This window comes from Micromys minutus, assembly GCF_963924665.1.
Source record: "Micromys minutus genome assembly, chromosome: 2".
Classification (NCBI taxonomy): domain Eukaryota; kingdom Metazoa; phylum Chordata; class Mammalia; order Rodentia; family Muridae; genus Micromys; species Micromys minutus.
This window is the reverse complement of record NC_137971.1, coordinates 48386548-48458476: the sequence shown is the minus strand read 5'-3', so window position 1 is coordinate 48458476 and position 71929 is coordinate 48386548. Positions and strand designations below refer to the sequence as shown.

Here is a 71929-nt window from a genome sequence, read left to right as displayed (position 1 = left end):
AGCTTGCCGGAAGCTGCGCAGTGGGAGCAAAGCCTTGTGAGGCTGTCTTTTCTGGGAATGATTGGAGGAGGGGGTAGGGCTGGTTTTTTGTTTTCTGTTTTTCCCTTTTCTCATTTTCCATGACTCTTGACATATTTATGACCTGGGGCTTTTTTGGGTGGGATCCTGACGGAATGTTAGTGCTAGTCAGTAGTTCTGGTGGGAGTTGGGGGTTGGCGATGGGGTGAATCTGAAACTTGCCCCAAATTTGCATTCTAGTCATCAGTACAGATTCTATACATCCTCAACATTTGTTTAAGAGGTGCGTGGTATGGGGCTGGTATGATGGCTCAGCCAGTAAAAGTGCTTACAACCAAGCCTGAAGAGTTCAACCCCCCAAGACTCACACGGTGAGAAGTGAGAGATAATTCCCTCAAGTTGTTCCCTATTTCCATACACTAGATAGGTAGGTAGGTAGATACACAGCTAGGTAGACAGGTAGATAGATAGATGACAGATAGATAGACAGATTGGTAGATAAGTAGGTAGATACACAGATAGGTAGGTAGGTAGATAGACGGACAGACGGACAGACGGGTGGGTGGGCAGGCAGGCAGGCTGGCAGGCTGGTATGGCTGGTATGAGTTGGAGTTAACCTGGCCTTCCTCACACAACTAGGTTGGATAAAATCCTTGACCTAATTCTTCACTTTAGCAGGTGTGTTCTGGGATGGTGGGGAAAGACTGACAGGACAATGCAATAGGTCAGAAGGACGGTGGGGCTAGAGGTCAGTCCTAGGGTGACTCACCTGCACAGCCCTTGCCTTATCTGAGCTGTGTACCTGTCTACGTAGTTAGATATTAGTTAGTGATTTTGGCTACCTGGGTTGCTTTAGTAGGTCCTTACAATATCTTTACTTTGAATATGAGGAAGCTGGTTTCCAGAGAGCCAACCTGAACAGTGTGCTGTTAGGAGAGTCGTCACCCACCACTGCTTACCTAACCCAGTCTTCAGTCCTACTGACTGGCCCACTGTCATTACTAATTCTCTCCGTTGTGTCCTGGCTTAGGGCTCCATCACAGACTATTACTACAGGGTGAACCAAGAGATGTAGATGGGTAAGCAACCTCAGGCCCTTTGTGGGAAGATTCCTTGTTCTAAACCTCTCCGAGTACTTTGCAGCAGCCCCACTCCTGGCTACACTTGATGCTAAGGGGTGGCCTGAGCAATTCTAAGTGTTAGTGGCTGAATGCTGCCAGCATGTTAGCAGGAGAGCACACGCTTGGGCCTAGGGCGGGTGGGGTCCTGGCTAGTTGGGGCTCTTTGGGGTGGGGGTGGGGAACTTTGTGACTTCACTTGTTTCACTGAGGAGGTGTATTTGGAGTTGAGTCTTTAGAGGGGGAGGCTGGTGAGAAGCTGTGGGAAAGCCTGGAATCAGGCCTAGGTGTTTTCCCAGGGGACTGTGGAGGTGTTGCCAAGGCAATGGGGAGAGGAAGAAGACAAACCTTTCTCCTAAGATAGCTCATGACAGGGTACTTCCCCAATGAGCCAAGATTGAACAAGAACCCAAATGTGGCCAAGCTGCAATTCCATGTGACAGTGATCAGATCCAGTCTTTGATCCTTGGAGTTCTGGACCTTTTCTAGAGGATCCTGGGGGAAAGTGTCTACAGTTAAATAACACAGTCTTTGCAGGCTTATTTCAGACCCATAATTTAAGACTCTGTGATGAGCAGAGTCAAAGGATTTTTTATTTTGCCCTGCCTGGGCTTCAGAGGTGTTGGCTGTGTAGAAAAAAACCCAAACACCTTTAGGTTCTTTAGGATGCCCAGCCAGTTATCCTGTTTATAACTGCAGACCCACAGCTGGCTGTAGGTATCTCAGTTTCTTGCTCTGTGCATAACCCTATGAAAAGGCTGCACATCAATGCCTCCAGGCTCACCTGCACACACCTGGAACCACCTCAGGTTCACCTGCACACACCTGGAGCCACCTCAGGCTCACCTGCACATACCTGGAGTCACCTCAGGCTCACCTGCACACACATGGAGCCACCTCAGTCTTACCTGCACACACCTGGAACCACCTCAGGCTCACCTGCACACACCTGGAGTCACCTCAGGCTCACCTGCACACGCCTGGAACCACCTCAGGCTTACCTGCACACACCTGGAACCACCTCAGGCTCACCTGCACACACCTGGGGCCACAGGAAATTCAGTCATCATGTCTTTTATGACCCATTGTTCAGGCAAAGAAGTGATTGGTTCTGAGGTCAGTTCCCTGCCTGCCTCCTTTCCTTCATTTTCCTATCCTTTTATTGGATACTGGGGGTCAAATCTAGACAAGCACTCTACCACTAATCTAGGTCCCAAGTCCTCCACTTATGTTTCTGTATTTCTTCATTATTTGGGGTGGTGTTTACAAACTTCTTTAAATTGATTCGGGCACTTTTTATTTTATTCTTTAATTTGTTTTTGTTTTTATTTATTTATTTTATTTATTATTTTTATTTATTCTTTAATTTGGTGCAGTTCTCTGTATTTCCAAGCCAAAGAATCTTTTCAGTTTTCCTGGTAATGGGGCCAAGGTCCTTCATTTTCATTAATGCCCTTGGTCTAGCATTAACTGGGTATTTTTCACAGCCAGTGCATGTGTGTGTGTGTGTGTGTGTGTGTGTGTGTGTGTAGGAGCAGAACTGTTTGCTCTCTCCTTTGAATCCAGCTTCTCCTTTGACCCCAGCTTCTCCTTTGGAGCCTGGTACTCGGCCTTTGCAGAAATAAGTAGAGTTTGATTCCTGCTTGAGTATTTAGAGCTGTGTGACCAAGGCAAAGTTGCTGTATCTCTGAGTGTTAGTTTCCTTGGCCTGAGGCACAATACACATAGTCTTCTGTTTCTTCATGCCAGACAGGTTGGGCTCTAGATTGCTACACCCATGGCTTCTTCCTGACCTCAGATCCTTCCTTACCTACCTTTGTATCAGCTGGGACCCCTCTGGGGCTTGAAGGCAAACCTCACATGGGTGATGCTTAAGATAGAAGCAGTCATGTTGGACAGAGCCAGCTTGGGCCTGGGTGGTGAATGTGAGGAGGTTTAGGACAAATGTCCAAGTCTGGCTTGAGGCTCAAGGGCTTGCAGAGCACAAAGTACAGAACAGGACAGGCTCTTGGACAGCCAGCCTGTTCTGAGCTGCAGGGATGGAACTAACAGCGGCGGTTATAGGGCTGCAGTGTGTAGAGCTCATAGGCAAGGTCAGCACTAACGTTGCCGTTCATTTCATCTTCATCTCAGCCACGGTGCCCTGACGCGAAGTGTCTTTGCTCCTTTTCGAGCCCACTCCGTAGGCTTCTAAAGGCCCCAGCCCCTTCCCAGCCACAATCCGCTCAGATGCTTTCTCATTTGTCTTTGGGAGTCTGCTCTCACCCCTCAACTTGTCTGCCAGGGGACTGACGCCAGCCAGCCAGCCAACTGTGGAAATCAATTTAAATCGAATAGTGGCTCACTCTCTCCCAAGAGGCGAGGCAATTTTCTGCCGTGGGAAGGAGGATAATGAGGGGCGGTTTGGACTTGACCTGGTTCCTCCAGGAAGGAGCTGGGAGTTCCAGAACTCCACTGTCTTGAGTGTTAATTAAAACAGCTCCTGGGGTGAAGAGCAACAGAAGCAAGCTGCAATAGGACCCGGAGCCGAACTTTCTGTTCTCTGCTTCCCCTTCTATGGTGTCAGCAAGCCTGTTCGGAGTGCTCAGTGTTAGTACTGTGGCTCCTGGGACATCCATTTTCCATATCTGCCGCCGCTATGTCCTCAGGGCTCAGGTCAGGACTGGGGTCTCATGAGGGTGCACCATCTAGCTCCCTGTACTTATGTGGATGGGAGTCGATGGCAAAGACAAAATTCTCCCATTTTCTCACGTTCAGAAATCTTGTGATGGGAAGATGAAGTGGGGATCGAGGACAGGGACCTGCCTATGCAACCCACTGGATGGTATCTAGCCACAGGAGAAGATGCGACTGGAACTGTTAATGTGATGTGACTGGGCCTGCTTGCTTATTCAGAGCGACTGTCTAGGATTTGGGATGCCCATCTCTCCTTGGGGTTGGGGAGGGCATTAGAAGGAATTGGCCGCATCTGCTGGCATCTCGGCTCTGCCACTTATCTATGGGACCTTGGTCCTTCCCTCTGCCGAACCCTGGTGTCTGTACTCTCCCGTGAGTGTGTTCTAGGCCTTGTCAGCTACAGAAGTGCCCTGGAATATGGGTTTCCTGTGACCTGTGAGACATAAAAAAATCCATTTCTCTGATTCCTTTTCAGGCCTCTGGAAGTGGTCACTACCAGTGCCCACAGGGCCCAGAAGAGCATAATGTTGTTTACGCTGTTGGAGAAGAGACGCTCGCTGTTCGATTCCCTCTGGAAGCAAAGCGTTCATTTTAGCTGGTGTTCATAAATCAAATGCCCAAATACTCAGGAAGACACTTTACAGTCTCGCTAATGAAGCTGAGTGGAGCCGGGTTGGAAATAGCTTTTGGGGGCCTGGAAAAGGGTATCTAATGAGTCTCCTCTCTGGCTGTGCTTTTATGACATTGAGAAGAGCTGGCTCTGCTAAAAATAAATGGCTCAGTAACGGGAATACCTCCAAAGCAGGGTGATGGCACTCCACTAGCCAGCTGCACATGGAGAATGAGATAGTGACCACAACTGTGGCCTTTTATTCATTTAAAACACCAGTCTCATTACGTGTTTTCCTTTGACCGTTTTACACATGTATAGGTGTATTCTGATTCCACTCACCCCATCATCTCTGAGCTCTCCCAGATCCCTGTTAAGACCCCTCCTCCCTAAAATTCCCCTTCCTGGATTTGTGTCTTTTTGTTTGGTTTTTGTGACCTGCTCAGTTTAGCTAGGGCTGCCTGTGTGACTGTGGTTTTGGAATTGTCCACTGGAGTCTGGTTACATCATGCATTTTAGCTTGTAACTTACAGTTCTGTATTCTTAGATACAGTCCTTAACATCTTAAATGTGTAATATACAAACAGAATTTTAATTTACAAAATTGTGGCTACCAAGATTTCCCTATAAAAATTAAAGTTTCTGTTCTGACTGGACCTGTTTAATTGGACACCAACTATGGCTTGGCGTGTCCTCAGCCCTTCTTGTGCCTTTCGTTTATTTGTGTGAAGCAGGGTCTCATGTAGCCCAGGCTGGCCCCAAATTCTATATGTAGCTGAGGGCAACCTCAGACTTCTGATTTTCCCTGCTGTCGTGTGGCACCACGTTTGCTTTTTGTGATGCTGATAGAACTAAGGGCCTCCAGCCTGCTAGACAGACGCTCTGCCAACTGGGCCACATCCCCAGATCAGTCAGTATCTGACTTTATAGAGACTGTGCACAGTCTTGTGGAGCAAACTCTCCCGGCCACCTCTATCTCAAAGGTGAGGAAACAAGGGTGAGGAAGGTTGTCACACCAAGGTCATGCACCCAAGGTCATGTGACCATCTGGTGTCTATGACTCTGTTTCCCCTACTCATCACACTGTTCTGTAAACATAACTTTGCTTTCCAATATGCAGACTGAGTGATCAGAACAAAGGATGCAGAACTAGGGGGTTTCTGGTCTCAAAAGTAGAGAGGTCGCTTAAAGGTAATATGCATTGTCTTTCAAATGTTTATTCATTTTCTAAGATGGCAAAATAGGACTATGCAGGGGAGGCAGGGCTTTTGTTCTGTTTAAAAAACAAAAATCTTTCCCCCTTTGCTCTCTACCTTTTTAGACTCAGCAGTCAGGGACCAGAAGTCAGGCAGAGAAAAAGATTAATATCAGAAAAATGATTTTTTTTCTCTCACATACGTGAGGGCTTCATGGAAATGAGTAGAAACCACAAGAGTGAGACTTGGGGGCTTATAGAACACACAGGACAATAACCACAGTGAAGGAAGAGGACAGAGGGGCTCTGGAAGCAGCTGATTGTGGTTAGGTGGCATTGTCAGTCCCCAGGGATGCAGAGTCTGCTTCTCTCGCTATGGGAGCAGGGACACCTTTGCAAACAGAATTCTGTCTCACTTGTATGAAGGTAAGTTTGCACCCTGCTGTAAGGCAGAAGAGGGAAGAGCTAAAAGCTGTCCTCATATGATAGGTGCACTTTTAGGGGGGCATATCTGAGGTGTTTCCACTGTATATTGTATTTACACCAGAAAAAAAATTATGATTACATTTCTTGCTTTAAACGTACTAACTGAAAGGACTCAATTTAGAAGAAAATCAGTATGGGTTTAAAATGCTCATGACAGGCTTATTATCTATTGGGTAAAGACTAATGTGTCCCTTGGGAAGTAACTAAAAGAAAAGGACCAAACAAAAAGCCACTCAGACAAAAGTGCCATTCAGAATAAAGAGGCTGAGAGGCTGGGATAGAGTCTGTAAGGGGAGTACTTGCCTTGAGTATACACAAAGACCTGGATTCTGTTCCTAACATCACTTAAGCCAAATACCTACCCGAAATACCTGACTTCAGAGATGGAGGCAGGATGATCATAGGGTTCCATGCCAGCCTGGGCCACATGAAACCCAGTCTCAAAAACAAAAGCAAAACAAAACAAAGCTCCCCATCCAAGCGACAGGCCAGAAGACTTACAGAAAAATTCAGGAAAGTGCCCCAACCAGTCACAAGGCAGCATCCATGGAGGCCACGTGGGGAAAGAGAATCATGTAGCAGAAGGAGAGACTGAGGTCAAGGCAGAATGGTTTGTGCAGGACAAAGAAGGGCTGTGGGTGGTTTCTTTTTCTCAGACTCTGATGTTTCTTTTATTTTCTTTTTCTTTCCCTTTTTCTTATCTTTTATCCTCACCACTTATAGAGAGCTCAGTGAGACGGGTAAAAATACTAACTTCCAAGCCTGATGACCTGAATTTAATCCCCAGGATCCACAGGGTTAGAGCTGACCCTAAGTTGTCCTCTGACCTCCACATGCACTTCATGATACTCCTATCCTCTCCACTCACAGGCAGGCACACACACACACACACACACACACACACACACACACACACAAGAAGTAAGAGGAAAATAACCCTTAGGGGCATGGGTGGTATAGCTGTAATCAGCCAATTCATTCTTTGAAAGAAAAGAAAGAAAGGAAGGAAGAAAGAATGAATGAGTGAAGGAAGGAAGGACAAAGAAAGAAGAATTAAACTAAGGCAACATTCTATCACCATAAAGCAACGTTTCTCTACAAAATAAAACAGAAAGGAAGCAAAGCCTCTTCTCTTTACATAGTGAAACTGGCTTCTGTACAAAGAAGATAGTTCAGCACTGACAGCCTGCGAACAACAGACGTGATGGGCTCTGGAAACTTAGACACGCTGATATGGCCAGGCAGCACCGTCTGCCGGCACTGGCTGAGTCCCATTCCTTCTGGGTACTATCACAGTAACTTGATAGTCATACCATCTTCCATACCTGGTATTTGTATGTGACTGACACCCCTTGGTACCACAGAATCACAGCCCCACAAGGAGATGAGGAAACAAAGAGAAGGGAAGTAAATACTTCTAGGCACGGGTGGGCATGGTGGTCCTTGACACTTCATCAGATAACAGAGAGAGAGTCCAAATCCTTTCTCCAGGTAATAGAGGCATGTACAGTAAACATTACCATGTGATACCTGCATTTATTTCTTTATAGTCATTGCTTGGTGGTGTTGGGGCTGATCTCGTCAGAGACTCAGCAGAGATAACACAGTGTGGGGGAAGTTAGTGTCGATCTTGGTCCCAACCGGCTTTCCAGTTTTATCTGAACATTTGTTGAGAGGGAAAGGCTGCATGCAGCCAAGCAGGAAATTGACTGTGATCTCTCTTGAAACCAGACTCGCATTTCAAGAGCCAGCATCCTCGAGGGACCCAGAGGTAGGGAGTGGGATGGTGCTGGAAGGATGATGGAGGGATGGAGTGAAGGAAGGATGTCCTTCCATAGTTGTAGATGCTCAGGAGGGTTTGGTAGTAGAGGTGGGGTTCAGTGCTGGGATGGGCACAGAGGCCAGGCACAGATGTTTAAGACCAGAAGGAAGGTGCTGTCTATGTCCCATAGTGGAGTGTGTACCTTATATGAGCATCCTTCCTGTGTCCTTAGATTCCTGTAGGCCATGAATGCAAAGTTTTGGGTTCATAGACACAAGCTTATTATAAATCCTTTTATACACTGATTTTGTTGCCATAACCTGCTAGAAAGAGAACAGGGTTGTTTTAATGGGTAGGAGTGTGCAACAGGAGAGATGTTGGAGTGGAGAGATGGCCCAGTTAGCAAAGCATTTGCTTTACAAACAGGAAGAACTGAGTTTGATGCCCAGAACCCAGGTCGAAATGTCAGGCATGATGGTTTGTGCTTATAATCCTAGGGCTGGGGAAGTGGAGACAGGAGGAGTCCTTGGGGCTCACTGGCTGGCTAGCCTGCTTAAATGGTGAGCTCTGGGCCAGTTGGAGAGACCCTGCTTCCAAAGAAGTGGTCAGTCGTCTGAGGATGACACCAAGTTGTCTTCTGACCTCTACCTATGCACCTACAAATGCCCCCCCCACACCACCCCAAAAGAGCGTGTAACGATTGAAGAAATCAGTTACCCATTCCCCTCTCCTTCCATCATGGGTATGACTTAGTAGTGCAGAAACTGAAAATGGTTGAAAGATAACCAGAAAGTAACTGGATGTTAAGAATTCAGGGAATGAAATAAGATGGATTTGATGGGAAGGCTATCTGTAGTTTCTCAAAGAAAAAGGTCCACTCACTTGATAAGAGATGGGTCTGCTTCTGAGCTTCCTGGTAGACAAAGTAAAGAGGTGACCCCTTTCTGCTGTCCTGAAAGATGACGGTCTCAATATCTCCATGAGCAACAAACAGCAAGTTTCATGGAACTGTTCCGTAGAAAATGTCTTTCCCTGGAGGTCTGCCCCAAAGCACAGTCACATGAACATGAGGTTTTAAATAATTTTTGCTTTCTTTTCTTATGATTGATTTTAACTTTTTTTCTTTTGATTGAGCCTGCATGATTTACAAGTTACATTCATTTAAATTTTGTTTTTAATTTTTGTTTTACGTGTCTGGGTATTTTGTCTGCATGTATGTATTTTTCTATGTGTCTGGGGCCCAAGGAAGCCAGAAGCAAGAATTGGGTGTCCTGAAATTTGGGGAGTAGATATTTGTGAGCTGCCGTGTGACTACTGGGACCCAAGTTCTCTGCAAGGCAGCTGGTGCTCTTAGTCACTGAGCATCTCTCCAGCCCTCAAATTCATTTTTAAAATGTTAATTGGCTCATGGAAAATAGGTTATAAAAATAGTCTAGGAAGGTTGGGTGTGATAACTTAAACCCCAAACCCCAGGGTTCCTGAGGTGGAGGCAAAATGGCTGCAAGTTTGAGGTCAGACTAGACTACATAGTGAGAAATGTCTCCCAGATAAACAAGCAAGCAGTCAGACGAACAAAATAGGTATCAAGGAAACATGTTCGTGGTCTAAAACTTGGAAAATTATTCTTAAAAACTGGGAAATCATACCTACATTTTGTACAATTAATAGACCCTAAAAAATTTAATAAGGATCCTGCCTAGTTCTAGACTGATAGCCTCACAAGCAATGCTGTCCACCCTGCCGAGTTTTAAAAGAAAATAATTTCTAAGCTGTGCAAAATCTCTCTGCTTTCCATTCTAGGGTGTGCTGAATGGTTGTAGATGCTAGACACCTGGTGTCTTAGCAGTTTCTAAATGTCATTCTCCGATGACAGGGTAAAGCTGGCTTTTAGCTCCCGAAGAAAAATAGAAATGGGGCTTACAATTCGAAATCACAAAACGGTATGAGCTCGAATTTCAAACCCTCAGTATACATGTTCCAGCCACTTCAAAGAATAATCTTTCCCTTACCTTCCAACTGCTTGTGTGAGAGGTGCCTATGTTACCCAAGTTCATTGTCTAGGTGACTGAGTTTTTTGTTTTTTTTTTTTTTAACATCTTCACTAATTGGGCTGGTGTACATAAATTGATACACTGTTTGCCTAGCATGCATGAAATCTGAGTTCTATTCCCAGGACCTCAAAAACAAGTGTGGTAGTACATGCATATATAATCTCAGCACTCTGGAGGTGGAGCCAGGAAGATTAGGAGATCAAGGTTTTTAATCAGCAACATATTGAAATTAAGGTTAGCCTAAGTTATACAAGAGCCTAGCTCAAAAACAAAACAACAGCTGAAGAAGTTGCTCAGCAGTTAAGAGCTTACTGCTCTTGCAGAGGTTGCAGAGGACCCAGGTTCGGTTCCTAGCAGGTACATGGCTGCTCACTACTTCTATAACTCTTGTTTTAGGGGATCACACACAAATGGGGGGGAGGGGGAGACACAGAGACAGACGGACAGACAGACAGACTATAGATATGATAAGAGTTGGGGAATGTGAGCTTCAAATCCTCCAGTCACTCCAGTAAAGACTCAGGGACAGAGGGGAGGTATGGGGTGAATGAAGATACCCTGGATGCTAGATCTCAAAAGCAGCCTTCCTTAACCCAGATAGCTGTTGTAGACAGTGATGGTGGCAATGATGGTGCATGTAAATATTCCCAAAGTTAACCAAATGATACATTGGCAAACTTTACTAACAACGTTCTTTTCTTGAGTTGGTATTCTTATGTAGCCGAAGACAGCCTTAAACACAGGATCCTCCTGCCTCAGCACCTTGAGTCTTGGGATTACAGACATGCATCATTCTGCATGGCTCTAAGATACTCTTAAAAACCAGAAGTGCTGAAAAGGAACCTCCACTCCAGGTTTCGTGGCTGGGGTGCGGCCAGTGGCCAGGAGCTTGCCTGGCATGCATGAGCTTCTGGGCTCCATCGTGAGGACTGTGGTGGTCTAGAGATGTTTATCTGACTTAAGGATAAATCGTGAGGCAAGCTCCAGATGAAAAAATAGAATAGATCTGTAAAGCTGTAAACCACAAGGCAATGTAAGGCGTCTGATAAGCAAGAACAATAGGAAAAGGATGCTACCTCCCTGGCTTTCATTCTTTTAACCTTTGCTGAGTCGATGGGCTGTGGCAATTGATACTTGTTGGGGACTCAAAAACACATGAATATTTAAAAGATAAGAGCCTCAGGGGCAGATGAAAACAAGCAGTTTTAAAAAAAGATTTAAAATGTCCAATAAGCATATATATATATTTAATACACACACATATACATACACTTACACAAACAAAATAACTAAAAATTTACTCACTGGTAAAAAAATATATTTTTTACTCTAAAATGACTTCTTTTTTTTTTTTTTTAGAACAACAAGCAGAGTAGCACATTAAAAAAAAAATTCCTTTAGTTAATACCTCTAATTTAATTCCTTTAGTTAATACCTCTAATTTAATTTAATGCCCTTGGGAAGCAGAGGCTGGACTCACAGGGGGGAGAGGGGGATAAGGAGAGAAACGAGTTCCACAAGTTGTCATCTCTTATGTGCACCAGGGCACGTGCATGCCTACTGAATCCACAGAATAAATAATTACTTGTTAATGAATATATAAAAAACTTTAACACTGTTTCAAGATTGCATGTGTCTAGAGCTTTCTGTGCCCGTGTTGTAGAGCATATAAATTTGAAGGACTCAACACATTTCAGGGATTTTTGGAGCAGATGAACTGTGGGTTAACTTTGGGAAGGAACCTCTTATTTCTGCCTTTACGAATCCTCCCCCTCGATCTCTCTTTCTTTATTAAGCAGGTCTCAAGAAGCCTTGGCTGTTCTCAAAGTTGCTACACAAGTAAGGATGACTTTGAATGCGTTGATCTTCCTGCCTCCAGCAGCCGGGTGCTGGATTTACAGGCACAGGCCCAGCACGCATGGTCTACATAGTGCTGGAGATGGAGCCAGGGCCTCAGGCATGCTAGGCAGCAGTCTACCTACTGAGCTTTTATCCCAGCCCACTTACACTTCGTACTTGATTTTAAAATTTAACCATGACAGGCCCGAAAATAAGGAGAATGTTTTAGGAACCCATTATATCACATTAAAAATCAAATTACATCTCATTAAACGCACAAACACCTGGCAAACGACTCAGGGGAAGGTCGAATCAGGATGATTAAGTCTTCTCAGTCTTAAGTTTTTGGAGAACAGATAATAGTAGCTTTTATGTATGAGAGGTACAAATCAGTATCACAGCCAGGTGTAGTGGCATACACTTTTAAACCAAGCACTCGGGAGGCAGAGACAAGCAGATCTCTGTGAGTTTGAAGCAAGCCTGGTTTACACAGCACGTTTCAGGCCAGCCAGGACTACACAGTGCGACTCTGTTTTTAAATATAAACATAAAACCTTTAAAGGTCATTACATCCCCAAGGATCAATGTGTCTTCCTTGAGCCTCTACGCACGTTCTTAGGTGAAGTGGCTCTAAATTACAGGCAATGAGACAAGTGCTCATTTGGGGGAGGGGATTGCAGTGAACAGCCACCGTGTAAGTTCTTGTTTCTAGACTTTGGATATTCAGCTGCAAACAAAAACAAAACAAATAAACAAAAAACCATGTGGAACAAGTCGCTGGCCTTGTAATATGCTCCCACTCTGGAAAAACTTTGCTAGTTTATTTTCTCTCCTCTGCTTGAATCACACAAACAATGCATTCTTAAATGTACATTGTAACCAAACAGAAAATCTATTTACCTTCAATACAGAAAAATGTAGACACAAAACTGAGTTTGCCATGTAATTAGTTTTTTTTAGTCTTTTGACTTTTAAAATTGTTTTTAAAAATAGAATATATTTTCTTTTTTGAAGATGTCATCTTGATCTCATCCGTCCTCAGATCACCCACCTCCGAGGCCCCCTCAGCATGTCACCCACACCTTCCCCTGTTCATATCGTGTTGGACTGCTGCCTCATTTTCTTGGCTCAATTTTCAGCAGGTACCTGTAGCTGCAGGGAATTCATACGTGCAAAGGAATACATACATCATGTCATGGCACGTTGAACTCCCTGTCCTTCAGCTGTTACGTCCTTTCCTTCCCTCTTTGGCAGTGGTCCCTGAATCTCCAGGGAGGGATTTGGTATCTGTGTCCTGTTTAGGGCTGAACTCTCAGGACTCACTTAGTCTCTGAGATTTCACTCTTAGGAGTCTCTGCCTTGGCTGCTGCTCACTCCAGAGAGAAGCTTCTCGGACCAGGGTCGAGGGCAGCACTAATCTATGCATGTAAACATTTTAGTGTTTCAAAGGCAGGTTGACAGGATGTCCATTTAGCAAGACAACGGTCGAAGGCTCTCCCAGGACTGGCGGTTTCTTATGCAGTGAAGGCTCGCCTATGCAGGATGTTTGCCGGAGAGAAATGGAGTCTCACATCCTACAGGCTGGAAGAGGGGGTTGAGTCCTTTGAAGCTACAGTTACATGTGGCCCTGGGTCTCCCAGAGTGCTTGTGGAGAGTGCCACACAGATCCTCTGGAAGAACAGAAGGTGCTCATGACCACTGAACACTCTCCTCAGCCCCCCTAACTGTCACTTTAAGTGGGTGCATTTTATTGCATGTACATTATATGTCAGCCAAGTTGATTTTTTTTAAGGTTTTCCCATGTGGGGCTAACTACATAATTAAGATGGTTATAGAGCATGAAATGCAGCTGAGGAGCAGGGGGTGGAGTAAAGCAGTGACTCAGGTTCTGTGCTCATGTTGTCCTGGGTGCTGTGTGTGTGTGTGTGTGTGTGTGTGTGTGTGTGTGTGTGTGTGTGTGTGCATGAGAGAGAGAGAGAAAGAGAGAGAGGTGGACACAATGCAACTTTCCTATTTATGCTTAGCTTACCTCATTTTTTAGCTCAATGCTGGGTCTTCTCCAATACATCGAGTCTGGTCCTGTCTTTCACTCCCCACAGAGGGTTTTGTGGAGATTGTACCACCCTGATCAACCCATCTCCTCAACGAACTTTAGGATGTTTTCTGTTTCGCACCATTATCTCTACCTCCCCTCCCCACCACCTGCCTCTCACAAACCTAAAAAGAAAGATAAAAAGGCATTGTGAAGAGTGGATTGACAGTTTAAGGAGACAGGGACTGAGGTGATGTGCTGATGGACAGGGGCAGGTTTCAGAGTTCTGTCCCATTAAGTTTATTTTAAAAAGATGATGTAAGTTTTCTGTGTATCAGAATTCTATCCCACTGAGTTTATTTTGAGAGAATGATGTAAGTTTTATTTTAACATTTCAGTCTTGAAAATATGACATTGGACACACGGTATGAATCACATCCTGTTTCAGCAAACCTTTGACGAGATGTTACAGAAAACAGCTTTTCAGCATGAGGGCCTGCGTACAACTTGCTGTCCATCATTGGTGGAGACCAGGGGCATGAGGCCTCCAGCACCTCCTACCTTCCACACAGCAAGGAAAAGAAGAAAGACTGATGATCAGGTCTCAGTGATTCAAAATTCATTGTTTTAGATAAATTGGATGGGAACCAGTAATGTTGCCTGGAGCTCGGGCGTGGCTTTTTATGGTACACGGCAGAACTGACTTCCACCAGTGTCTGTGTAGACATCAAATCCTAAGGTATTCGATGGTCCCATGGCCCAGCTGCTGACAATAGCTAAGCCTAAAAAAGTACATTGTTTCGACAACGTAGTCTCTGGGCTGTGTTTCAGCTCTAAGAATTTAAGAACTCTAAGAAAGCAGTTTTGCTGAGGTATATACATGACCAGTATCTCTCAGAAGCCATCTTTTAAAATGACTCTAGAGAAGGTCCACCTCTTACTGAAGGACCAGGGACTGATAGCCCCTCAGTGGGCAGTGTAGTTGGCTGTGGATGTTTTGGGACCGAGCTCTTCCCAGAACCTTTGGTTTCAGTGTTTGTGGCAGACAGATAAAGTTTGTATAAGTCTGTCTGTTCACTTACAAACACCCTGCAGTGTCCCTGGAGGCTTTTCATGGCGCCTTCCCAGGTTACAAATTTCCTGGACTACAGTAGCCTCAAGGAAGTCAAGCACAGCAAACTGAAAGGGTGCTACCCCCATGCCAGTCCTGCCCTGGTACAAGGCTTGAGGACTGACACATATTTCTGTCACCCACTCCATGGTCAACCTGGGCAACTTAGTGAGACTCTGTCTCCAAAAACAAACATTTTAAAAATTAGGGAAAGTCTGAGCCTATAGCTCAGTGGCAGGGCACATCCCTGGCATGCGTGGGGCCATGGGCTCACTCTCAGCATTGCAAGACAAATGCTCATCTATAGATCTCTGGGATGCCAGTTTGAGGCCTTAGAGAGGGAAGAGTCTGTACTGTGGACTCATTGTCTCAGTTAGGGCCTGTGAGACTCAGCACCAATGACCTCGTCTCCAAAGCTGGGCAAAGTCCTGGAATTTGCCAGCAATCCTTGGGCCTCAGCTGCTCCTCTAGAGAGAGGAGGGTGTTATATGTTGGAAGGACAGTTCTTAGGACACTGCATCTCTCCTGGTTGGGCATCTTGGTAATGATTTCTCTTGATGCTGAGGTGAAGTTGGGTCTCCATCATCCTCAGTCCCTCCTGGAAGTAAGGGCTGGACCACTGGGGTTGTGTGCCAGTGAGCACTCTCCCCATGGGTGCTTAAGATGTTGCCAAAGGTCCCTTTGTAACTCCCCATCCCCCAAGGAAGCTTCTCAGACTGGAGGTGCACTGTACCTACAGATCCAGATCCTGGGGAGGGGGTGGTTGCTAAGATGGTGATGATAAAATTGGTGCAGACACATAAAGCTTTGCTTTCTGGTTTTTGTGTGGGTGCTGTCCTGGTGGAGGAGCACCAGATGTCCTTGAATGGGGTGTATTAGAGGGGTCCATTGTCTTGCCCCACCCTTGGTGCCTGAGTGGGAAGAGAGGCTAGCAGTAGTCAGAGAGGAAGTCTTAGACTCAGTCTGGGCTGGGTTACAGTCTTCCTGGGGCCATAACAATGAGTGCCACTGAGGGTTGTTGCAAGAGCAAGTAAGGGAATAGGAAGAACGAGGAGCCCTTGAACATGAGCAGGTGACATGTTTGCAAACTCAGTGAAAACTGTGAAGAATGTAAGAGCAGAGGGGTGGCTTCCGTTCTGTATGAGCATGGTACAAAGACCGTTTCTCAGCTGGCCCTGGTAGCCCAGGCCTGCCATCCCAGCACTTTGGAGGCTGAGACAGGAAGGTCAGGAGGTAGTCAGCCTGGCCCACATAGTGCGATCCTACCCTCCTCCCGTTTCTCCCTGCCTCTGTGATAGCGTACGAGTCTCACTCTGCTCCTTTGAAGCCTCACTTCTAATTACTTTTAGTTAGCTCATCTTGCTTAATTAAAAAGCGATAAACTTGGGGACCTTCCTGTTCAGATGTATTACTCACAGTTCTGGTGGGCCCTGAGTGCCTATGGCCAGGAGAAGGACACCCAAGGGCGATGTCAGGGGACTTCAAATTAAGAAGTGGGCAGGAAGGTGGCAGGGGTGGGAGCTGGGGGGGGGTTGAGATGGGGATGGTGACACTGGGTTCTTGTTTAAAATTGGGGCAGGAATGAAGGAAGGCAGTGACACTCATCTGTGACATTTGAAAAACCTTTGTGGGACACAGATGTTCAGGTTGAAGGGTATAGCCTATTTATAGAAACACATGTCAAAGGGAGAAGAAACAAACCTGCTTCTTAAACGAAGAGAGACAATTAACCTAAGACCTCCCCTGGCTGCACAGACAGTGGGGTAGATGCCTTGGAGGTCACGTGGGCAGGATGATCCCGGGCAGATCCACATGCAGGAGGTTAGTCTAGTTCTCCATTCCAGCCCTTCCGTGTGGGTGGCAAGGATGCCTCAGGGCTGTGTGTGGGCGTTTTCTCTGAGCATTCCATGGAGTAAGCTGGCCACTTGCTCCTGCTCAACTTTCACTGAATTTGGTCATCAGCGTACCCCTCTGCTCTGACCACCAGGATTAGCAGCCATGTGTCTCCATTGGTCCTTGAAGAGCAGTGTTCTTACAGGACAGTTAGGAAGGTGGGTGGCAGTCTGAAGGCTAGTCAGGTAACCAGGTGCGGCCCAGTGGAGCTGGCCATCAACCTGTCTCACCTTCACAGGGGACTCTGCTGTATTGAGGGAAATCTCCTAAGTCCAGACTGTGCATTTGTATTTCATAAAGATCTCTTTTCTTTCATTGATTAATTTATTTACTTTACCTTCCGCCCAAAGCTTACCTTCCCTTCTCCCAGCCCAACCCTTCCACTCCCGCCCACCCCCCCCAAAAAAAAGAAAAAAAAAGAAAAAAAAAACTCTTTTACAAAGCTCTTCAGGGTGTTTAGACTGATCAGAGACTGTTCCCTCTCCTTCTGCAAAGAGGTTTTTGTTTGTTTGTTTGTTTTTGTTTTAAAGATCTCTTAGCCTTGGGAGCAGCTGAGGTCTTAGCACCCCATCTCACCTATCCAAAATAAGCAGGCAAAAAAAAAAAAAAAAAAGAGACGTAGTAGACATTCATAAAGCCATGGGTTGTTTTGTAAAAGATGTTCTGATATATGTTGGGGACAGGAACAGAAAGAATAAACAAGCCACCAGGCAAGCTCAGGCATTGCTTCTCGAAAGTCTGCTGATCGTCTCTTCTTCTGAGACAGGGTCTCACAACATAGCTCAGGCAGGCCTCCAACTCACTGTCTTCCTGCCTCAGCCTCCTGAGGGCTGGGGTTACAGGTATGCACCACAACCGTGCCCAGCAACAATTGAGAACCGGAATGAAGAAAATATCAAAATATAAGACAGTTATACATAGGATGGAAGGACTGGGTCTTGGCATGAGGGAGGGTTCCAAACAGAAGAGGTCATGGAAGGACTGGGTCTTGGCATGAGGGAGGGTTCCAAACAGAAGAGGTCAGAATGATACATCTGCACGCTGTGCTGGGTTATCGTGGGGCATCAGTGTGAGTGTAGGATTGCCTTTGTGGAGATACAGTGTGGAAGTGTTTATGGATTTGTGCATACACCTACGTTGGTGGATGCACAGATGCACACAGATGCACATCAGTTGTCGTGGCTTAGTCAACTCCGCCCCCGTCACCGTGGTGCCCCCAGCACCAGACCTTGTTTTCTGTTATTTGCTAGCAAAAGGAGTCACGCCTCCCTGGAGAAATAATCAGTTCTAAATCTGGCACTTCTTTCAGTTGTCCTGCAGTAGTAAAATACGTGTATCACAAAACCTGCCACCCATTAGACAGTCTCATACTGCAGCCCAGGCTTGTGGGGAGCACAGTATGAAGGGTCTTGCACCCACAGATCTCCAGAGAAACCAGGAATGGTAAGTGCACAGAATTGTCTTTCCAATGGGAAAGATGAAAAAACTGTTCTTCCACTCAGAAAGCTGGGAATTGGAAGTTATCAATAGCCTGGTGATCTGTGTTATCTGTTGGGCCAGGCCATGCCAAGCGTCCACAACCAGGACCAGAGGTGGCTAATATCTCAAAGGCCCTCTACCTTATCTACATGACTGAGACCAGCCAGACCTCGGCTCCTGAGCCAGTACAGATAACATCTCTCTAGAACTCATCCTCTTGGAAGAAATGGCATTACCCTGAGTCAAGTTTCAATGAAATTAAGCTTTCTGTATCACACCAGGAAACATTTTTCCAAATTACACCGGGCTTAAATATACGGGGAATAAATCGCCTCATATAAGGCTATTTAGAAGTCTTGATGGAGGATGATGAGGTCAATTGACCCGAGTTTCATTCTCACCTCTTCAAGGTTTGCTTCCCTGCCTGACCCCTGCAGAGACCACTCCACAGGCTGGCCTCAGACTTCTGTTTATCCTCCTACCTCAGTCCCCCAAGTGCTAGTAGTACAACCACCAGGCCTGGCCAAACTTTAGCTTCTTAAAGTATCCACTCTTTTAAATACTCATTTATTTTGTGTTGGGGGAAGACTTGTGTCTTGGTGCATATGTGGAGGTCAGAGAATCGCTAGTGAAAGTTAGAGTTACCATGTAGGCTCTGATGATCCAGCTCAGGTGGTCAGGCTTGGCAGCAAGCCCCTTTACTCTCCGAGCCATCTCACCAGCCCAATTGTAAACCTGGCTAAGTGTGTCGCTCAGTGATATTACATTTGCGTGCAGTCACCTACCACCTTCACTTCCTTTGCATAACTGGAGAACTAAAATCACATTTGTTAATCAGCATCCCCCCTCAACCCAGAGCTGCCCCTTAGGCCCTCTCTCTGTGGGGTAGCTTAAGGTTCCCTAAGGCACTTACCTCTTCCTGTCTCATCCATTTCTCCTACAAGGATGTCTTCCAGGTTCACATAATTGGAGTTATGGATTTGAATCCCTTTCCCTTTGAAAGCCAGGAGCATTTTGTGGGGTCTGATCATCATGCGTTCAGAGAACTGTCCGGAACACGTGCTGGAAATGACCTGAGCCTTCGTGTAGAAGCTCTGCAGACACACATGGACTAGAATCCCACTGTGGGCTGGTTCCTTCCAGAGTGTTCCAAGCAAACAAGACTGGCAAACTGTAGCTTCACAGTGAAGAACGCTGACAGGGCAGCACACAAGGGTAACATCTGTCGTGGTGACTGACTGTGTGTCCCTTTGACATGGACTGAGGATGCCAGTCGTCGCTAGGTTTTGGACCTAGACTCTTGGTGAAGGGATTGAAAAAAAGATTAGATTGATTGCTATTGGCTTTGAATTATCCATCTCCTCCCCCCATCCCCCAGTTCTCAAGTGCTGGGATATAGGTTTGTACTGCCATGCCTGGCTGCTTTTCTTGTAACAGTGATAAATTCATGTTGCTTGTGCAAGTGGTTCATAACAGGAAAGCGAGCCCAGGGTGTAGGGAAATTTTCCGAGCCATCTATGAAAGTCTTAAAATAATTTTTTAAAAAGTTGTCTTAAAGGGAAGTATGGCCTGAGGCAGATGGCACTGGCGAGCAGGATGGAGCAGGAGGGACCAGAGCCAGCCGGAGCCAGGAGTCAGGGCAAACTTTTGAAGTTCAGTTTTCTTGGGTGTGATGTGTATGGGAGGAAGTTGGGGGCTGCCCCTTGTCTCCTGGAGCTGATGATTTTCTTGTTTCCTCCCCAGCTCTGCATCTACTCCTGGGATATGTGCTAGCCCTGAACTTCGGGGACCCCAGGAATGTGGGATTCAGAAAGGCCAGTTCTGCTGGAGACAGTTCCACACCAAGGATGCTTAGAGGAGGACTTTCCCAAGGACACGGCGCCTGTCTTCTCAGTGCTTGGACTCCACACGGAACCGGTGCTAACATCACATGCTGAGTGCTCCTGAAACGAAATTCTAGAGCCCACAGCCATCGACAGAACTCTGGTGGAAAAGCGATGCCCTGCGCGTTTGCTTGTCTGTTTTTGAGGCAGGGTCTCTTGCCAACCAGGCTGGCCTTGAACTCATTATATAGTTAAGTATGATCCTGAACCTGTCATCCTCCTGCCTCTGCCTTCTGAGTCCTGGGATAACTGGTGTATTTCTTTACAGACTCCAGCATATGTCCAGAGCCTGAAACTTGACCTTGATTGCACTGTTACTTGACCTGTAGACATCACCTTGTTTGTGCCTGTCTATTTATGCCTTCCTAGCAAAGGAAAACCCTAGCTCCATGACTGTCTCTCTCGGGCTTCTCTGATGGGAAGCTGCCTTTGACTCTTTGAATTCTGTCTTTCAAGAAACACATGTCGGATGCTTTGTAAAATGTCAAAGACCCCAATTGAAAATAAATTTATTTTTATTTTCTTTTCTACAAGATGAGTTTAAGGCAAATCAATAAGGGGGCCAGAGGAACAAGCAGCTCACAGATAATATCTTGAAGGCACATGGAGAAAATGGACCACGGATGTGCTTTGAATCAATGCCGTTCTGCCCTGTGTCCTTACCCCACTAGAGCAGTTGACTGAGGAACAAAGGCTGACCCTAAGAACGTCCTGTACTGTGAGCAGGGAGCCCATCTCAGGGAGGGGAGTCAGGTGTTAGGTGCTCCCCTAGCTGCTCTAGGTGGCAGGGATGTGCTCCTCGATGGGTGTGAGGCTAAACATGAACTTTGACTGTGGATCTTAAAGGAGCCAGCCAGCGTAACATCAGGTTTGGAGCCAGACAAGCAGGGAAAGCTGAGAGGGACAGGCAGTTTTCAGAAGCCCCCAGCAGTGTCACTCAGGGTCTTCACAGGGCAGGGCCTGGAGCCAGTGTCATTGTTTTCATTGTCCCTAGAGAGCTCCCTACTGCCAGAGCCTTTGCAGTTCCCATTAACCAGGCAACCTAGTTGCTATCGCTGACTTTCACTGACTGTCCCCATTGTGTGTGTGTGTGTGTGTGTATGTGTGTGTGTGTGTGTGTGTGTGTGTGTGTGTGTGTGTTGGCTTGCTCTAGATGAAGAGCCAATAGTCCTGCAGGGAACAGGCCTCTGTTGGATGCTGTGTGTCTAACTGTTCCCTCCTGATGCTTCAAGCAGCAGAGACGTGAAAGGAATGAGGGCCAAGGCAGGAAGCATAGAGCCAAGTTTAGGGGTCAGGATTCTAGCCAGAGGTAGGACCACAGGTCTGGGAGAGAAAAAGGTGACCATTGAGGTCATGTCACGACGGGGGTCACTGTGCTCTGACCAAGGATTAAGGGGCACTATGGTATTGGTATTTTAGGGTCTTGTTCTCAGAGGCACAGTGGGTACCAAACTTAGAGGGCAGAGGAAGGATAAAGGGAAGAATGGAAATCAGGTGAAGGGGTAAGGGTCACGGAGGGAGGGATGGAAGTCAGGGAAAGAATGGCGGTCAGGGGAGAGATTAAGGCTAGGGGAGGATGGGGAGAGGTGGAATCTAGGGTAATGATTGTTGCACCCGGAAGGGAGACTTCAGGGCCGGGTTGGAGCTTAGCTGCAGCTCCTTGACCAGCTATCTGGACGGGGTTTGTATGGCCGTGAGGAACATGGTGGGCTTGGCTCACTTCTCTCGTCTACTGTACAATACGGCACGTGGAGAGCTAAGGCTGTGGAGAGCACTGTTAGAGACATAGGGGGTATGCTTGGAAGCTCGTTACCTTTAGGAGGCAAATAAGGATGGGCAGAGCCCTCTCCATTCATGGACTCCACCCATGGGGGTGGCTGGGGTCAAGTGAGCCTGGGTTGGGTGGGGGACATCCACCTTGCATCCATTCACAAATGGCTCTTCTTGGTCATCCGTAATCCTTACCCAAGAAGACCTACCTCCTGACTGTCCCTGGGACTCCAACCCACTTGACCCCTCCAGCCACTCTTCCCATACATCCTTGATACCCTGGGCAATAGCTTGTGAGCTGAACTAGGCCCCACTGTCCCACCTAGATGACCTTGACCTACTTGGAAGACTTTTCTGGGCTTCATATCTCTCACGGAAGAAGTGAAAACCCTGAAGCCCGGGGCCCGGACTCAGCGAGGCCGCGGGATGCACCTTGCCCATGATATTTGTTCTTTCACTCTGTCCCCCTCCCCTAGCTGCTATTTTGGTCCTTCCTTCACAATGGTTTGGGGTGAGCCTCTTTTCATGTCAGGATGCCAGGCCCCCGCCATCCCGTAAACAGCTGAAGGATGTGGTAGGAGACAAACTTTCCACTGAGATGACTTTGAACTGGTCCCTTCACACAGGGGCTCCCCTGCTCCTCCCAGCTGAGAAGACCCTATCCCATCTTGTTAGGCCAGAGTGGTCAACTCTAGAGGGGTCCCTGAGGATCAGCCACACCTCAGTGCCCCTGCCCACCTTGCGGACCCTTATGGGGGATGATCTTCATGAATCTGCAGAAGGGGAAACCTCATGGATAGAGTGTGGAGTTTGTCAGTGTACCCTGCAGGTTAGCTTTCTGGCCTCAGAGCTGGGCAACCAGCCTTCTAGAGAAGGAGCCCCCTAGCCAAGTTTATTTGGGTTCTCCTGGCCTGTTCTCTCATCTCCACTCACCCCCATTCTGTCTCTCCACCTCCATCCCCTGGGTCACTTTCAGACATCTCAAGGATGTAAAAGGAACTGTGAGGTTTACATAAATGACATGGTTCTAGTCTGGCACACTACAGCAGAAACAGCTGTAGCTTTTCCTTTAGCGTAGACCTCACCACCCTGGAGAGGCCACTCCGAGTGTCAGCCAGGGCCTGCCCACACCATGCCCAGCAAATATATCTGAGAGAAAGACCAGTTCCTAACCTCAGTTTCTTCTATTGAACAGTAGGGTTGGTGCCCAGCTGTCAGGCTTCTGCTAGCAAAGGACCAGAGAGGGTGAGCACTGGCCTGAGGCTGCACAGGACCTTCCAGAACAGCACAGGCAGTAGAATCCAGGCTGTGGTTCAGGACAGGAGGATGCCCTGCCTGCTGCAGCTGTGGCTCCTCCCCTAGGAATCCCCCCAGCAGTGGTGGGGAGTCTTGACTGGGAGGTACCCGCATCACAGGCAAACCACATCCTGGGACGGTTGCCCTAGGAGAGACTGTGGCTGATACAGCAGGAAGAGAGGGGGAAGCAGCTCCATAAACCAGCGCCCCAGCTCCCAGAGGAAGGCTGGACTCTGCAGGTAGAGTCTGGTGATGGCTGGAGCAAGGCTAAAGTCGACTGGGTACAAACACCATCCTGTGCTCGCAGCTAGCACGGATCCCTGGCATAGTGCACACTGGGCTCCTACCAACAGTGTCAAGGGAAGGTGGCTGCTGTCGGGCCACTTCCCTCCTGAGAGTATTTTATGGGGGCACTGGAACTCTGGGGTCATCTCCTAAGACAGGTGGTGGGGTTGGGGGAGATGAAGCATGCCCAGGTCCCCAGCCACCCTCAGGATACCCATCTCTTATTCATCAGGGAACAGCTTTAAGGTGTGTATGTGTCTAGATGTCCCTCAGGACTGAACGTGGGTTGCCAGAGTACAAAGGTGCATGTTGCCATGTGCGTGGTGTCATATTCCTGATTCTTATTGGAACCTCCAGAACATTCCACAATAAGGACTTGGACTCCTCTACACCTGAGGAAACATATGTTATCACATGTATGCGCACACACCACACACACACCATATCCCCACACACACCATATCCCCCCCACACCACACACACACTGCATACACACCACACACCATACACACACCATATCCCCCCACACACACACCACCCCCACACACATGCCACACACACACTGCACACACACACACCACACACACACACACCACACACACCCACACACACACACCACACACACACACACACACACCACCCATCCACCCACACACACACACCACACCCCCTCACACCACACACACACATACCACACACACCCCCTCACACCACACACACACACACCACATACACACCCACATATGCACACATACACACACCACACACACACACACCACACACACACATCACACACACACACACCACACCCACACACACACACACACACCCCCCACACACACACACAGCACTGAGTTTAAGGAACTGTCAAGACACATCTAGTTTTTACTCAGTAATCGTTTAATCTTTGGAACTCAGGGTAGGCCACTGTAACCTGGCTGGGACCCTCCAGTTCTCCGAGGCTGTCATGAGGACCTGTTTAAGGTCTCAGCTGCAATAACCACACTCACCCAAAGTGTTCTTGTCAACCCAAGGGGATCTGCGGGGACTCAGAGCTTTTGGTGCTCTCTAGGACACGTCCCTGCATTCTTGTCCCAACCAGGCTGCCCAGCTCCTGACTCAGGCAGGGCAGGGACCCTCTATAAACCCGAAGGAATTAGATAATGTTGAGTTGTCCAGAAATAGAGAGAGGAGTCCAGCCAGTGCCTGTGGTGGACTCAGAGTCCTCTGGTCGACAGGACTGGCCTTGGCCTGCCTCTGGAAGGAAGCATGTATTTGTCTTGGTTACTCTTAGCTGACGGTACCAAGGGAGGCCCATGCTAAAGCAGCTGCCACTCTGTTTAAAGGCCCCGGGTTGCACTGAGGCACCACTGGCTTCCTGAGTGATAATGGCAGCCCCTGGCCCAGGGCCTGTATTTCAGCAGCGGGTGAGCTGCTCAGCCCCTCAGCAGCGTCCTGAGACTTAGGATCAAAGTAATTGACATGGAGCGAGATAAGGCCACACGGTTTCCAATGGTCCTCCACCACTACCAAGAAGTGGCCTGGCCCTGCTCATTGGCCATGCCTTCTGTTTCAGGCTCCTGCAGGTTAATCAATGGGTGGAGGATGAGGAGCTGGGAGAAAGCCCACCCTTCCATCTCTGCTAGGGGCCTCAGCCTCTAAGAAGTTGATGGTAGCGCAGGAGAGCAGAGGGAGGGATCACCCAGGAGCCTCGGGGACCCAGGCTAGGCTGCTCCAATGTCATCGTAGTCCTCCTCATCATCATCAATGGAGTCTGCTTGGAAGTCAGGGGGTCCTGTGGGGGACAAGAGAATCCAGTCAGTAAGCGCACAGTGGTTACCCCTGCCACCACGCCAGGGGACAGAGTGAAAGTGTCCATCTCCTACCCCAGTTCCTGAGGCAGCATCTGAAATCATCTTATCCTTTTGTTTACTGCTGTCTCCAGTCAGAGCCTTGTCTAGTACAGAGCTGAGATTCCCAGGCTGGCGCATGGTGTACGAGTGCGTGCTGGCAGCTTTACTACTACCGATACCTCCCCTGTGTGGCCAGTGAGCAGCTTCTGCTTAAATGCCTCCATTGACAGTAAGCTCATTTCCTCTTACAGAAACTTCCGAATATTTCTCCATCCTACCCACATCCTCTGTGCCCTACCCCAGCTACCTGGACATTCAAAATGTTCTGCTGGAGGATTCTGGGGTGGTGGCTGGAAGTTCTGGTACCACTCTCCGGATGAGGTGCTGGAGCTGTCATCGGCTGAGGCCCCTGCTGAAGACACGAGCTAGTTACTCTCTGCCAGGATCCAGGCAGTGCATAAACTACCAGAGCTAGAAACCTTGAAGACTCAGGAGAGCCAAGTCTGAAGCTGGACAAACGAGGAAATGAAGGCCCGGAGAGGGGAGGAGACTTGTCCGAGGTCACACAGCCAGCCAGCAGCTGAGGGTTTGGCTCTATGCCTCGTAGGGGTAGGTTAGACACAGGGTCGGGAACTTGGAAGAACACCCAGTTACCTGAGAACACTGCCTGAGAGCCAGCCAGCTCCAAGCTGGAGAGCTGCCCTGTGAGAGGTCTCTTCTCGGAAAACTCCTGGGAGTCCCAGGGAGGTGGCTTGCTGCTGGGATCATTGCAGTAACCCTCTGAGGATGTGCTAGAATCACTGTTGCTCCTCGTGTGGTACTGAGAGCCCAGAGAGGGGACATTCGCCACACAGGGTCTGGGGTCAGCAGCTGGGATGTGGGAAACATGCAATTCTTCAAATCCTAGGCCAGGAAAATAAAAGCAAGGAAGCAAGAGAGCTTTCAATTAGGTTCCCAATGGAACTTACTACCTATGAGAATGTTTAGGCCCAAGACACTAGTTGAGGGAAGTTCCTGCTAATGTATCCTAAGATGAGTTTAGCTACTAAATTTTGAGGCAAGGTTGATACCCTGCTTCCCTTATCCAAGATCTGCCCCCTCTGAACTCACCTTCCTCCAAGGGTGGCATCTGAAACCTGTTCTGCTGAGCCTCCTCCTCTGTGACCCGGTGTCTCTGGGAATCTGTAGGAAGCAGGGTAGGGTTGGAGTGATACAGGTTCCATCGCCTATACCAGGAGCCTGCAGGAGGGAAAACCCTGAAACGGGCAGGGATCAACTTTCACCTAGATTTTCATCTAGATTCTAGAGTATCTCAGGTCTACCATGAGTCAGTGTTTAGACAGGTGATTTCTGGCCAGAAACCTACTGTCCTATACCCCTACACCCTGCCCTGCACCACGGATGCTCTGAATAAGAGTCTTACCAACTCTGAGCCTTTATGTTCTGGTTGCTCCAGAAATGGACTGGTATTTGCCTTAGGAGGCACTTCTTGGGGTTAAGGAGACACCGCATGGTCCAAAATATTGTATCCTGTGTAGTTTTATGTCTCAGGATCAGGGTTAAGTTGAGTCTTAAGAATGTGGGTCAACTCTTTGAAATCTGACAGTGATTTTTGAGTTCCAATGTCATTTCTATTGGGACACAACATGGCACCTTATACACTTGGGATCAGATGTCCCACAGTATCTGAGTGGTTACCAAACACCCACCCACAGGCCAGGGGAGGTGGATCCTTCATATCCCAGAGTGCCCAAGTCAGCAGGTAGGGTGGAGATATAGGCTATAGCCTCGTGTCCAGTCTTCCCTGCCTAACCCTCAGCTACCTAGGTGGAGTCTCCCTGTCCCGCCCCTGTTAGAGCCAGCAGGCTTGTGGTCTTCGTGAAGGATGGAAGTGAAGGATGTCCTTGTTCTGTTCTGTGGATATGGCAATGACTCATTCTACATCATGTAGGTAAAGGCAAGATCCTAGGGAGTTCACAGCAGCATCAAAGAAATCTGGGGTTCTCACAAACTTCAGGACTCTGGTATTTGGAGGGTTTCTGACACACATGGCAGAACTCTGGTCCTAACTTGATGGTACGGTAGATATAAGTGGGGCTCAAGGGTATGCTCCAAGTAGATCCACAGTGGTGCAAGACTCTGGCCTCGTCTGACCTCCAGCATTCCCAAGCCCCTGATGCAAGTGCCATCTTCCCTGGTCCTGTTCCCAGCAGGCAGTGGGAGAACTAGACAAACTGACTAGCAGGCTTGAGCTGGCATGGCAGTGGAGGGAGCTGGGCAGGCCAGAGTGAGGCATGGTTTGGTGATGATGAATGTATAAGGATCTGCCTGAACTCTGTCTCACCTGGACCCTTGGAGAGTTTGCACGGTCTCAGGCATCTAGGCCTGGTAATGGTTCTGAGACCTTACCCAGCCAAAGACAGCACAGGAGACACTCCTGTGAACAGACACCTCTCCACGATCAAAAGGCACATTGAAAGTTTTACTTTAGGACCATTCAGAATCAATACAAAGGAGCATCAGGGAGTCCTGTGAAAGTCCTGTGAGCACCAGCAGATGCCCTCCTGCAGGTCTCAAACCTCTGAGGCCAGCCCAGCACTCACTGTAGAAGGTGGTCAGGGCCACAGGTGGCTGGGAGCTGAAGTCATAATGCTCATAGTCGGAGTCAGAACTGGAGTCCGAGTCCTCAGGGACCCGGGGCTGGATGAACAGCGTAGGAGCTGAGGAGAGAGCAGAGGGTTGGGGGACAGAGCACAGCCCTGAGATGGGCAGAAGGCTTAAGGAGAAGGGCCGAGAGCCCAGTAGCAGGGACAGGGAGCAGAGTAGCTAGTGACCGATTTTGTTTAAAAAAAATGTAATGAGACAGAACTCAAATTCTTTAGAGGCAAATTATGTATCCTAAAGGGCGAGTGACTCTCTCTCTCTCTCTCTCTCTCTCTCTCTCTCTCTCTCTCTCTCTCTCTCTCTCTCTCTCTGTGTGTGTGTGTGTGAGTGTGTGTGTGTGTATGTGTGTAGGTCAGTCCCAGGAGATAGGCACCTTGCTTTATTTGTCTTAGATAAGGGTCTCACTGTGTATACTTTCTCTATGCCAATAGAGCTGGCCTTGAAGGTCACCATGCCCTGCACCACATTTCTATAGGTTCTCTTACTAGTTCCTAGAGCTTGCCACAAAGGCTAGACTGGCTGGCCAGCAAGCCCCAGACATCTCATCTCAGCCTCTCCCGCACTAGGATTATAGCCTCATGCCACCATGCTCGGCTTTTGCAAAGATACTGGGGATTGAATTCAGGTCTTCATGTTTGCAAGGTCAGCACTTTAACCAACTGAGCTATCTCTCCAGTTCTAATTCTTTACTCAGAGTAAATGAAATAAAATTAAAAGGTTTTTTTTAGGTAGCTTGTGTTAGCCTCAAACTCAAGATGACCATGAACTTCTGATCCTCCTGCCTCTACCTCCAAAGTTCTGGCATTACAGGAGTAATGTCTGGGTTACATGATACTGGGTATTAGATCCCCAAGACCTGTGTGCATTAATCTGTATGACCAACATAGTCATATCCCCAGCCCTTGTTCTGGGAAAACTCTGTTGGGTACCTGGTTGGGAAGCATCTTGAGAAGGGGCATCACAAATCTACTCGCCAGTGATTGAAGTCAACCTTTCTTCTGGGAACCAACACCTCAGACACTTGCATTTGTCCAGAACTCAAGACCCCAGAGTTGATGCAAGACTGAGCTAGAAGGTCACTTGTCTGCTAAGCCAAAGGCCATGAATTGCTCAAGGCAACACAGACTGTTCACAGTCTGGCCTGGGCTCCTCTCCTGCTGGTGCCACTTCAGCCTCAGTGCTGGTGACCCTCCAGAGTATACCCTCCCTGTCCTTCCCCTGCCTTCCCCATGAATGACATCCTACCTTCTTTGGCAATGGTGATAGGGACAGGATGGTAGTTATTGGTCACTGCTTGGTTGGCAGTGGACAGTTGCTGGTGGTTCACTGCAGCAGGGAGGGCTGAGGGAAGGGAGGCAGAGAGCCTATGCATCATTTGTATTGTTTCTGTCTCCCAGCCTTTCGGGTTCCGAGTTTAAGGACACATTTGTTTCACCCACACCCAATACAAACACAGAGTCTGCTTCTCCCAAAAAGCCCCTGCTGGTAGGCTCGACTGGGCATGCTGGGAAAATCCTTCCCAGCATCAAGAGGTTTTCCCTAGGCCCGAGCTGGGTGGTCCTGGGAACATCACACCTACCGTATTGTCCTTTGGCTCTCAAGAGAAGAAAAGCTATGACGATGAGGGAGACAAGGAGGAGACTTCCCAGGACAATACAGGGAATGAGAAGTGTCAGCTTTTGAGAGTCCTTATCCTTCACACTCACCGGCACAGAAGATTCTAGAAACAGGAAGTCCAATTTAGGCAGAAAAAGAAACGGATGTGGGCTCCCTTCACACCTTTCCTTGGCCTTCTATCCCATGAGCTGATACACTTTCCTTCCCATGATTGTCTTCCTCCCTTCTCTTATTCAAACCTTTCCATCTTGGCTTTTAAGTGCCTCATACATGGTAAGTGCTCTGTAAGTGTGTATTAAATGAGTAATTGACTAAAAGCATTTACTGCCAGAAAATTTCCCTCTGGCTACTAGCCAACATCCCCCCCAACTCCCTCATACCCCCACTACCCACCCCTCCTTCAGCACTACTGTTTGTTAAGAAGACAATTATTTAGTACCACTGTGTGTCGGGCATTATATCCTAAGGTCACAACATGATGGCATTATCGCAGGCCTGGAGGCTCTGCCAAGTGGGAAGATCGACAAGTTGGGCCACATGCTTTGGCTGTCTGTGTCTGCTTCCCCAGGGGAAAATACAATGCTCGGTCCTCATTTTCTTCCCTTTTCTTTCTGGCTGCTGACAGGGTGGTTTGGGCTAGGAAGGGAAGGTAGATTTAGTAGCCAGAGCAATGTGGGTGGTTGTTGAGTTGTGAGGGCTTTGGGTTGTGGACCTCAGGACCCCCTGCGGCTAAGTGAACTGGTGACAATGGGCCCACACATGGCCCCTAGAGGCTGTATCTTTCTTTGCATTTTGGAGTAGGTTTGATTCTTCAGCCTGACTCCAAAAGGGTACATAGGAGCTACAGGTCCTGCCAGCCTCATTCCATAGCCTGGGTAGCTCCCAGCACCTCACCCCTGCTGATGCTCTTTATCCATAGTCAGGGTCACAGGCAGGACTCTGGTCCTTCAGTCTCTCCTCCAAGCCCTGTTCTGACCATATTGAGGGTCTGAGGTGGGATACGAGTGATCTGGACAGTGGGAAACCATATGGCTCTTATAGATCTAAGTATTAGAAAACTAACTGGTGTTAGTGTAAGATGAAATGACTTCGGAAGCAGTATCCTTAGAAAGATGTCTTGATCGCCATCTCCCAAACTCAAGGAACCTGATGCTCAGAGACATGATGACAAACAGCTAGCACACACAGCTGGGACATAAGCCCCAGGAGTCAGCCCTGCTGCTGGCCATGCCACACACATCTGGCAGACAGACCTAGCACAGGTCTGGAAGAGTTTAAGGTTGTATCGCTGACCTGCAGGGTTGCAATCACCCTAACCTCTGAACCCCAGCTTGCTCCTTGGCATTGGACAGTAGAGAGGCTCTGCTCAGTTGATTCAGGAGGCAGAAAGGCTTGGGAAATAATGCAGGAGGGCAGTAGACCCCACGCTCTAAACCTTGCTCACACTGACTGGTGGTCTTGATACCCCACCATCTGGTCAGGCCAGGAGTGTTGGACCCAAGTGACCTTTCTGGCTCAGGGAAGTGGTGTGTGTGTGTGTGTGTGTGTGTGTGTGTGTGTGTGTGTATGTGTATGTGTGTGTGTGTGTGTGTGTGTGTGTGTGTGTGTGTGTGTTGCTCACATAGGTCCTATATGGCTGTGGTCCTATATGGAAGAATGTCCCCCGGGGGACTAGTTTATTCATGGGATTGGGGGTCTCAGAAAGAAAACTCCATCAGTCTGTTCCCAGGCAGTCAGCCATGAGTGTATGAACCCACATGCACACCTGCACTGCCGGGAAAAGTCACACTCACCTATGCTGACCGGAACTCTGGAAGGCACCTCAGAAGTGGACAGATTGGGATGTCTCTGGGAGCCTGTTGGAAAGTACCACACATTCACTTAGTGGGTTTACTGAGTACCTACTATGTACCTAGAAACTGAACAAGACAGACAAGTGCCCTAGAAGAATAGGGTATTTTGGGAGGCATACAGGTACAGAAACTGCCCAGGTTGCCATCTGTGAGGATCTCCTGGAAACCTGGCAGGCAATACCTCAGTTAGAATGGGGATGGTAGAACCATTTCTTCTTCCTGCGTAAACTTCTGCTGAGTTTGTCCTTTCTCCACTCAACTTTCAGTTTGAGGTTTGGGACCTCAGGAGCCAGGGAGCTTTGTCCTCATTAGCATAGTCACGCCCCCCTTCTAATGGCTTCCTAGGGTAGGAGCTTACATAGCCCATTAGCTGTAGCGTCCCAGCCTCCAACTACCTGAAGAAGCATCATTTAGTCTGAAGTCACAGAAGTTGAGGAACTGTCTCAGTCCTGGCTGGTAAACAGCGGAGCTGGAGCTCAGAGTCAGGGGGCTGAACTCCACAGGGAGGCTAACACTGTGTTCTCACAGGTGGGAACCTCTGGTTCACACTATAATGCCTCTGCAACTGGAACAATGGCCTCACTAGGTGTGACACATGTCAACAGTTTGGACAAGATTTATTTTTAGTTTCTTTCACCACACCAAACATATTAGAATTTTAGGTGTTTCTTTCCTCTCTTCTTTCCTTCCTTGAGGTGTTGAGGTTTGAACCCAGGGCTTCACGCACGCTAACCAGTCAAGTAGTCTACCACTGAGCTACACTTCCCTAGTGCCTTTCTTTGTCTTTATGGTCTATGAGACACCAATGCTGTGTCTTAGAGTTGATGAAGGGCAATAGAAGCCAGCCCGTACAGTGGGTATAAGGCTAAACTGAAACAAGCTACTGAGAGCTTGGCAGTGCCTGGCTTGGGATTTATAGCTCCAGCTGCCGTCTCACGTGTTATTAATATCCGTGTTTCCTAATCTGATTTTTCCCGCAATCACCATCCGTGGGATAACAAGTTGGCTTCACCTACTGGACCAATTCCAATAAACGGGGACCAATTACTTAGCACATAATAATGACTTCCTTGATAAGTTCTTAACCCATGAGTTTGGGTCTGAGCTGACCATATTGCAGAAAAAAACAAAACAAAACAAAGAAAAGCATCCTGATCGATTAGTTAATGTCTGCCTGTGCGTGGTAAGTGCGGTAAGTTCAGTGGTCTTTCTTGGGCCAGTATATGCCAGCCGTAGGCAGAGACAAAATTTGTGGACTAAATCTAGTGGTGGAGGGGCTGGGGAAGGAATACCTGAGCAGACAACCCTGGCTGCCAGCGACTGGCTGCACAGGTTGGAGTTGTTGAACCTCCAGGAACAGGCGCTGAGGGTGAGCTCCTCTCCTTCACAAGAGTAGTACATTCTACCTGCCAGGGAATGTGGCAGCCCCCTGGGCCGATCCACTTCTGATCCGCAACCCAAGGACCGACAGAGCACTTTGGCCTCAGATGGGTACCACTCGCTGTCACACACGGTGCTCCAGACACCCCGGAAATACACTTCCACTTGCCCTTCGCAGGAGTCAACCCCTCCAGTCAGGCGCCAGGACTGGTGCTCTGTGGGCGGGAAATGGAGTCAGGCTAGAGTGTTCTGGGCCCAAATCCCTGCCAACCTAGAACGTCAATGCAGAGAAGAACCCAGCCAAGTCTCGTGTGTTTTCTTTTCTGCGTCTGTGACCCCTTTGTACACCCCACCTGCTCAGGCCCTCTCTAGATCCTGGCTGCTCAAAGCGTGGACTGCCTCTGGGGAGTTGCTATGATCACTTTACTAACATCCGCCATTTTTGTGGATATATACAAGAAGCACAGGCCAAACCGAACCCCTGGTAAACATTTCCTGTCCTCCAGGCTCACTGACCTGAGCACATCACTCCTGCGTCCTCCTTGTGACCGCAGTACTGGTCTCCGGGCCGCCCCGGGCAGTCCCACAGGTAGGCCTCGGACCCAGAGCAGTTTATTTGGTCACGGTGAATGGGTCCTTGGCCTGGGGTAAAGTGCAAGCCGGCCAGTGCCTTCACTGCCCAGCCGCAATTCAGCTGCTTACACACTACGTGTGCATCCTTCAGGTCCCACGTGTCGTCGCACACTGTTCCCCATTCACCGTGCTCTAGCATCTCCACGCGGCCAGCGCAGCGGCTGCCACCATCCACTAACCGCACAGCCTGGTTCTCTGCGGGTGGGAGGGTTTTAGGTTGTTAGGAGTGGAGGCTGAAAGAGTGGGACACTGGACTCTGGGGGAATGGCTGTAACCTGGAGGGTTTTAGAGTCCCTTCTAAACTGAGGCCCCAATCGGTGGGCGTGGTTTTGAGATACTGTGGGAGGAACTTGAAATGTAGGAGGAAGGACTAAAGACCGTGTAGGCGTGGCCTTGAGTGTAGGTCTTGGCCACCAAGCCTTAGTCAAAGGCAACCTCGGAACGTGGCAAATTATCTACCTGGAGGGAAGGCTGGACATACACGTCCCAATCAGGAAGGAGGCAACGAATACACAAAGACTGGGTTAGGAAAGAGGAATAAAGGGAGCTGAGCAGATGCTCCGGAAACCTAGCAGGGGAGGAGTCTGCAGGCCACATTCAGAAGCCACACTCAGATCTGGAAATGACCTAATGTGATGAGGGCAACAATGTGGAACAATGAGTTTGCATGAATTGGGAGGCTGGGGGTGGAAGTCTGGAGACCAAAGTTTGGCTGCAATGTTCAAAACCTGAGGTGTAGGATAGTTAGGGGGCAGCCACATGTACCTGCACAGGTGACCCACACCAGCCGCCTGTCGTTCCTGCACTCATGGTCCTCCACCTTGCAGAGCTGCCAATTGGCTTCGCTGCATCTCACAGTTGGTACCCGCGTCCACGTCATATTCCCGGCGCTGCTAGTGTTCCCAGAAGTGGCTCCTGGTGGAAGCTCGGCGGTGAGTGGCATCAGGTAGGTAACCTTTCCCGAATCACCGCAGCCCAGCGCGTCGCACACAGCCTCAGTAGCAACCCCATTCCAGGATGTTTCACACACAGGCTCCCAGGACTCTAGAAGAACCTCCACAGATCCGCTGCAGCGACTGCTCCCGTTCACCAGGCGAATCCCCAGCCGCTCCTCTGGAAGGGTCAAAAGCAAGCTGAGACTTCATCAGATCTTTGCTCCCACACCAGGGTCAGATGAGCACCCTACCCTGTCTCATGACCTTGGACAACACCCCTCCCAGCCTTGGTCCTCGGGCCTTCCTGCTGGTAGGTTGCCTCATGGAAGGATCAGGGAACTTCAAGGCCTCACCCAGGCATTCAATTGAGAGAAAAGGTGAGGCTCAGGAATGGCTCCGGAGTGTAGTGAGGCTTAGATCAGAGGCTGGATCCCACAATCCCCTCTCTGGTGCCCCTGTCTCCATTGGAACCTTTTGTAATAGAAAGGCAAGGTCCTGGCTCAGGGGCCCTATTGAACCAAAAGTCCCTTCCCTGATCCCTGGGCTGCACTAAAGGCACTATCCTATAGGGTACAACAGTGACAATACCTGCAATTGCAGTGGTAGTGGATGACCTTCCTTTAGGAACTTTTCTTAGGTCCCAGTTACCTTTCTATAGGAATGACCTGTCCGTTTCTGCTCCCCAGAATGCACCCCACTGTTCTCTCACAGTTGTGCACAGAGTAGGGCCTCAATAAACACATGGAGAGCAAATGGAAGACTGGGCCAGCAGTGTTCATGATGCCCCCCCCCATACACAAACTCTAGCTTCCTCTGCACAAATCCCTTCAGCATCGTTGGCACACATGAAACTCTCAAAGAGAGCCTATTGGTGGAACCTGAATCCCTGGACCAGGAAGAAGATGTGACCTTGAGAGTCAGAGGACTTCTTTGGCATCTGAAAGTCCACTGATCCCTGTTACCCCAGTCTACTTGGTCCCAGAAAGTTGTAGTGCCTGGAACATGGTTTGCTTACCTGGGTCCAAGGGCATATTTGGAGTGCTGCCGTTTCTGTGCTGGCCAGGGGGGGCTGGAGTTGGGAGACCTGAAATGAACCAAGCAGGGTGGGTAAGCCCTCCAGCATGAGGGCTACAGAATGCTCTGATGACAGGGGCCTGCTGAGGCTTGTGGAAAAATGTGGTCCTCGGCCTTGGTTCCTTCGCTCCCCTCAGGGTAGAAGAAATTCTCAAACTGTGTGGGAACCGCTGAGCTACATAGTTCTTTCAGGCACCAAGAAGCTAATGTTCTCTTAGGACCTGCTCCGGGTCTTTGCACACTGCATGTGACCCACTCACTCACAGCAGCACAGTGTGCTGTATTGTTAGCAGTCCCATTGTACAGATCAGAAGGGAGACCCAAGTGATAAAAATCCATGCGATAGCCACTCTGTCCCAGGAGGCTGACCTCAGCATCTGCTAGGGCTTTGGATTTCTGTGGGATCAGGCTACGGGAGCTACAACAGAGCTGACAGGGAAGAAGGAGAGGAAAAGCATGTCCCCCTGGCTCGCTCCCTGTGAAGTCCCTTGAGCAGACTGTTTCTTATCTGAATACCATAGCTTTTCTCAAAGTCATAGCCTCTCTTCAATTGTCTCACTCTGGGTCTCCGTGACCACTCTCCTGTCTAGGGTCCAGGGAAGTCCCAGGGCATCACCCTTGTAGACACAGCTCTTTCTCTCTAGGCCTCTCCATGACGCTGGCAGAAGGGAATCAGGTTTTAATCGCAAGTCTTCACCAACTCCATCCTTTGCTGCTCAGCTTGACCTGGATGGGGCAACGACTCAGAATTCAAAGCACAAACTGCACAGTGACTGTAACACTCAGAGCGAGAATTCAGATGTGCACGAGTGAAGATTGCATAATTTTGCAGAATTCTGGTTCCCACAGCAACAAAACCAGTACTCCAGTGTGGCTTTCAATAATTCTGCATATGCAGGGAGAGGAGCAGAAGGGAGGGTTTGGGTTGGTGGCTGGGGTGGGGAGCTGTGTCTCATGTTAGCGTGTGGTTAAGGCTGTATCCATCTGGTCATATGTCCAAGTGTGTTTGTGTAAAACCATGTTGGGGCCTAGGGGGTTCAGCTCACTTTGGTGTCATCTTTTTCTCTTGTTATGCACAACCACTTTCCCATGTGTAAAGATGCAGATTATCTTCCCTAGACCAGAAAGTCCTAGAGGGCAGATCCCAGGTGGGTTTTCCAGGATGCTCAGCCCAGTGTCTGCTGATTGTCTGACGGAATAGAAGCACAGAGTGGAAACTGCCAGCTCCCCCACCCCCACCTCAAAAAATCATCACCAGTTTATTGAAATTGGCTGCACTCGAGAACTGTGGACTACGTTTTACACTTATTGTCCCACTGCTGGATGCAGAAAAGAAGCTGGTTTTTTGTGATCTTGAATTTCTGTGCTACCTCGAGCTCTACCATGGTCTCTGTTCGAATCGGCTTCAGGACAGCACAGTGTTTCCTCTGTGTCACCAACACTTTGCCCAGTCCCACAGTTCCCATTTCAAATTGGGTTCCTTTTTTTTTTCTTCAATAAAGTGTATTTGAAAAACAGACAAACAAACAAATAAGCATCTGCCTTCCCGTCAATCTGCTTTGTACCATTAAGATGCCTGGACCATTTTGTAGCACTAAAGAGAAAGCAATGCCAGATGGAAGAGAGAGCTCAGCAGGTAGAGGCTTCTGCTGCCAAGTCTTGACGACCTGAGATTTAAAATGTCAGTCCATGGGGAAACTGCTTAGGAAAGAACGGGAGAAAGCAGCCCCAGACAGCTGCGAGGCTGCCTTTGCAGTCCAGTCCCAATCGGAAGCCCAAGAAGCCCAGATGGGACAGGCAGAGACACTGAGGAGAAGGTTCCAGAGGAAGGTGTCACCAAGGGGACTCAGAACACAAGAGGGACAAAGTACAAAGGAAGCTAAGAAGAGCATAAGCCTATGATCCTAGCACCCAAGAGGCTGAAAGGAGAAAATGAATTTCAAGTCAGCCTGTGCTACGTAGAAGGACCCTTCCTCAGAAAGTAAAATAACCAAACTTGCAGAAGAACCCAAGTGCAGTGGTGCACATCTGTAATTCCACTTCTTCAGAGGCAGAGGCAGGAGGATTTCAAGCTTAAGACCATCCTTAGCTACATAGTGAGGCCCAGTCTCAAAACAACAGCAAAGCCTACAGAAAGTCTGAGGAACTAGGACTCTGGTTTATCTTGTGTCATTGAGGCCCACGGTTTCAGGTAGACATCTTAAGGGAGAGATATTAGAGAGGCAGTGGTGAGGAGTCTGGACACTAAAAGAGAAACTGAGACCCCAATGGCCTTCCCAACATTGGAGCAAATTCAGTAAGGGGACTGTTGGGTCTCCTCCTTTGAATTAACAGCTGTGTGTGTCAGGCACCGGCTACAATCCAAGGCACCTATGGCCAGTGGCTCAACCTGAGATGCTGAGAAAATCATGGGTGTGTAATAAAGTCAAACGCAAGAGGGATGAAGTTTTCGTGCTGGGGAGGAGACAGGGTAAGAGTTGGAAGGAGGGCTGAGAAATGAGATTTGGCTTACAGAAAGAACCTTGTGGGAAGTGTGGCATGTGTCACTGCTAGAAACATGGTTAGAAACACGGGGAAGTATTTGAAGTACCCATGACAGCAGCAAGCCAAGCCAGCAGCTGCCTGTACTTCTGCTTCTGAGCACTTAACCTGCAGGAGTAGCCTTGAGGTTACAGTGAGAGCTTAGAGACTGAGCAGGCCTGGATTGTGCAAAGCCTTTTGTTGGGTTCAAGAGTGGGGGGGGCATAGAGGAGAATAGAAAGGGTGGGGGGACTTCTGGATGCAATTCTCCACAGAAATCAGAGTTTATACTTGGGACTAGTGGTTGGAGTGTCCTTCCAGCTACTGGGGAAGGTCACCAACCCCCTCTGAGCCTCTGGTGACCCCTTTACAAACTTAATAAGTCTCGCTATGTGGTAAAGGTGAATCAATATGACATTTGGTTACCCTGGGCCTGTAGTGGAGCCAGAGTGCTCCCATATGTGTTGTCATAACAGATAAAACTTCTTGTTTTTCATTATTCTAAAACCAAAGCACACAAAAATTCACACTACCTCTCCCCAAACAAAACCAACTGAGGACAGCTGAGTTCTCTGAGAGCCACTGGGGGCTAGAAGCGCACAGCACATTAACAATATTTGTCATAAACTATTTACAGGCAGTTTTGTAGACAGGGTGGAGGTTAGCAGTAGAACAGCAAGTGGCTGAAGGCCAGCTCACAGATTTCTGTCCTTCCCTCCCTCCCTCCAGACCTTGCTTGCCCCTGGCCAGATTCTAGCTTGTGAAGGTCTTCCAGAGACCCTGAAGGATTCAAATTCAATCTTCTGGAGGCTCTTCTTTGTAGATGGAGCCAAGAGGATGACTTGGTTATTTTGGTCATGAGCTGATAATGGCATCTGTCCCTGTGAAGGTTAATGTTGACCAGATAGAGAAGCATCTAGAAAATTAGTAAATCAGATAAAGGTGCTGGCTTCCATGGCTCACACCCTGAGTTTGGTACCTGGGGTCCGTAGGACAGGAGAGAACAGATACCTGCAAGTTGTCCTCTGAGCATCCCAACCACACCCACACAAAACAAATAAAAACGTATTTAAAATGGCAACTTTTATTTAGCTAAGTGTGAGAACATTGCCCAAGAGGATTCACTAAGGAAAGGGATCTGTCATGTGGTGTGGGTGGCATCATCCCATCGGCTGAGAACCAGAGAACCTGCTTAGACTAAGATGGAAAAGGAGAGCAAGCCACTGAGAGCAACTATGTGCGCTCTCTCTCTCTCTCTCTCTCTCTCTCTCTCTCTCTCTCTCTCTCCCTCTTCCTACCTCCCTCCCTCTATCCCTCCTTTTCTTACTTTCCTGCTCCCCCTTCTCCCTTCTCCTTCCCCCTCCCTTCCCCCCTCTCTGCTCCCTGACCACCGTGTGGTAAATGGCTCTGCCCTGACATATGCTCCCTGAAGTGATAGGTTGACACTCTGGAACTGTAAGCCCAGATCAATCACTTCTCCCTTAATTTGTTTTCAAATGTTTGTGCCACAGCAACAGAAAGCGTGGTCAACACAGCCCTGCTCTGTAAGCTACACATGGGCAGCATCCTGATCCTTTTTGCTGGCCACGGGCACTGGGCAGAACCTCACCTAAAAGAGATGCTAAGAGGATAGAAAAAGATAGAGCTCATTCTTTGCCAGTGAGGAAAGATCATCAGAAAAAGAAGCACATTCTCTCATGGTGAGCTGTTCTCTCTCTGCTTGTTTTGTGTCCATATATTCTACATCAAAATACAAACGAATTCACCCACTCAGTCATACATCTTCCAATAAGTGCACCAGGTGGCTGCCCATAGCACTGGCAAAATGAGTTTTTGCGATGGCTATCTAGGTATTCTGCTCACATGAACCTGTAAATAAAACTAGAGCAAACCATATGGCCAGGTTAACCAAAGCCAACTCCCTCCTAGGAAGAAACAACTCGTATGATTGCAAGATCTGGGAATTTTCCCTGAAAATGTCAGTATTCTCTGGTGGGAGGCACCATGGGGGTCACCAGGCTAAGCATGGGCAGATGGGGATCTCAGTTGGTTCTTGTCATGGCCTTGCTGTGTGGCCCCTGATTTCTGGTAATTTTACTGGTACAGTAAGTAGATGATTGTTTCAATCTCTTCCACCCCTTACATTCTTTGTTAGTTAGATTCAAATCCAAAGTGAGAGAGATCAACTACTGAACACTTACTACGTGTTTCATAGATGTATCTGTCCTTCATCTGTTTTACATGGAAGATGGACTAGAGACCTTCCAAGAGCTCTCTTGAATGAGCACCCCCTTAACAGGTCTGTGTCACCATTAAGTAAACAGACACAGTAACTTTCAGCAAATGGTCTAGAGACTTTGCTCTGGCTGGGCAGTAATGAGGACAAGATTTGAACCTGAGAAACCTAGCTCTCAAAGCCACTGACTGAACCCAAGTATAGACAGGACAGACACCTTCTTTATACATGTGGCATCCCACTGCAAGGCTGGGCCACTGTCACTGTGTGTGGAGTGTTCACAGCCTAAAGGGCACCAAATACATAGATCTGAGAAGACTGTGTTTTATTCCTTTGTTTGGACCTATGTTTAGAAGGTTTCCTATCCAGCTTGGAGGGGGGTCTGCATGTACTGTGACTCCCATGACAGGTATCACACACAGCCTTTGGGATGTGGTTTGTGCAGCTGAGGAATGGAAAGCTTCATTTTATTTAATTTGATGCATCTCTATTTAATTTTAAGTTCAGTTCAACCACTGGAGAACTTTTTAAAAGACTAAATCACCACCACCACCACCACCATTGCGTGAGGTGGGAGCTCATGCCAGTGCATGTGTAGAGGTCAGAGGACAACTTTGTAGAATTGCTTCTCTCTTTGCTCCTGTAAGTGGGCTGTGGATTCTGGGGATCTCATCCATGTCACTAGGCTTTCTCAGCAATTGTCTTTACCTTCTCCCCTTGGGAAGTTTTAAAAAATGCTTGGAACAACTTGGGCACAGCAATCTCCCTTTCTTTATCCTTTTTTTTTTTTTAAGACAAGATTCTGCTACACAGCTGGCTCTTCTGGTATTTGTTTTGTAGTTCATACCAGCACTCAAATCCTCAGCCGTTTTCTTGACTCGGCCTCACGGGTCCTGGGATTATAGGTATGTGGTAGTCACCACACCTAGTGCAGATTACTAATTTCAAAACATCAATGTCTAAATTTAGATGTGCCTTAAATGTGAAGTGCAAACTGTATTCTAACGACAGGATATAGAGGAGGCTCACTAATAAAAAATGAAAGTATTTTAGATAATAAAACAAATTAACTTTATCTGTTTGACCAAGGTAACATCATTAGTTTGGAGTTTCAGTATGGTTTTACTTTGCTTCACAAACCCTACGTTTTCTTTTCTTTTTTTCTTTTTAAAGATTTATTTATTTTATGTGAGTACACTGTAGCTGTTTTTAGACACACCAGAAGAGGTTATTTGATCCTATTACAGATGGTTGTGAGCCACCATGTGGTTGCTGGGAATTGAACTCGGGATCTTTTGAAGAACAGTCAGTGTTCCTAACCACTGAGCCAACTCTCCAGCCCAAACCCTACGTTTTCCATTCACCCAGGAAAACCTAGGAAGAAAAACTTAGGGATGCAAAGAAGAATCTATGTGCTTGACTGACAGAGATGTGAATGTTAGAAACTCAAAGGCTTCCAACCCCAAAGAACTTCGGTCCCTCAGTGTGTGTGTGTGTGTGAGAGTGTGTGTCATATGAATACACATGTGTGGTGTATGCACGCACCTTATTGTGCAGAGGCAAATGAAGGATGATGATGATGTCATGGCCTACCACTCACTGCCTTATTCTCATGAGACAGGGTCTTTGGCTTATCCCAGAGCTTGGCTGATGACCAACAAGCCCTAGGGATGCCCCGCTCTTCCCGTAATCGCTACAATGCTAGGGTTACAGGCGTGTGACCACCGTGCCTGGCTTTTTATATGGGTACTGGGGATTGAACTTGGGTCCTCATGCTTGAGCAGCAGGCATTCCTACCCACTGATCCACTTCTCCAGCCCAAGAGGACAGTTTTTATAAGCACTGTTATCACCATATCCTATAGCAGAGGATGTTCGCCAGCTTGGCATCTTTTATGCTTCCCTGAAGTCTCATTTTCTCCTCCCCTTTCTGCCAATGAGTCTGGGGAGATGAATAGGGCAGTTCAGAACCTCGACTATAGGGTCTTTACGGTCCCACAGGCTTTGGGTGTCCCTTGCACCAACCAAAGACGGTGAGAAGATGTGAGCCAGGTTCTTCTCCATGCTGAGAAGCAAGCGTGTTCCTGCTTGCCAGTGTGGACAATGAGCCTATTAACATTGGCTGAACTCAGCTTCATGCTGGGAGCGGTGGCGGGTGTGAAAGAGATAAGCGGAAATGGAATCATATAGAAAGTAGCAGCAGCGTGACGTTTCCAGAGCAGCAATTTATCCGTGTCATGGCCTCTGCTCTCAGGACATTCTTTTTCCCCCGTGATTTAGAAGAGGAACTTCGGGAGAGACAAACAGTGATTTAAACCATCACTAACAATTACCAGCTACATGGCCTGGCAAAGGCAGTAAGGCTGGCTAGCTATCACCTGGTACCGGGCACAATACATGGTGCACATGGACTTGCTTTAGAGAGTGACGCATGGGAAATATTGAGGACTTGGAACATGGCCACCATTGTTATTACCCTTCACCCTGAGGCTCCAACCTCACTTCTCTAGTTCAACCCCAAGTGGATTTGAAAGTGCACAGGATGATTAATTACATATTCCATCCTTAACATCATGTGATTTTGAAGCCTCTCAGCCTTTGTCTCTGCACATGAACAATTCCATTCTCCCCAAGGCCACATGCTCTCCTCCCCACCTCCCCACCTTTCCCCTTAATCATATCAGAGCTGCCTCTCTTGCACAACTTAGCTGCTGGTTTCCCTGACTCTGCAAACATGGTATCCCCTGTTCCTGAAAAGGAGATGTGGGCTCTGGTTGCCATGGTAACAAGAGTTTCTTTATATGAAAAGATTCCCTTCTTGGCCTCCAAACCTGCTCAGCTTGCACCTACTTTGCAGCTACCAGACTGTAAGACGAGACGCTACTTCACAGAGAATAAAGAACACTTGAAATAAAATTCCCAAGGAGTAGGAGGGAGGCTTTGCCTCCAAGAGAGCCCAGCAGCCAGGAACACTAGCTTTTCCTTTGTCTCACACCTTTGCTCTTCCACTAAGGATCCAGAATATAGAGGCTAGGGAAAAGTCCAGGTCTCCTCCTAGCATCTCAGACACTGGGAGATCTTGGAGTCTTGGTATCTGGTTTGGGGAAAACCATCTGTTCTAGCAGATGTTACGAGGCAGAAGGAATACCAGATTAGAATTAAGCATGAGAGTATTCGAAACTTAGCCTTAGCGTTAGAGATGTAAGGAGGACATGGCCACTCCAAGGTGTGGCTGGGGGGAAAGTTCTTATTGTAGATATGAGGGAAAGTACAGCCAATGGCCAGTGGACTGTACTAGGCCATGAGAGGAGAGACAGGAGACAGTGAAAGAGGAAGAGAAGAAAGAGCAGAGAGGAGAGAGGGCCAAGACAGAGGACCAGGAGCTGAGAGCGAGCCAGAAGAGCACATGTCCACTCTAGCGGGGTTATATAGGAATGAGAAGTCCATGGACAGAGAGGCTTAGGGTAGGGGGCTGGGTGAGGGGAGCTGAGAGGAGGGAGGTTGCCAGCAAGGACTCTGTAAGAGGTACTTGCAGTGCTGAGAGAGCCTGGAAGCCAGAAGCACTTGGGTGTGCTAAGTACCTGAGTTAGCCATTTGTCCCCTGCCCCCCACCATTTCTTTCGGACCTGACAGTGGCTCAGTTGGGAGAGTCCTTGCCTGGTTTTCATGAGACTCTGGGTTCCATCTCCACCATCACCCGAACAGATGTGATGGTGCACACCGGTACACTTAGCACTCATCGGGTAGGGGGAAGAGGAGAACAAGCTCAAGGTCATCCTCAGCGACCTCATGAGTAAGAGACCAGCTTAGGTTACATGAAGCCCGGTCTCAAGACACAGCATTTATTTTAACATGCTCAGTTTTCCCTTCCAGTGAAGTGACCTCAGGCAATTCTCTTCACATGCTGTTTCCTGATGGGTATTTAAAAATGTCACAGGACTGATGCATGATCACATGAAGAACCCATTCAAGGTCCTGACTCTGAGTGCCTGATGTGATAGATACATATATGCAGACATGTCTGGTGGATGAGGAAGGCAGATTGTACCCTAGATATACAGGATGTCCCTATATTTATCATAGAAATAGCACATAAAGGATGAGTCCTTGGAAAAACTCAAGATGTGGGAAATCATACCTTCATGTGTGTATCCTAGGAAAAACCCTGTGGGGTGTGTCCATGCTGATGGAAACATTCCAAGGGATGCTCACTGTTAACAGAAGAAAGTGAGAAGCAATGTAACAGCCTCCCTGTTGTGTGTAGTTGTACTGTGCTATATACAGACTAGATTGTAGTCCATTGGCACACCTTCAGAACACAGAGTGAATGTTTAGAACAGTGTGTTCCACACACATCACACATATTGTCTATACCCTGTGCACTCTTTTCTTAAAATAAAGATAAATGTGAGCCTGTTACTCAGGTTTTTGTTTTTGTTTTATTTTTTAAGATTTATTTATTTTATGTTATCTTCAGGCACACCAGAAGAGGGCATCGAATCTCATTACAGATGGTTGTGAGCCAACATGTGGTTGCCGGGAATTGAACTCAGGACCTCGGGAAGAGCAGTTAGTGTTCTTAACTGCTGAGCCATCTAGTTTTGGTTTCTCTGAAAAACACAGAACTATTGTAATTTTCATTTTAATCCCAGATGTGGGATGTGGGGCTGCTGTTCGAATTTTGCTTCATGCTCTAGCAGAGGCAGGATTTTTCCAGCTGCAGATAGTTTCTGCCATTGTGTGACATTTGGAATTTTAGGGACTTTTCTGAGGTTAAATAAATGCTAGGGCCCTGAGAGGCAGGGTGGATCTTGGTTGGTTGGTTGTTGGGTTTTCTGTTGGTTGTGGTTTGTTAAGTAGTCATGTGCAAAGAAGAAACAACAAGAAGAAATTGAATATCCTGACAGAAAAGATCAAACTTGCCCCAAGGAACTCTATGCCCGCTATCAGCAGGAAGTAGCCTAACGATAGCATCTCCTTTCCTACACTTGGCTTTATTCAGGGATCTCTTTCCTTTCTTCTCTTCCCCTTTTCTCTCCTATCTAGTGTTATGGGGTAGAAAGGGTGGAAAGAAAAAAGGGTAGAGAAGGGTGGGAGAGAGAAAAACCCACAAAATTGCCAAGACAGCTACCCACTGGTGACCTTGTTTGATCACACAAACTGAGCAGGGTGAGGCCCGCTGAGTAGTACTGGGGCAGGAGAGTGCCACCCCTATACAGCTCAGCTTATGTTCTAGTGTCACCCTCTGCGCATTGATGGATCATGTAATAAAAATAGAAAACTATGGAGGAAAAAAAGCATATATACAATGCTGGTTCTGGAGGGGATACCCTTGGTGGCAGAAGACCAGGAATGCTTTTGATAATATCTGTTATTTTCATTCTGATTAACAATTTTTATAAGATCTGAGAAAATACGGCAAAATGAAAACATTGCCCAAATTTGAAGGGTAAGGATGACTTTGGCTTTTATAAACACTTAAAGCACAGTCTTGTGTATTTATGATATTTATCACAATTCCTGAAGATTTTGTAATAGGGTAATAACAAGATCCCTTTTGGCTCAGTGGAAAAGGGCTTGCTGCCAAGCTCAATGACCTCAGTCATAGCTTCAGAACCCATATGATGGACAGAGGGAACAGACTCTCAAAAATTGTCCTCTTACTGCCACACAGAAACTGTAGCATCATATTAAATAACTAAGCAAAAACTGCTTCGGAGGTAGCATTATTGGTATGGTTCTGTACTTTCTAAATTCTGTAACATGTACTATATTCAGCTTTAGTGATAAATATAAAAAGAATGAATGAATGCGTTGTGTGGGGCCTTTGAAAATCACCCTCGTCACCGTGATGTGCCCTGCCAAACATCTTCTTGACATTGGGCTTCGATCTCTGTAACAGCGCTCAGAGGTAAATTTACTGGTAAAGATTCCATTTTTAAAGATTTCCAGGAACTTTCTGGAACAACAGAACTCCTAAGATGCAGAGCAAGAATCTGAGCCCAGATGGAGACTATTCTGGACTCTAACGCTCAGTGGCCTCAGAGTTACTCACATCCAGTGTTTCCTGAGCATATGCCCAGGCCAGCTGCTCTTCTGTAAGGAAGTGGAGGTATGGGAGTTCGCCATACCTTCTGGTCACCACCCAGCGTGAAGGCCCAAATGTCAAGAGTCCTATCCGTAGGATGTAGAAGGTGACGGAGGAGTGAACGAACCTCAGAAATGCAAAGGAGGGTGACGGCCACTCTACTGTGGCAGGGGAGACAGCCAATCCAGGAAGATCTTGATTTTATTTTCTCCGTACAAAGACTTACAGCCAGGGTCTAACATAAGCTAGGTACGTGAGTGTTGTGCCTGGAACCACATCCTCAGCCCATTGTTCCTTTGGTGTTTTGTTTTGTTTTAAATAGACTGGCCTTAGACTTTGCTGTGTAGCCCAGGTAGGCTTTGCCCTTATGATCCTCCCACCTCAGCCTTCTTAGCTAGGGTTACAAGTGTCACCACTATGTTTGTCTGAGTTAAGAAAGTGGCCGAATCAGTGGTTATAGAGGCCCGTGACCTCCAGGTTAATGACCCTTCAGGAAGCAGCTTTCTTGCTGATCTGATGAAACATATCCAAATGTGCCAGGAACTTTCTCTGAGCCTCATGATTAAAATGCATATAACATATGAGGGAATGTCATGAAACCCATCTCAGGGGCTAGAGAGGTGGCTGCTGAGAAGAGCTGACTAATTCTCCAAAGGAACCCAGTTCAATTCCTGACCCTCATGACAGCTAACAACAACCGTTAACTATAGTTCCAGGGGCTCTGAGACCCTCTTTGGCCATCCATGGACACTGTACACACATAGAACACAACTATACACACAGGCAACACACCCATACACATCCATAAACCTCAAAGGAAAAAAAAGCTTACCCATTTCAATTACTAAGAGACTCGAAGATTATGTTTTCAGCCCAAGGCCACGTGACTTGGAGATAACGAAGAGAGGATTAAGTCCAAGTTTGCTCTCCAGATCCATTCTTTCCAACATAAGCAGGTGGCTTCCACACATGAGAGGAGGCAGAGCTTTAGGAGATGCCATGAGCAAAGGCTTGGAGGTACGATGGGTTGGTGTGTTGGACTAGACTCAAGACTTTAAAGTCAAGAAGGAAATTACAGCCTGGCTGTCTGTGTGAAGGCTGGAAGGTGCAGAGGTTAAAACTACCTGGCTGAGTATCACCTCCTGGGGCCTGTCCCCTCCCACTAGCTGGTGTGGGGGTCTGGCTGCAGTGAGGCCTTCCTGGGATGCTGGAGTGTCTAAGCAAATAAAGCCTGAGTGTGGGCAAAGGATGAACAGCTTCCCGGCTGGGGTGTGGAGGTTGGGGGCTAAGGACGATGACCTTTTTAAGGCAGCTGAAATCTCTTAAGAGAAGGGTAGCTCGATGTTGGGTGCCAGAAGCCACTAGAAGTCATGCTCATCCCACCTCAACAGGAAACACTGACCTCTCCAGGCTGGACCAGAGCCCAGGGTTCCCTGGGCTTCAGGAATAAGCCTTAACTCAGCAGCCAGGCTAATAAGCATCACTCCTGTGTCCATAGACCTCACAATCCAGCAGTCCTCCCTTTATCCATCACCAGGCTCTAAACGAAGTCAGGAATAATGCCAGATTCAAAGACGAGCTAGGGAAGGACTGAGGGCGCACAATCTGATGTTCCATGAGCACCATGTGTTTGTAACAGTTAGGGGTTAGGGTCTGGAAGTCACCAATGACCACATTTATTTGTGGTTCAGGGTCCAGCCAGGCCTAAGAAATGGAATGTCCACCACAAACTCCGAGTGTGTGTGTGTGTGTGTGTGTGTGTGTGTGTGTGTGTGTGTGCATTGCATGTGCTCATTCACCTCTGTTAGGGACCCATGAAATCTAAAGTTCCAAATGAGAAAACTGAGGCTCAGCAGCATTTAATGACCTCTCTAAAATAATGGTTACTAAGCAACCCGTCCAGAATTAGATAGTAGGAGGCTCCATATCCAAAACCGAACTCTGAGCTACCTGACCATATGGTTATTCTATACAACATTCCGTAAGTCACATTGTGGATGCCTCTGTGACAGCTCCAAGTCTTTCCAGTTCTTATGTCTTTAAACTCTCAGTCTGGGAGGTGTTGGTCATTTATCCTTCTACGAATTCCTTTTGCTTAGCCAGCCTGGGCCAGCCTGTGCCAGCCTGTCCTGGTAGAGATCACGGATGACTGCAATCAGCTGAAAGTACTTCTCGGGGTTTGAAACAAAGTACTTTGAGAGAAGTAAAGGTGAGAGAGAACAATGTCTTAAAGACAAGGCAGGCTCTCTCAGCGATAAGGAAGTAATAGAGGAAGCATTCTATCCAAAGTCTCGTTTATTGGCCTAACAACTTAAGCTAGTTAGCATGTGCCTTCTCCGAGGGTGAGTGGTTAAGATATAGTTGTGTAGAACAAGAACCTGCCACTCCTGTACCCCCACCCCATCCACACCTTTCTGTATCAATGAAATGGTACAACAGAGAACCCATATGCTTCTTGGCAAAAATATCCAAACCTCAACTTTAATGCCGAGGGTGCAGTGTTGCTTTCTCCGACTTGGAATATATTGGTCACTACCTCTCCTTCATGCAGAATCCATAAGTCTTCCACACGAGGCTGGAAGCGACTCGATGGAACACTTGTCAAGGCCAAAGTGTCAGAACTACGTGTAAACTTCTGAAGAGGCATGGGGTGGCCAGCCCAGGCTCTGGCAATCAGTACCCACTGTTCTGGGTGATGGTCTGCCTTCTCACCCTAGCCTCCTCTTCTGGTTTAGGATTTCATTTGTTTGTTTGTATTGTTGTTGCTTTGGTTAGGTTTTGTTTATTTGGTTGTTTTGTTTTGCCTTGCTTTCCTGAGTTTTGGTTTTTCAAGATAAGGTTTCTCTGTGTAGCTCTGGCTATCCTGAAATTTACCCTGTAGCCCAAGCTAACCTCTGACTCATAGATCTGCCTGCATCTGTCTCCAGAGTGATAGGATTAAAGGTATGCAACACCACAAACCACTATGACTGAATTTTAAATTCTGGAATCTGTGGGAGAGGGGAGTTGGAGCCACAGTTTGGGAAGTATGTGGGCTTTGGAGCCAGGTGGACATGGGTTCAGATCCCTTGCTTTCTACTTTTGAGTCTTACTAGGTTTTATCAACCTAACCTCTGCCTCAGGGATGTTAGGCAGTGAAAGAAAGTATAGACACCTAGGTCCTGCCTTAGTAACCATACTGAGGACATTCTTAGATAGCCACATTGCTGCCCTAGAAAATGTTTTTTTTATAACTGTTGGTGGTGAGACCTGACCTAAAACGCCATTTGTAATCTTTATCTGTCCGCTGAGGTGTGAGGAATCCCACATGTTGCTGCTGAGGTGTGAATGTACGTGGTTCCAGTGGCTTCCCTTCCTCCTACTGAGACATTACTTTGTGGACAGTATATGCATCACACCAAGTTTTAATAATCCAGGCCACATGTGGAAAGTGACATTTATTCACAACTGATATGGATGCAAGCTAACATAACCACCATAAAAATCAGCAGGGAGACAGATTCCTCAGAAACTCATAAATGGAACTACAGTATCCCTGGGTACAAGCCCAAGGGACTCTGTCCCACTACACAGACACTTGTACATTCTTCTCAGGAAATGGAACCAGCCTAAATGTCCATCGACAGAAGAGAGGATAACAGAAAGGCCCTGTATGTACACAGTGAAACTGTTAGCTGCTAAGAAAAATGAAGCTACTACATTTTCAGGAAAACAGGGAGAACTAGAAAAGACTGTATTTAGTGAGACAACCCAGGTTCAGAGAGAAAACACACATGTTCTCTCTCATACACAGAGCCTGCCCTTTAGTGTGTGTGTGTGTGTATGTGTGTGTGTGTGTACTTGTGATATGGGACTAAATAGAGCATTAGAAGGGAAAGAAAGGTTGAGAAGTGTGAGGTTGAAGTCACTTGACAGACAGTGAAAAGACAGCAATTAGGAGGCAGGAGGCTGGTTGGTGGGAGATGCCAGAAGGAAAAATAACAGCAAACTACTTCTCATGTGTCATATTGATGTCTCTATGGTTAAGAGAACTTGCTGTTCTTGAAGATAACTTGGGTTTGGTTTCCAGCCCCTTCATGACAGCTCAGAACCATCAGTAACTTGAGTTCCAGGAGATCTGGTATCCTCTCCTGGCCTCAGAGAGCACCACGCATGCACGTACATATATTCACGAAACATTCATATTCATAAAATAAAAATAAGTAAAAATTTTCAAATGCCATAACAAAATTTAGTTATTTTGAAGCTTACAAAAAATAGGTGTTATTTTAACACACAGAAATGCCATAACTATCCATTCTTGTTCCTTAAATGTTTGGCATACGCGTGTGTGTAATATTTTTACCATTACAATTAAATGTAAGAATATAAGATCCAGCTACCCTAGAATGTGGTTTTATTTAAAAACAAAGTATTTGTAGAGTTCACCGAGTTAAAATGAGACCTGTGGGGGCAGGTCTTAATCCAGTAGTACTGGTGTCTTCATAAAACAACACAGACGTAGTGCAGAAGGAAAAGGTAAGTGAAGGAAGAGACTGGAGGGGAATTTTGTTCCGAGGTCTCATGCAGCCCAAGCTGGCCTGGAACTGAGAATGGCTTTAGACCCTTAATCCTCCAGCGCCTCTACTTCCTGAGGGCTGGGGTGACAGTGTGCACCAGCATGCCTAGTTTACACAGTGCCGAGGAGCTAGCCTAAGACTTACTGCATACTAGGAAAGCAATCTACCACATGGGCTCCAGCTCCATTCCTGGATACAAACCTGTAAAAGCTAGGAGATGGGAACAGATGCTTCCTCACAGGAGATGAGAGCACATGCTCTCTCACGGGCCTCTGTAAGAGCCCCAGTGACTGACATCTTGACCCTGGACCTTAATTCAAACATCCAGGGCTAAAATAAATATCTCCTATTGATAACACCTAGCCTTTAGGACTTTGTCACTTAGCCATAGGACACTAAATTGCCCACCTCTACACTCATTTCTGCAACAGAAATTCAACAGCAGATCAGAGGGAGAAGGCTAGAACTCTAGAGAATTCTAGAAGAGAGGACAGGAACTAGAAAGATGGAGGGACGTGTCATCCTTTACTTCTGGGTGTTTGTAGGGTCTATAAGCAAGTAAGTCCTTCTACAACCTGAGTTTTGTGACTATGTTGATATTGCTAGAGCTTAAACAGCCTCACAGATGATGGTGACTAAATATTATCTATCGGGGCCTGAAGGGAGCCCCAGGGTTTGTCACAGCCCCACAGGTGATGGGCTGATCTGCTGACTGCACTCATCTTACCTGAGAGAGGGCGGGGATTTTCTCACATTCACAGTGGAAGGGATAGAGTTTAGTGTTATAGACCCCAGTGGACCACGTACTCCCAGCCACTCCACAAAAGCTGCTCAGAACCTGCCTGTGCTCACTTCTTAGCACTCCCACCTGTGTGCTGGCGGGCCAAAATGTCCTCTGAGCTTCTGAGAATTAACAACTGCCTTCTTCAAGGACAAAAGGTGAACTTCATGAAGGTGCTGGGTGAGGCTTCTGGTCTCTTCCTATTCTTTTTTAATGTGGTTGTTACAATTTTTTTTTACAATAGGGATGACTAATGTTTACATTGCTTCTGAGTTTTCACTAGAGTTGGGTGGGAGTGGGGAGAGCTGGTCGAAGAGGCCACTGGGCTGTCTTTGTTGAGTGCCAGCTTCAGTTTCTCTATTATGAAAGGCTGGCTGAAGAAACTAGAGGGCACTCCCTGGCTACCAGCACTGACTATAAACTGTATTCCTGTCCCTCACAAAACACTCCCTCCCCACCATCCCATTTGCCTCTATCCATGACTGCCCCCACTAATTAGTGAAACTTTCACACAGCAGCCTTGGTTCCCAAGATAAAAGACTAAACAGCACTGAATTGAATAGTAAACAAACAACATTCCAGTCCTTCAAAAAAATCTGAAGTGGTCTATGTGGTTCAGCTGGTAAAGGTACTTGCTGCCAAGCCTGAAGACCTGAGTTTAATCCTTTAATCCCTAGAACTCATGTGGTGGAGGGAGGGAATTGTCTCCTGCAAATTGTTCTCTGACTTCCATACATATAGTGTGGTTTGCTAACACACAAACACATATACATGCGCGCGCACGCACACACACACACACACACACACACACACACACACACACACACACATACACACACACACAATGTGCAGCAGCTATTCCCCTATTCCCTGTGCCTGAAATAACATTCCTGATGTCGGCATCCTCCAATACGGGTGTTCCCCGGGATTCTGCTCAGATGCCCTTGGAGCTCTCGGATGCATCTCTAATCCAGGCTGCTTTATCACTTTCTGAAATAATACCATTTACAATATGTTTATTTAGCTTTTCCCCATAATTTCTGCAGCTTAAAAGGCATTCAACTCATAATACCGGAGTCCCAAATGGAATAAAAATGCCCCACAGTGGCAGAGTTGCTGAGGCAGCAAGATGGCAGCCATCAGAGGCTCCCCTGAGGGCAGATGGCAGCCTTCCACACACCATGCCTATGAGATCTCGCCCACTGAGGCACTAAGAAAACCAAATGAGTAATGATAGATGATGAAGGAATTTCTGAGATCACAGACTCGCAGCCATAATTATCATAAATGATTTAGACAGAGGGTTATCCATATTACGATGAGAAGACAAAGGTTGGAACCAGAATATTTACATATTTATATGTCCATTCTCAAAAAAAAAAACTACCTAGAAAATGTGCATTAATCCCAGAGAAGGAAGAGAAAGTTCTAATAGAGCAGCCCAGCAGAAAGTGATCAGTTAGGCCGACAGTGATGGGACATCATCCCATGTGCTTCACGAAAGAGGCACATGAGATGGAGGTACATCAACCTGTGACATCCCTGCCCAATGAGGCATGACTCAAATCTGTCAGGAGCAATTGTGAGACAAAGTTAAGAGACGTTTTACAGAACAACTGTTCAAGATCGACACCATGAAAGAGAAAGGAAAGGGTGGTAAGGCCTGGAGAGGTGCCTCCGTCATTAGAGGCTAGGCTCACCACTGAAAAAGCTGGTAAATCATCGTACGTGAAAGAGAGTAGACGTGAGAACCATGCACAGAATGTTGAGCAGAATTTTCTTGTAGATATTTCTGGACTAATCCATAGAATCTTCTGGGTTAATTTCTTGATTTTGTAAAGTGCACTGTCATTGTATAAGAGAATATCTTTTTTTTTTTTTTTTTTAGCTCAAACCTAAAACATCTAACCCTAAATAAATGGGACATTTTCAGGGGACATCTCGGAAAGGGAAGCAGAAGGAAATGGAAGAGCGAGAGGATGGGGAATAGTGTCATGAATGTCGTCTTCTGAAGGTGACAGGGTTATTGCACACATGAGCTCACAGCAGCTGTAATCATGAACTCAGGATGGAGTCAGCAGAAGCTCCTACAGAAGGGAGCGGTGCTCTCCGGGCCATATCCCCTGCTGAGCAACTGTTGGCAGTTGAAGGCTTCTACAAGAGAGAGAATCATTCTTCTAGGTTTCCCACACCCATGTACTTATGAGCATCACTAATTGGAGTTATTGGATCATAAAAGGGGAAGCAGGAAGTTAGGAGGGGAGGTACTGTAGGGGAAAGGAGGGTATATATGACCAGATTTTATTGTATGCATTTATGAAATTCTCACAAAGGAAAAACAACCTAATGGTGGAGGTGATGATACATGAATATGGTTCTAGCTACTTGGGAAACTGAGGCCAGAGAATTACTTGAACCCAGCCTGGGCTACGTAGTCCAATTCAGAGGCTCTGTCTCCAAAACAAAACAAAACAGCAATGCAAGAACTAAAGCATATTGGAGTACTTAGAGGGAAAGAGATGGTATTTCACAACCTAAAATCCACTTTGAAAGAAAATGATAAGGGCTAGAGAGATGGCTCAGTGGTTAAGAGCACTGACTATTCTTCCAGGGGTCCTGAGTTCAATTCCCAGCAACCACGTGTTGTAATAGTATCTGACGCTATCTTCTGGTGTGTCTGAAGACAGCAACGGCACACGCATATACATAAAATAAAAATAAAAAGGGGTTGGGGGCTGAAGAGATATCTCAGTGGTTAAGACTGCTCTTCCAGAGGACCTGAGTTCAATTCCCAGCAACCAAATGGTGGCTCACAACCATCTGTAATGGGATCTGATGCTCTCTTTTGGTGTGTCTGAAGACAAAGACAATATACTCACATACATAAAATAACTCTCCAAGGAACTTAATTCTTGTGTCCAGAAAGAAAAAAAGAAGGGTAGAAACTGGGTTTCTGGCAGCCCAATGATGAACTGTCACCTCTGCCTTGACCCCAGCCAAGTCTGTCACCCCAGGTACCCCTCCAAGAAGAGGTAAACACCCCAGCTAAAAGCATATTGTCATGCAGATAAAACCCTTCCTCCTAACCTCAGTGAGAAGGAGGCAAAGAGTCAGGTAAGATGGTGGTGAGGAGGGGTTGCAGGGGGCAGGATGCTGGTTAGCAGGTCTATCAGAAACTGGTAGCTCTTAACCTTCACCTTGCTCTGCTGTAAATGGGGCAGATCCATGCTAGCCTTGCTCCCCCCTCAGAAGATACAGCAACTTCTTAAGTGTCCGTTCTGACCCAGACAGCGACAGGTGACTCCTGAGGGTGGGGTACCCCAACTCTGAGGCTTCTCCTCTTCCAACCTGCCTCTGCTTCCCAACAGCCTCACACAGTCCCACACAGGCCCCTTGGGCATCTTTGGCACTCCCTGTCGTCATCAGCTAGGCCAGGAGCTGCCTGGAAACACGGGGCTGTCTCTGATATTCTCCCATCATGAACACTGGAGGGGCCCCAGGAGCTCCATCTCTGGCAGAGGAAAGCAAGAAATTGCTTCCATGGCAAAGACCCTATCCCCAAGTTCGCAGGCATGCCAGGCCCAGCCCCGTAGCTCTCCCTACAGTTTGTTATCTACACTGATTGTTGGTCTGTGTCAGGTGCCATTTTCAGGCAGGAGGCTGTCAGGCCACCGAACCTACAAAATGGTGGGTGGAAACCTGGGCCGTAGTTTGTTCCTCCTCTTCTGTCCCATGCCTCAGCTCTATCACCCTGTGCTGAAGCAGCTGTGGGGCCCTTGCAGCATCCCAAGACACCTAATGTTTTTCTTAGTGTGTCACAGCTAACATTTCTCGGAGGTAGGGTCTCTCACCGCCAGAACTGCACTATGTTGGCTGGCTTTAGTTGGCTAGAAAACCCCAGAGATCCACACATGTCACTGCCTCCCCTGGCTGGGATTACGATTGTGTACCACCATGTTTGTTTTCTAACATGGGTCCTGAGGTCCAAACACAAATTCTTATGCTTACAAAGCTAGCCCATTACCCACTGAGCCATCTCCCCTGTCCTAGACATGACTTTTTTCTTTTAATTCAGCATGAGCCACCACTGAGACAAATTATATAATCTTTCGAGCCTCAATTTCCCTATCTCTAAAATGGGGATAATTGCCTCAGAATTGCGAGGATGAGGATAGGACAGGATAGACATGTAATCTGAGACTCAGAAAATGGAAGTCCCTAATGATGGATAGGGGTTATAGTTCACTCACTTGTGCCTGTGGCCATGCTAGACCAGGTTGACCCTGGTTTGTTTACCCACCTTCTTCACAATGATTCTACATTTGTATATTGTATCTTAACGCCAGCACAGGGCTCAGGGCAGAATAAATATTCCAAGATAGTCCCTCCCTCCAGGCAAGCTTCTGTAGGTGCCTGGTGCCTCTTGAATTTTACTTTCCTGCCTGTTTATCTTAACTGCCAGGCAAACCCTGAAGGAAAGACACTGCCGAACTGTATTGCTAAAGGTCTTCTGGAACCACAGGAGCCCAGATCCTCTCCGGGAAGATCCGAGACTCAGCGGTGAACAAGCAAAAGAGGAGATGGAATTCAGGGAAGAAACCAGAAATGGACAGAGTACCAACCAGGCAGGCCACTTACTCATGGAGGAAAGGACTCTGGGCTGCTCAGGTTCCTGAATTCACTAGCTATGGATTTTGCTAAGACTCTGAAGTATGCTGAGCCTCCTCCACTTGCTCATCTATAAAGGAGAGTTGCCTTATGGGTAAATGAGTTCACTGAGGACATGGTGCCAGTTGAATGACCAAATCTTGGGCATATGCAGAAGGTTAGTTACCTTTGGCTTCATATGACATGTTTCTAATGAATGCCACAGCTTGCTCAGGAACTCTGGGTGTGAGATCTAAGTTGACTTGACCACTAGGCAGCTTGCAGATCACGGAGAGCTGGGATTGGAAACCCTGACCCCAGGGTTTTGGTTAGGGTTGTAACACACTGTGTCCATCCTGAAGTTGGGTTTCTATTGGATCTCTGCTCTTTCAGCCCGTGGTCTCCAGGGACACATTTAGAGGGCATGGGTTTTTAGATCCAACTTTAGTGTTCAATATGTTTGTTTTCCAGGGAGGGAACTTGCATCAGAGAAAAGAAGGAACTTGCGTGAGATTACCTTGCAGAGTTAGTTCAGGTGAGAGCTGGTTCCCAAACCCATTCCAACTTTACCCCTTCAGAGACTCCCCATCTTCCCCAGGTCATGGAGAAGCCATTTTCCCAGAGTCGACTGGGAGGTAGGAGGTGGTAGCTCAGTCTGGAAAGTGACATCTTTGCAAGCGCAGGATCTGATTTCAATCCCCAGGTCTCACACAAAATAAGCTGAGCATGGTGAATATGGTGGCATGTGTTCACAGTCCCAGCACTGGGGTGGGGGAGGGGAGAGACAGGTAGAGCTCTGGGGCTAGCTCTAGCTGGCCAGTTACACTAATCTAATGTATGTGTTCCGGGCCAGCCAAAGACGCTGTCTCAACAAGGTGGAAGGCTGCTGAGGAGCAAAACCAGAGCTGGATGGCAGGGAATGAGTTTGGGTACCATGCCTATTTCAAGGCCCAGAGAGATGTAGGGGCTTCTCAGAGTGCCCTGGGCTACCTGATACGAGGCCTTTATATCCAAGAATGGTCCAGGCAGCTGAGATTGAGTCTTGTCAAGAGGGCATAGTCCCAAGCCCTCTGCCCTTTCTTTAATCAGTGTTTCCAAAGAGCAAGTACACACTCAAAAGTTTGTATGATGGCGTTAGGGCTGCCACCTCAACGTTATCACCACGGAGCTGTTTCCCTTGCAGCCTGTCATGGGGAGAGGGCTTCCTGTGGGTCTAGTTGCAAACACCTCTCTGACACACACAACCCTCCTTTTGGAGGGATGGTTCTCAGCCTTCCTAAAGCTGCAGCCTTTCGATACAGTTCCTCATATTGTGGTGACCCTCAACCATAAAATTATTTTCATTGCTACTTCATAACTGTAATTTTGCTACTGTTATGAATCATAAGGAAAATATCTATGTTTTTCAATGGTCTTTAGAGACCCCTGTGAAAGGGTCCTTTGACACGCCCCCAGGTTGAGAACTGCTGCTTTGAAGGACAGAAAGAACAGCAAAGCACATGGCTGGCGTCTTGTGTCTAGTGACATTTCTTTGTCTCTGTGGCATTTATTTTTTGCTGATAGCACATCCGGGTGCTTTCCAACAGCTTTCCCTGTGGGCCATGTTCAGTAGCCACAAATAAACACGAGGCCACTTTAAAACATCATTTAAGAAGGGTTAAAGGGGTGCTTGCTTCAGCAGCACATATGCTAAGAAAGGTTAAAGGGTGGAGAACACTGGCGATCTGGAATGCCAGCCCACAGGGACTTCTCAGTGCTAGTCTAAGGCCAGGCACAAGTCATTGAAATTGGTGGCTTCAGTGTGTGGTCCAGGCATAGGGAAGGTGACCTGGTTCTAAGATGGCCTTTTTCTCTCAGACCCTCCAGCCCTGTCCTGCTCAGTGACTCACTAACTAACTCACTGAGGCTTTCCCTCCTTTCTTTCTTTCTTTTTTGTTTCTTTCTTTCTCGGATTTTTTTGTTTCCTTTTTTTGTTTGTTTTATTTATTTTGTTTTGCTCTGAGTTTCTTCCTTTGATTCTTCCTTTGCGGAGGTCAGAGAACAAGTTACATGAATCTGTTCTCTCCTTCCACCATGTGGGTCCCAGGGATGTAATTCAAGTCACCAGGTTTGGCTGAGCCATTTTTTTTTCTGAACTTCCCCTCTCCCAGGCCCAACTGCTGCTTCTTCCTTGTCTTGGGGGTTTTAGCCTCAGAATCTAACATCCAGAGCCTGGCTATATCATGAGCGGTCTTGTAAGGAAGTTGGGATGGCGTGGGCAGCAAAGAAGGCCTTGGCAAACACAGAACAAACTCCGGGAGCTGTCGGTAATGTTTTTGATCCTTACAGATTATTCTGGAACCATTTACATCTGCCTAAATGTACCAGCTTTACTGCATGGGATGGCCACCAGTGTAACAGCCATGCCAATTATCCCCTATTAATTGTCATCTGGGGCCAGACAGCACATGAAGCCAGAAGATGTCAAAGCTTGTCCTGTGTCACCAGTGCATCTGTGAGCTGTGCTAATGACAGGAAGAATGGGACACAGAATGGGATAGAAAAATGGACACGTGCTGGATTTTAATCCCCCCAGGTGAGGACACAGACATAGATTAGTTTTCTGTCCTTTGTATCCGGAAACTGCTGGTCAAAGGACTGCCCAGTTGAAGGACAAAAAGACACAGCATGGTTATTGACAGCACAGAAGAATCACAGCTTTTATTTTGATAAAACGACATAGCCGACTTCAACCGAGTCCACTGAGATAAATTCTCTCTGATCGAGAAAGCCCCAATCTCCCGCACACTTCTCCAGGGAGGCTAGGCTTTACAAAGTGCACGTGATTAAATAAATAGAACCTTCTAGTATTTCTAAGATTTGTGGAGTGAAAGGTGGGTGAAAGTCTGTGCATTCATATGTAAAAATCCTATGTTTGTGATATTGGAGGACATGTCACCCTCACTCAAAGCGTCCCATGCATGTGATGGGGCAACTGCTTTCAGTTCAAGGTTTAAATTTAAAAATTCAAAGGGGACTGGAGAGATGGCTCCGTGGTTAAAATCACTGGCTGCTCTTCCAGAGGACCTGAATTCAATGCCCAGCATCCACATGGCAGCTCACGACTGGTTATAACTCCAGTCCCAGAGGATCTGGCACCCTTGCACACACATGCAGGCAGAACACCAATGTACCCAGAAATAAATCTCAGAACAGACAAACAAACAAAACAACAGTTCGAGGACATTTGATAATGTCTGTCGAAATCACTGGAGTGTTTAGGAGAATTTCATGGTCTCTTAGGTCTGAGAATTGACCTTCTTAGTCGGCTTTGCTTTCTGCTGGGAAAGAGAAGGCATTTGTGGATCTGAGAGTTTAGCTCATGACACAGCCTTCTGTAAGGACCTGAGTCCATCCGGGCTGTGCGTATGAAGATCTGAATCTTTTGATTCCTAAATTTAGATAAAAATATCAAAGATGGCTGGCAAGATGGCTCGGTGAGCTGAGGTGCTTACAACCTGAGTTCCATCCCTAAGATCCACATATTGGAAGGAGAAAAACAGTTTTTAAAAGTTGTCCTCAGACCTCCACATGTGCTGAGGGATGTATTAATGTACATACACACACAGAGTAAAAAATATATGTATATAAAATATATATGACATATATAATTTGTTTTAACTCATTTTCAGAATTTGTTCTGTGCTTCACTGAGGAAATTAATTAGCTAGAATTAATTAGTAAGGGGCATTTATTATTTTAAAAAACTGTTCTCTCACACCTGGTTGGCTCAAAGGCTCCTTGAAATTATCAAGTTTATAAATAAAAACAAACATATTTACAAATAAGAAAAATAGGTTCATTTTTAGAAAACAGTTTCTCTATGTATGGTGCTGGGTGCCAAGGTGGGCCTCTTGCACACGCTAGACAAATGCTCAGCCACAGAGCAGCATCTCCAGCCTGAAGTATTATAATTTTAAAATAATTACAAACTGCCCTTTCAGGACACAAAAGACTTTATCCAGGAACCAGGAAAATGAAGACCAGGGAAGGACAGAAGCTCGGGTAATTGGTGGATTAGAAACACCGGGTGAAAACTGCAGTTTCCAACTCCATCCTCCTGCAGTTCACATTTCAGTCTCTTCTCCACCTTGGATGATCAGAACACTGAGGCTCAGAGCGGGGATCAGTGCATCTGTCTCCCTATATCCTGGTCACCCAGGAACACACAGGCCTTGCCAGAAGCGAGCAGCCAGAGAAAGCTGTGTGGGACTCAGAGTAGAGAGCTAGGTACCAGCCCTAGGCAGAGGAGAGTTCTGTAGCTCCCAGGAGAGCTGGCATCCACTAACCCTGGCATTGCCAGCTCCTGACTCCCGGAATAGAACCAAACAAGGTTTGAACTATTCAAGTTTGGACATTGCTCCCAGGCAGAAAGCTCTAGAACTCTCTCCCAGGTTTCCCTGCCCTGCCCCATTTCTTCTTGTAGTTCATTACTTTTTCTTTCTCTTTTCTCCTAACATCCTTTCCTCAAGCACATGTGGTCCATGTTTATCTGCCACCCTGTATGCAGTTCCAATAATCTATGCCCAGCCAGTGGGGCCTGCCAAATCAGGCAGAAAGGAAGAAACATTCAGGCCCTGGGCCCAGAGACTCAGCCTCCCAGACATCGACAAAAGGGAGATATGGTGTCACTTTAGGGTACAGTTTTCTTACACCTGCAAAACTTGTCCTCTCAGGACATCGTTCCATGGGACATAGACCACCAGTCGTTGATACAAGAGAATTGACCAACAAATGGCCTGTTCCCTGCTCAGAATGACCGACAAATTCTGAAGAAAATAATGATTCGAACCAGGATTTCCTTACCCTCTTCCTCATTGCCGCTGTGACTGGGAGAGAGGAATGGCGCAGGCCTCAGGCTCTAGGGCCTTAGTGGCACCATTTCAATGGCCTCAGATTTGGTTTTGTTACCATTTATTTTTATGCTTTCTTTATCCTTCTAATTTCTGGCGAATGATAAGGCTTTTCCACTTACAACACAAGCAAGTTCTCTTTCAAAACTAAACTCCTATCAGTAACTAAAAATGGGCCAACTGACATCAACAAAGGGACAGGAAGGAGCTGAGGGTACTGATACTGAGCATGGGGCCAGGTGCAACACAGACCTAAGGGTAGGCTCTCTGGAGCCCACTGCTGCTGAGGTCTTGCTTTCCCGTAGGCATCACCCTGGACCCATCATCTCAGACCAAGGACCAGCCACCTCTCAGCCCCAGCCCTCTTCCCTACTGGGAGGCGATACAAAGAGAAGGAGCTGGCGTGTTTGAAGACCCCCTAACCCCCATCTTAGTGGTCAGCAGTCCTTTTCCTATAGGAATTAATTCTGAGCCTTTTCTGAGCCTCTTAGGAAAGGCAGGGGTGGTGGGACTGATGGAAAGGAAAAGGCAGGAAGCTTTACAGTTGGCCTGGGTACAGGGATGCTGAGCTCCGGGAACCAGTGCTTAGGAAACAGCTGGTCAAGAAAGGACAGCAAAAGTCCAGGTCTCTACTGTGCAAAACACAAGCCAATTTACCAACAGGGGATTTGGATGATATGCCTGAAGATCCAGACAGAAAGAAGACACTCTTTTAAAAGTCTCCAAGTGCTCATAACCTCTGGCCAGCTTTAGATCCCTGTCCCTCTGCCTAGGCTCCCCTTCTGTAGGACAGACCTAACTCCTTAGACCATAAGTCTGCTTCTATACCAGCTTCCTACCCTGAAATGTGAAAGGCCACCATGTACAGGGGTTCCTGTGCCTGCTTCTGCCAGCTTGGTCTCTGCACTCTGGCACTTCACAAATGTCCGGTGACCTTGGCATTTGCTCCAGCACCCTAGCTCAGGATACAAGACTACCTCAGCACTTGGAGGCAGCTCAGAAACTCCAGAGCTTTCTTGATAATTTGTGTCTCAAATTAATCCAAGAGGTTGAACCTGAAGTCACTAAGAATGACAGTCTAGAGGTCCCCTGAGTCTCCCTGAATTCTGTCTCTGGTCCTGGTGAACTCCACTCTGGGGCTTAACATGGAAAACACTCTTGCTGGCTGATCCTCCTTCTCAAAGGAGTGGTTCCTTCCTTCCTATGAGAGGGTAAGAAGGTGGGAGTAGAGGGTGCTTCCTGAGCCTATAGGCGAGTGGGGTGCTTCCCTCCTCAGACCTAGGACCCAAGTCAGGCACAAAGTTCATTCATCTCACTCCCAGGAGGCCTTTCTAGGATGAGAGCATCATCCAGCCCTTTAAGGGGTCTCTGTGTTATCTCAAGCCCCAAGCTGTTGTCACACCAGGATGGTCTTAGGTTAAAAGGCTCTACAAAGGTGGCCACGAGGAAACAACTAGCAAGGGGACAAGCAGACAGGACCTGGGTCCTCTAGCACAGGCTGTAAGAGGCGACAAGAAAGATCTACCTGAAAGAAGTGCTGTTAGCAATCCAGCAATCCCAAGGAGGAGCCACGTGTCCGTTGCCATCTCGGAGTGCTACCCACGCCTGCCTGTAGGAAGTGCCATCCTGGTCCGGGGACACGGTTGTGCCACCGATGGTTTGTGTCACCCGTGTTGCCCTTTCTGTTCTTGCTCTCAGCGCCCTCTGTGCCACACACACTCTCCTACACACAGGCCCAGCCTGCGAGTATCTCACGCCTCTACCTTCTGCTTGTGGTTTTGGTCTCTCAAGGAAGTGGGGCTGTTGTTACAGGGGTGCTGTTACAGGGGTGCTGGGGTAGGGGAGCCCAAGCTGCCTTTCGCAAGCCCACCAACCAAAGTGAACCGGAAGAATCACAGAGACCCATGTCCCATGAACACATCCCTGAGGATCTTCCAAGAAAGACAAAGAGGCTGTGCCTTCTCCCCTTGAGACAAAGAGAAAGCTCTTCCCAGAGATGCTCTAGCAACTGGTGCTAGAGGAGTGAATTAATGTTCCCCTGCCACCCCTCCCACAGAATCCAGCTCTCATGGAGTTGAGTTCCAAGGTTTGTGTTGTCCTTGGGAATGTGGTGACTAAGAGAGAGAAAGATAGGGTCTTGATAGACTTTTCTTTTGCTTGTATGTGTTGAGGGGTATGCCATGTGTGCTGTGTGTACATGTGCATGTATGTATGTGTGTATGGTGTGTGTGCATGTGTATATGTATATATATGTGCACGTGGGCATGCGTATGTGTGGTATGTGTGTGCATGTGTTTCTGAGTGTGTGTGCAGGTTTGTGTGTGAGAAAGTATGTGCATGTGTGTGTATGGTGTGTGTGTGGTGCATATATTCAAGTGTGTGTATGGTGTGTGTGATACATGTGTGCATGTGTGTGCAGTGCATGTGTGCATATGTGTGTATGGTGTGTGTGGTGCATGTGTGTGTATGGTGTGTGTGGTGCATGTGTGTGTATGGTGTGTGTGTGGTATGTATGTGTATGTATGGGTGTACATGTAAGCTTGAAGCTGATGTCAGGAGTAGTCTTCTTCAGTTCAATTGTTCTCTGGCTGTTTATTGAGGTTGGCTCTCACTGAATCAAGAGCTCCTGACTCCACTAGTTTAGCTAGGCAGCTTACCCTGGAGGTGCACTTAGCTCACCAATGAGCTCCCCTTGGAACACATAGTAGGTGTTAAGTAAGTTTTGTTGAGAGAATGTGGGAATGGATAATTTGGCTCTATAAGCAGAACCCTAGCGTCTAGAAAGAGACTGGTTCCCCATTCCACCCGTGCCTCATAAACATGGCATTTTCTGGTTCTCAACTTCCTCCATTCTAGCTTGTTTTCGTTTTTTCACTTGTGTAACGGAGAGGATTTCTCCCACTAGCAGGAGTGCCCCACCAGCTGAGAGGATATTTGATGTGGCAAGTTGGGAAGCCATAGTGGATCAGGCCCCTCCCACACCGCCCAGCTCAAAGGAGAGAGGGGCAGGAACCTGTTCTGGCACCGGCTGAGGGCGCCCTCTAGTGAAGAGTGGCGGCACAAAGGGGCCCGAGGCATATGCATTGTCTGACTTCCGGATTCCACTCCACTCGGCGCTGGAGGCTGGAGAGAGTACAGTCCTGGAATCACTCCGCGGGAAGAAAAGACAAGGAACAACTCCCCTGCTTTCAAGGAGCATACAATTTACAAGAGTGAGATGGCTCAGTGCGTAAAGGTTGATGGTCTGAGTTTCATCCCAGGGACCCGGACCCATATCACATGGCAGGAGAAAACTGACTTCTGCAAGTCTCCCTCTGACGTCTGACCTCCACACATTCACCCACGCAGACGCACAAAATCTAAAACAGAATTAGTGGATCCAAAACTAGAATGGAAAGGAATTCTTTTCTAAATCCAAATGAAAAGAGTAAAGACAAAAGAAAAAAAAAATGGAATAGAAAGGTTTCCGTGGCAGAGGGAGGCACAGGGGTAGGGGAACTGGTGCCGTAAGGCAGGACAGCAGAAGGTGACTGTTATTGTGGCTAGAAGGACATGGTACGCTCCAAGCTACTCATGCTTCGTGGGCGTAAAGCTTAGAGCAGGAAGCTAGAAGATGTGTCCAGCTGGATGCTCACATCAGTGAAATCATATTTATTTTTCACTCTTAGAACCAATTTGCAAGGGACTCTGTACTTGTGGAATACAGGCATTTTTCACTATTTCTCCACTGATCTTGGCCCAGCAAAATGACAAAGGAATGGGCGTCTAAGTCTAAGGAAGAGAAATCCCACAGAAGTAGCCCAACTCTGTGTGTGTCATGGCATCTGCACACATATATATACACACACATACACACGCATACATACGCACACACATACATTCATACACACATATGTACACACACACACACATACATATATACATAACACAAATGCACACATATTTAAGCCAGGGTTAGTGACGACGAATTGTAATGTGGAATTTAACATCATCACGGCTTCACAGAGACTAACACTGAAATCCAGTCATCCATCCTGTGTTTTACATGTGTCTTTCCCCCACTGATGATTTTGTACTAACATGCATGGGTCATCTGGAACAGACTGGTTCACGGTTCATCGAATTAAAATTATTTGCCTCTTTCAAATATCAATGCACTTTATTGACCAGTACAGGAAATCAAAGTCACTATATCTCTGACCCCATCCAGAAACTTCAGTTGCTGGGAATCTGTCTGTATGATGGTGGCCAGAGTTTTCTGAAACTCAGAGTCTTCACTTAAAAGCTCCAGTTTCATTAGAAGCAGCAACGTCCTCCAGTTGTTTCCCTTGATGTGACAGGTTTTTGTTCTTCCCTTCCATTCCTTTCTTGGAGATTTATTTTGTTGTGTGTGTGTGTGTGTGTGTGTGTGTGTGTGTGTGTGTGTGTGTGTCCAAGAGACAGAGAGAGAGAGAGAGAGAGAGAGAGAGAGAGAGAGAGAGAGAGAGAATGCACACATGGGTGCAGGTGCCCTTGAAGGTCTGAAGAAGGCTTTGAATACCCTGAGTTATGGGACATTATGAGACACCTGCTTGGGTACTGGGAACTGAATTCCAGTCCTTTGCAAGAACAACAAACATTCCTAACCCTCTCAAAGTCTCCAGCCCCCAAACATGGCATTCTTTAACAAGAAAAACAAATCCAGCCAGTTCAGTGGAAAAGTTTCAGAACAGAGAGTCAGAAGCTTGCTTAGATGCAGCCACTGTGCACAGCACTCTGAAGTGCTTAGTACCTCTGTGCTCACCACTTTTATGTCAACTCAATAGAAGGGACATAATGTCATATTGTCACCTGAAGAGAGGGAGCCTCAGCTGATAAATTGCCTCCACAAGATTGGGCTGTAGGCAAGCTTGTAGGCCATTTTCTTAATTAGTGAAGTGGAGCAACCCAGCCTATTATGCATGGTGCCACCTGCTGGGCTGATAGTGCTGGTTTCTGTAAGAAAGCAGGCCATGAGGCACAAGCCAGTAAGCAGCATTCTTCTATGGCCTCTGCACCAGCTCCCAATGCCAGGATCCTTCCTGTCTTGACTTCCTGCCTTGGCTTCCCTCAATGAACTGTGATTTAGAATATACGAGCCAAATACATCATTTCTTCCCCAAGTTGATTTTGGTCACGGTGTTTCATCACAGCAGTAGTAACCCTAACTACAACAATCTTCTTCCCACTCTGTTACACATAGTGTGCGTAAAGATATGTGTCCATGGCCTGTAATTATTTTGTGTGTATGATGTATATTTGTGTATAGTTGAATATGTTTACTCCTTCTCTCTCTCTCTCTCTCTCTCTCTCTCTCTCTCTCTCTCTCTCTCTCTCGTGTGTGTGTGTGTGTGTGTGTGTGTGTGTGTGTGTGTGTGTGTGTCTAAGAAGTGGAGGTCACTATCAGGTAACTTCCCCAGTCTCTCTCCACCTGACTTTCTAGACTAAAGGTCTCTCACTAATTCCGCTAGCCTGGCTGGCCAGCAAGCCCCAAGGATCCTGTCTCCACTTCCCCAGCTCTGGGAATAAGGCAGCATGGTCCCATACCCACTTTTTTATGTGGTTTCTGAGGATTCCAACTCAGCTTCTCACGTTTGCATTGCAAGCATTTCACCCACCCAGGCCTCTCTCCAGGCCCTGGGGTGGTGGCTTCCTAATATGAACAATGCTAACTATTTCACTGAAGACATCAAGAAAACCCAGCTGTCACCTCAATTTTCTCACTCTGTGTAGGGGTGTTTAATCCAACGGCTACAGGGTTGTTTTTTTTTTTTTCCTTGAGATTGCCACATTTGTGACTCTGTGATAATCAAAGCCTCGGCACCACAACACAGTGAGCTCTGGGAAATTAGGGGCAAATGCTTTGATTTATGACATTGTTGTTGTTCTGTAACTATGGAAATTTCATGCAACTGTCTCCATGTTGAAACTTGTTATTTGGGGTGACTTGAATCCATATTCCTTATCATGGTCACTAAAATGCAGCTTAAGAATAAACTGTCTTGGGCTGGAGAGATGGCTCAGTGGTTAAGAGCACCTACTGTTCTTCCAGAGGTCCTGAGTTCAGTTCCCAGCAACCACATGGTGGCTCACAACCATCTGCAATGGGATCTGATGCCCTCCTCTGGTGTGTCTGAAGACAGTGAAATATATACATGGAATAAATAAATAGATCTTTAAAGAAAAAAAAGAATAAACTATCTTGGCCAGGCACTGGTGGTGCATGCCTTTCATCCCAGCACTCTGGAGGCAAAAGCAGGCGGATCTCTGAGTTTGAAGCCAGCCTGCTCTACAGAAGACTGAGTTCCAGAACAACCAGGGATACACAGAGAAATCCTGTCTCAAAAATAAATAAATAAATAAATAAATAAAAAACAAAACCAGAGAAAAGTGAGAAGGGGGCAGAGCTTGCTATGTTTTGCAAGTTTGAGCATCTGAGTTTGGATCCCTAGAACCACTGCAGTGTTAGGTGGTGGTGGCAGCCTGCTTGTAATTTCAGCTTAGGAGATAGACTTATAAGATTTCAGAGGAAGTTGGCTATTAAGAGCAGCCATATCGTTGAGCTCTGGGTTTGATTGAGAGACCCTGCCTCAGTGAGCAAGAACCATGCAGAATGATTCCCAACATCAACCTTAAACCTCTACATGCATAAACACTACCCCCCAATATGTGCCCCATAATGCCTACAAACATGCATAATATACACACTCACAGAAGAAGAAAATAGTAAATTATCTCTTTTCCCAGTTGAGTGCACAGCTGCGTTTAGTACCAACAGTCTGCACCTGGAGTCACCATTGCCCACGTCAATGTCAATGGCTCCCTGTAACTTCCCATCTGGGCATTCGAACCTTAGATCACAACTCCAATGGCGAGGGCACATACAGTGATACCCTAACCCTTCTGCTGCCATTCTCTAGATCAGTGGTTCTCACCCTGTGGGTCACAACCCCTTTGGAGGCTGAATGACCCTTTTACGTGGGGTCTTCTCCTTAGACCATCAGAAAACACAGATATTTACATTACAATTTATAATGGTAGCAAAATTACAGTTATGAATTAGCAACAAAAGTAATTTTATGGTTTGGGGGGTCACCATAACATGAGGAGCTGTATTAAAGGGTTGCAGCATTAGGAAGGCTGAGAACCAGTGGCCTAGGTTTCCATAACAAATGACCACAGAGTTGACGGTGTCAAACAGCAGAGATTTATAAACATCACTCAGCACATATTTATCTACTGCTCCATCCACTTGTCTACAGGAGAATGACTTTTGCCTCCCAGAATGTTGTGCCTGGAGGCATGTTCAATGATCACAACAATCATCTGTGCTGTTTAATGCCTCCCAGGATCCACCCAGCTTCTGTGGCTGTTGGAAGGTCAAGTAAACTTTAAGAGGTGGTGCTTGTAGCAGACAGAGATTAATGGCAGTGCCATTTGTTTGGATTTAGAATCACCTAGGAAACATACCTCTGGGCATGGCTATGTGGGTATGCTATGCGGGTGTTTCCAGAAAGGTTTAACTGAGCAGAAAAGGCCCACTTTGGGCATCATTATTCCTTAGGCTAGTGTCTGGAACTGAACTAAAAGCAGAAAAGGAGCTGAGCACCAACATTCAGCAGTCTCTGATTCTTGACTGCAGACAGAAGGTAACCAGCGGTAACTAACTGCCACTTTCCTGCCACCTTGCCTTCTTGTCATGGTAGAGTGTAGACAGTACCCTCAAACTACAAACCAAAAACCCACCTCCTTAAGCTGCTTTTGTTGGGTGTTTTCTCAACAGCAATAATAAAAGAAGCTGATACAAAGGTCTTCTGGTCATAAGGAGTGCTCTTGACAGGGGACTGTCATAGCTTAGCTTAAATGTTTATGTGACACTTCCTAGAGTCCCTGGGAAGGGGTTCTCAATTGACAAATTATCTAGATCAGATTTTGTTCTCCATGTCTGTAGGAGACTGTCTTGAGTGTGAATTGATGGAGGAGGGCCCAGTCCACTATGGGTAGCACCATTCCCTGGGAAGGTGGTCCTGGGGTATATGAGAAAAATACTTTTCTATTCTCTTCCATGACTTCTGTGCCTTTTTTTTTTTTTTTTACTATATCCTGCCTTTCTTTGTCATCTAATGTTACCATTTCTTGATCTCCACTCTGTTATGCTATAATCTTACAGCTGTTACATATATACATGCACAAATTATGGGTTAAGATCCACATATGAGGGAGAACATTTGGTTTTTTTTTTCTCCTGAGTCAGGATGACATCACTTAATATTATACTTTCTAAGTCCACCCATTTCCTGAAAATTTCATGGCTCCTTTTTTTTTTTTTTTTTTTTTTTTTTTTTTTTTTTTTTTGGAGCTGAATAACTTTCCATTTTATATGTCCACCATTTTTCATTATCCATTGGTCTGTGGACAGACACCTAGGTTGGTTCCATTTTCTTGCCATCAGAAACAGAGGGTCAATAAACGTGGGTGAGCAAATATTTCTAATACATTATGGAGAGCTCTGTGTGCATGCCCAGGACAGAAATAGCTGGGTTATATGGCAGTTCTTTTAATCTTCTGTCCAAACTGATTCCTACAATAGCTACATTACTTTGTATTCTCACCAGCAGTGGGTAAGGTTTTTTTACCCCTATACCCCAACATCCTCTCCAACAATTTATTGACAGATTTCTTGTTGGCAGCCATTCTGACTAGGGTAAATGGTATTTCTTTCCTTCTTTTTTAAAAGATCAATTTATTTGTTTTAATTATATAAGTACATTGTAGCTGTCTTCAGAGACACCAGAAGAGGGCATCAGATCTCATTACAAATCCCATTACAGATGGTTGTGCTGGGAATTGAACTCAGGACCTCTAGAAGAGCAGGTATCCACACCACATCCACAGTCAAGAGCAGAGAAGAAGTGGGTTGAGGCTTGCTTGCTTGCTTGGTTGCCTGCATTCAGCTTAGTTTCTTTATTCTTATGGAGTTCCGGACACCCTGCCTAGCACTACCCACAAAGAACTGGAACTTCCCACATTGTTTGACTTACAAGATAATCTCCACAGAAATGGCCGCAGGCCAACCCTTTGTAGATACTCCCTCTTGGAGCCTCTCTTCCCCAAGCGATTCCAGTCTTGTTAAGTTGACATGGGTAACCAACACACTAATTAAGGTATAGACATTCTTTGGCCCTCTATTACATATCAGCCACAGAACTGAGTTATCTCATTTTAATGCTTACAAAAAATTCTAACGTAGTTATCAGATAATAAACTTAAAGGATCGACACTAAAGGGTCCTGACTGTGCCTGTTTTCAAGTTGGTCAACTCCAGAGTTCGTTCTCTTGGAGAGGATATGGTTACCATGTGTTGGGTATGTCTCTAGGTTCTGAAGCACAGAAAAGAAAGTGTAACCCCTGCTCCCCAAAGTCTCTAATCCCCTGGAGAAATAGATAGGTGAACAGATAGCATGGTATGAGTTAGCACGGGTGCTCTGAGGGGTAACCCAACATCCCTGGAGAAATTAGGGGAAACCTTTAAGTAAAGGTGACTACTGGGTTAAGTCCTGGGGGAACATAGTGAGTCATGGAAAGTTCTGGGCTTGAGGAACAGAATGGGTCAAGATGCAGATGAATTGGTGCTGAAAGCTGGATAGAGGGTAGAGTAAGCCAGGAAGCGTGGGGGGAGGGGAGAGAGGTGGTGCTCAGTAGGCACAGGAGGGTTTCACCAAGGTCAAACACTGGAATCTGAAGCTCAGCTATCAGTTTTTCTTCTGCCCATTAGAGGCACCAGTCCTCCTAGTGGTGGTGGGAAGGGAATAAAACCAAGTCTCTACAGCTTGTTCTTTAGATAAGAACTGCATTCTGTACTTGCATCCCACCCCCCAAGAACAGGCATGTTCCTCCCCTTCCCTTCCCTTTATACCCCCAGGACCCCAGAACCCTCATGCTCCAGGCTGGTAAGAGTTGGAGTCGCCAGATACACCACCATGCTCAGAGCCATGGTTTTCTTTGTCTGCTGCTTTTGATTTCTCTAAGCAGAAAAGAAAGATGACTGGCAGCAAGTCAGTGTTACCACTTTGTCCCCATCTTCTGGATCAGCATCTGTCACCACTGCCCACCTCCATGGAAGGAAGGAGTTGGGTCAGAGGACCCTGAAATGTCCTCTAAGAGAAGAGGTGGGCTTTTGGGAATGTTTTCTTCTGTCCCTGTCTCTGCCTCTTTCTCTCTTTCTTTTTCCTTCCTTCCTTCCTTCCTTCCTTCCTTCCTTCCTTCCTTTCTTCTTTCCTTCCTTTCTTTCCTTCTTTCTTCCCTCTTGCTATGTAGGCCAAGTTGGCTCTGAACTCAGAGACCTGCATGCCTCTGCCTCCTGAATTCTGGGGTTAAAAGTATATGCCTCCATTCCTGGCCTTGCCACTGCCTACCTTAGTCAAACTATATTATCCCTCTCTACAGTGAACCATATGCATCCATGGATTCTTCTTCTCTGTCACAGCTGGGCTTCTCCCCTGATATAAAATGTTAAAAGTTGAGATGAAAGGCTGGAGAGATGGCTCAGAAATTTAGAGTCCTGGCTGCTTTGCCAGAGAAAAGGTTTGGTTTGGTTCCCGGCACCCACATGAGAGTTCACAACTGTCTCACTGTAGCTCCAATGGATCTGATGCCTTCTTCAGACCTCTGAGAGG

At 47.0% G+C, this 71929-nt stretch overlaps 1 protein-coding gene across 2 annotated transcripts; it reads right to left on the bottom strand.

The window, feature by feature from the left end:
- Positions 1-24417: 24417 nt before the first annotated feature.
- On the bottom strand, positions 24418-62821 carry CD6 (CD6 molecule; the record flags this gene model as incomplete). 2 transcript variants are annotated; one of them, XM_080911566.1, is made up of 13 exons in its annotated part: positions 24418-25299; positions 25665-25766; positions 26012-26260; positions 26468-26539; positions 27961-28077; positions 29267-29362; positions 29601-29741; positions 31432-31494; positions 32784-33086; positions 33388-33699; positions 34270-34617; positions 35455-35523; positions 62761-62821. In XM_080911566.1, the coding sequence occupies 13 exons, from the start codon at positions 62819-62821 to the stop codon at positions 25229-25231; spliced, it is 2004 nt and encodes a 667-aa protein (XP_080767692.1). In that variant the 3' UTR covers positions 24418-25228. The 2 variants fall into 2 exon arrangements, with proteins under 2 accessions (XP_080767692.1, XP_080767693.1); XM_080911567.1 differs by lacking the exon at positions 27961-28077.
- Positions 62822-71929: the final 9108 nt, after the last annotated feature.